General features: G+C 26.6%; 4 protein-coding genes across 4 annotated transcripts; 2 read left to right on the top strand and 2 right to left on the bottom strand.

The window, feature by feature from the left end:
- The first annotated feature begins 23,248 nt into the window (after positions 1–23,248).
- On the top strand, positions 23,249–24,494 carry LOC145831302 (growth hormone-inducible transmembrane protein-like). Its single transcript, XM_082938502.1, has one exon. The coding sequence runs from the start codon at positions 23,271–23,273 to the stop codon at positions 24,249–24,251; it is 981 nt and encodes a 326-aa protein (XP_082794628.1). The 5' UTR covers positions 23,249–23,270; the 3' UTR covers positions 24,252–24,494.
- Positions 24,495–40,444: 15,950 nt separating this feature from the next.
- LOC145831414 (WD repeat domain phosphoinositide-interacting protein 2-like) lies at positions 40,445–49,281 on the top strand. Its single transcript, XM_082938669.1, has 6 exons — positions 40,445–40,465; positions 44,009–44,168; positions 44,942–45,087; positions 45,745–46,073; positions 46,908–47,140; positions 47,693–49,281. The coding sequence occupies exons 2-6, from the start codon at positions 44,031–44,033 to the stop codon at positions 48,005–48,007; spliced, it is 1,161 nt and encodes a 386-aa protein (XP_082794795.1). The 5' UTR covers positions 40,445–40,465; positions 44,009–44,030; the 3' UTR covers positions 48,008–49,281.
- An 8,551-nt stretch (positions 49,282–57,832) lies between these two features.
- On the bottom strand, positions 57,833–61,718 carry LOC145831792 (putative palmitoyltransferase ZDHHC24). The gene is made up of 6 exons (XM_082939129.1): positions 61,523–61,718; positions 61,205–61,349; positions 60,200–60,292; positions 59,876–59,977; positions 59,467–59,619; positions 57,833–58,550 (listed from the first exon to the last, which is right to left on the bottom strand). Exons 1-6 carry the CDS (start codon positions 61,686–61,688, stop codon positions 58,355–58,357), a joined length of 855 nt encoding a protein of 284 aa, XP_082795255.1. The 5' UTR covers positions 61,689–61,718; the 3' UTR covers positions 57,833–58,354.
- A 224-nt stretch (positions 61,719–61,942) lies between these two features.
- On the bottom strand, positions 61,943–65,221 carry LOC145831280 (cleavage and polyadenylation specificity factor subunit 5-like). Its single transcript, XM_082938468.1, has 3 exons — positions 65,026–65,221; positions 64,213–64,357; positions 61,943–62,747 (listed from the first exon to the last, which is right to left on the bottom strand). Exons 1-3 carry the CDS (start codon positions 65,205–65,207, stop codon positions 62,355–62,357), a joined length of 720 nt encoding a protein of 239 aa, XP_082794594.1. The 5' UTR covers positions 65,208–65,221; the 3' UTR covers positions 61,943–62,354.
- Between the last annotated feature and the right edge of the window lie 6,868 nt (positions 65,222–72,089).

The raw sequence follows: 72,089 nt of genomic DNA, 5'->3' as shown, positions 1-72,089 counted from the left end.
ATAGCAATATTAAAATGATACTATTAAGCTACTTAAAAGGTGTTTAAAAAAAGGGTGAAAACATAAAGAAATAGTATGTAAAATCGAAATTTAATTACTCTACATATAAAAATTGTTAAAAATTCCAGGTTTTTTTCAAATATTCTTAAATTTCAGGTATTTCTAGATTTTTTTAACCTAAACTGTCAAATTCGAAGTTATTCATAATTCAAGGTTTTTTTTTGCAACACTGATTGTTCACTTTTATATGTTTACAATCATATAAAGATATTTAAATTATGGCACCTGCAAGACTCAAAATTAAACATGTATTATAATTAAAACCAAAGTTGTGAATTGAACAGAACATACATCATAATTTTACTTTGAAACTGTGTGGCGATGGTAAGTTGTTTATTTGATTAAGTCTGAACTATTTTGATTAACAATAAAAAGAATCAACAAATTTACCATTCCTAATTCTAGTTTGTATTAAATAAGTAGTTACACAAAGGAGCATCTGTCTATATTAGTGTTCACCGCATAGAAACTAACTTAATTTTCAAAAAATATTTATTTTAAAAATGAAAATAAATGCAGAACAAAAACAATTTTGATTTATGTCATATATATTTTTTTAATGGTGAAATGTGTAAAAATAATTATAATAAAAAGTTTTGCTTAAATTACACTTAATCTAATTTGATTATTAAATGAGAAAGTAGTCTTAAAAATGAGCATCTATGTACGTGGATGTGCAAATAATTTGCTTAAAGTGCACAGAAAGCTTCTAAAACACTAAAAACTTCTCAAAAAAAGCCTTATTTCGTATTATTTTAAATGTTTTTGTGTATGTACACTCAAACACAACATATATTGATAAAGTATCTATAAACGAAACTTATATATTAGTTAAATGTTAAAGAAAGTACCTAAACAGTAAAGAAATGACATTTTAGTTAACTACTGAGCATTACTTTTGTACACAATGGAAAATATTTGAATTTAGTCTATTTACTAAATAGGTTTTGTAAAAATAACTGAGTTCAACTACTTTTAACATACTTTTTAAGATCAAAAGTTACTGTTTTAAAAAGAAAGTTGTTATGAAATTGAAAAAAAATCACTGCTCTAATGCTAATCTGTCAAGTCTTCTAATTGTTTCAAAATGTTATACAGGGACTTAAAACGAAATTAATCAAATTAAACCAAATTACCGAAAAAATTAACTCAAAAAAATTTTTGCTCAGCGGGCCACATTTACATGCTCGCGGGCTGCAGTTTTTTCTTTCGCGGGCCGCATTCCGTTTAAATAAAAAAACATGCTCGCGGGCCGCAGATTTTACCAGAGCTATATCTTTAATATTCTAAAGCAATGGTCTTTCAAGCTGATAAATATTTGTGCTCACTAAACTAAGTAATTTATTTCTGTGTACCCCTAAATTACGCCACTATTGGTAATAAAACGTGAATTACTTTATTTCTTTATATAAGGATACTACAGCTATTTCTGCGCTTTGTTTTTAGAACCTAGCTTATTTATTCATAGAAAACTTCGTCAAATTTATTTTACCGTCTTATTTTACAGAAAACTTAAAGGTCAATATGTCTTTTGTTATCAGTTACTGTAGTTTTGACTGACTATTATTTTTGATGAGTATGAAGATAATAATATCTCCCTGATCTTTGTGTAAACCTTCTTTTACAATCATCACATCCAAATGGTCTATCTCCAGTGTGAATTCTTATGAGACGGTTTAAACTAGTTTTCTATGAAAACTTCCCTTTAAAAGCCTCACATTCATGAGGCTTTTCTTTAGTGTGAGTCAACATATGTTTCTTTAAATCAACTTTTCAAGCAAACTTTTTTCTGACAAGCATCACACTGAAATCTTTTCCTCCACTATGTATCAACATTCGAATTTTAAAGTTACGTTTGAAATTAAAACATTTGCCACACTGTTCTCATTTAAAAGGTTTATCATCAGTGTGAATTACTGTCTGGCCTTTTAAATTATCTCTTCTTGCAAAACACTTTGTACAAATATCACACAGGTAAATCATAAAACCAGAATGAGTAAGAATGAGATGTCTTGTAAAACGAATTTAATTTCTAAAAACTTTATCAAAAATATCAAGTTTAAAAGATGAAATTTGAACTTAAAAATTTTTCCACAAGTATCACAGATATGCTGCATTTTATTATTAGACACTTTTGTAACTGTTTGAGCAGTATCCATACCTTTGCCAGCTATAAACAATAAGATAATGTAGATAAAGTTTATACAAGACTTAGTTATTAAAAAGCCACAGGATTAATAATTACCTCAAATGCGTATTGAAATAGTTTAGACAAGTTGATTCTTGTACAACATATAAAAGTTCTTATATTTGGTTTCAAAAATTAGGAGCTAGGTTTTCTGTTTTAGAAAGTATTAAGAAAATATATATACTATTAAAATTTGATTTTGAAATGTTTCAACTTGTGTACAAATAGAAATTTCAAAGTCATAATAAATAATAAAATACCTAAAATAAGAAAATTAAAAGTTTAAGAGGCATTAGTAAAATAAGTTTTTTTTTCAGCATCTTTTCTAAAACCTATTCAATTTGGTAAGTTTTAAAGATATTCAAGTTTAGGTGTTTATAAATTAAAACTATTGACTGGCTGTATACATTTTTAAAAGTTTACTTATTTTCTTAACAATATCAATTACATTTTGATTGAAAATGTACATAACGTACGATAAAATGATATTGTCAAGAAGTATAAAATACTTTAGTATTATACTTATAACAGAATAATCATCTATTTATTGTAGATAGTTTTCTAAGTATATTGTAGATAAAGATGTTGTTATATTCAGAATATATTAAAAGTTGTAAATCAGTTGTAATAAGAGTATAATTAGTGTTGATTAGTGTTGTTTAGTATATATGGCTTTGTCTATCTTACTTTATAGAGTTTTTAATCGTGATCATTGCTTTGCATGAAACACCGTGTAGAAAAAAACTCTCAATCTGAAATTGTCTAATCAATGAATATATTAAGTGAGTTTTTTAAAACTTACAGTAATATAGTATACATGTAATATAAATGATGCTGCTTATATTTTAAAACGCTCAAAGTTTTCATTTTCAGCAAAACTCTTGTGGTAATATCTAGTTTTCACATTGTTTTTACGTTATATTTGAGAATTAAAATGTCAAAGTTTATTTACAAACACTTTGTGTAAACTTCTTTATAAGTTAGAGTCTCTTTAAACAACCTTATATAAAATTATTAAAAAAAAAAGTAAAACTTTGGATTTATCAGTGTAAAGTACAAACTTACTTAGTCTACGTATAAATAAGAGAGATATAACTTTCTTTTTATATAAAAATAGAAAAACTTAAATAAACATATATTTTTAGCTTATCTTAGCTCAATATATATTAACAAAGGTTCGATATAAACTTTTAAGTTTATTAATCTTGAAAAAGCATTCAATTCTGATAACTTGTGTTTGTTTTGTAGATAATTTAGCATAAAATCAAGCGTAATGAATTTGGTATATAGTGAACTTTCGATTTAAAAAATAATTGATGCTATGTTGTATAAAATGGAACAGTTTATTGCTAACTATTAGGAAGAAATTTCAGTACAATTATAAGTATATAAACTTTCTGGTAGTATAATACAATTAACATAAAAGCTTTGATTTATATTAAAATCTTAATCACTGATCCTTTACTGATAATAAATCGCTGAATAAAATACATTTTTATCATGAAGATTTCTCATGAGTAATGTACTATGTTTATTTTTCCTACAAAAGATATCCGTTTTAAATTTTAATCTATCTATTCTATTTTAGTGTTAAATTATTTCTTTTACTTCCGCCAACAAATTTATAATCAGTGTTTTTATGATAGTTACGTGTATTGACGTAATTATTTTAGCAACATTAGATTATAACTCAGCTTTAAGTTATTTGTAGCCTCATTTAATTTTTGAATTGTAGTAATTTTTTTTTTTTCAATATATTTGAAATAAGTTTCGGACAGCATTAAAACGATATTTATTTTTTGGTAATAGAACTTGTTTCTTAAACAGGAATTTAACAAAAAATATTTTTAGCTTCTATATTTATAAACATTTGGATGCTATAAATAATAATTTAAAGCAAGGGCAGACTTCGGCTGGTTTCCTAAGCCATTATATAATAGAAAGTTATGCTGTATATACTGCACAGAATTTACAACTTGAAATAGAAGTATTTGTAAATATTATAAATATAATAAAATATTTTTACACTAAAAACTTTAACCTTCTTTTTTAACGTTTTATACCATTTTATTAATGTTAAAAATACTCTAACTTACCAAGAAATAACCTTATATAGAGCAAAATTATAGATATATCTACAAACCTATAGCTGAAGTGCGAAACTATTTTTTCAATAACTCCCAGACTAAATTATTTTTAGAAAACAAAGCGTAAAAAAACTCTATATTGTGTACGACTCGATAACCAAAAGGTTCCTTTGTACACCAAGTCCTTGGACCAAACTTTTTGAACGTTTTTTTTTTTGTCGTTTAATAAAAAAATAATAATGTAGATTTAAAAAATAATAATAAGATATAAATATAAAAGAAATTTATTGGTCATTTAAATAAGAACTTATTATCTTTCATAACGCCATACTTAATGTTAATTTTAGCTAGTCAAGCTCATATTTGGCTACACATTATAAATAATATTTTCAAAAATTTCAACAAAACCGTAAAAATGAAACTTATAAAATATTTAAAAAAAAATATTATGCATCTTAACTTATTAAAATTAGAAAGAGTAAACATTGGTCTAATTTTCTTAAGCTTGTATTATATATTCTTAAACACTTCATTGCTATCTAGTAAGTAATATCTACGAATACTAACAAAACTACAGCAAATAAAAAATAGTAACAACAAATAAAAAACAATACAACTAAGACAATCTTTTTAAGTTCTTTTAATATTTATGTGCTGTTTTATATTTCACAGTATACGTTTAAAATAAAAACTCACTAATATCTAGAAGAAAATCTAGCAACATTAGTAAATTTCTGACTTAAAAATATTTTCAGTAAAAAACTTTCTTTTTTTCAGAGGTATCCTAAACTTCAGGATACCAGTCTAAAGAGTAGCGTTTGTAATATGAGAAAAAATAGTTTTTTGAGAATACATGTATTTGGTATTTAGTTTAATTCTGAGTTTATCAAATATTACTAGCTACTCATAATCATTTTAATATTTCTTTTGCAATATGGTGTGTGCATTTGTTTTAAATTTACTGCCTATTTTACACGGCTTAGAATTTAATGTAAAGAATTATGTATAGATTAGTTATATATGAGCTTAGGTGTTTATGTAAGTTTGAATTATCATACATAGCAGGGTTTCCCAAATTTAGTCAAGTGGCCCCCTTGGGGCCATTACAGAAATTTGAGGGATCATAAGCAGCAAAGGGTCTAAAGGGTAGTAAATGGGTTATAGTTTAAATTACACTAAACATTTTGGAGTTAATAATGCAGAGCAATAATGAAGGTCTTAAGCATTTTTAATGGAAGTTTTTTAATAAGTTTTGTCGGAAGAGGCTAGGGCCATACCTTTTTTAGTTTCTTAAATAGCACCTATTGAAAAAAAGTTAAGGAAACCTGATCTATTGTAACCAATTATCGATGTACTTAGAAAATAGATCATTATGATTTTTAAAACGATTTATAATTGCTTTTGAAAACACAATTAAAAATAATACCAGCATTATTGCAAAACAGTGCTCGAATACTAGTATTCAGAAATAACAGACTGAAATGTCATAAACAAGTGTCCCTGCTGTTCAAACCAGAGTATCTCCAACGTAGAAAAGATATCGGGTCAAATGTTTCAAAATTTTCTGTTTTAGTGCTATTTTTGACCATTTGCTTGAATATATACCGTTTTTAAACTCAAACATTGAGAATAAATTAAAGTTTCTAGTGGTGTTCTCGAGGTAAGCTTTATATTTTTGAATCAATGCTAATCGAAAAAAACCGAAGCTAAACACACAAGTAGCCGCAAATGGAAAAATAGCTCTATTGACAATATATTAACTTATATTCGTTTCAAACTTTAAACTTCTTGCATTTTTATAACCTTGTATGTTTTACGTCCTGAAATTAAATGCAATATTCTTCCGGACAGTTTTACATTTCATCTAACTTTTGATAACCAATTAAGTATAATCCAAAATGCTTACAGTGATCTACCGAATCCATAAAATTACTATGCCATCGGATTGGAATCCAAATCTCATTTTCAAATTAGGATCCGGCCGGATACGGATTAATAGAAAGCTATCAATTAATAGTTGTAATTCATTTCGATAAATGTATAAAACTTATGACTTACTTTCGATTCGTTAAAACAAACTACTGATTTTTTGATTTTTTTAATAAAAAAGTTAGTTACTTAATAGTTTTTGTCTGTGTAATAATAAACATAGAATTAAACTTTTAAAAACAGATAATTAACCTGTAAACAAAAATTTTAAGTACATTTTTTTTCTAATATGCTTCTGACAAAATAGTTGACCAGTCACCGTTCTTCAGAAAAAAATAATTGACCAGTCACCGTTCTTCAGGAAAAAAAAGTTGACAAATCACCGTGCTTCAGGTAAAAAATTGACCAGTCACCGTTCTTCAGGAAAAATAATTAGCCAATAACCGTGCTTCAGGTAAATACCTGTGGAAATCAAGCATGCTCACAATTTCCTTGAAACACTGGTTTGCATTTAGATGATCCTGATGATGTCGCAGATTCATTACGTACTCAAACTTGACAGTGTGTCCACCACTGGGCGCAGTTTTACGTGTTTCTACCGCCAGCTAGTTGCGGAAGTTGTTAGGCTAAACTCTCTCAGGTTCTCGTCGATCGCCGACATCAAGCACCCGATTAGTGACGAGACTGCCGGTGAAAAGTTGTCAGTAGTCACGTGACATCGATGGAGTTTTTGGATGATTTTCGAGCCTGTTTCAATGTCAGGTTGGAAACGGAATGAGTTTATCAGTATAAAATGTACTGAAGTTATCTGAAAGATGATTTAAAATCTTTTGTTTAAATTATTTGTCTTGTAAATATGTATAGTTTAAAAAGTGAGAATATTTGGTGATGTGTTTTTTGTTCCTATGTTTTAATAAACTGCTTCGTTTCTTCGAATAGTGTTATAATTAATATTTAACAATTTAGTAGTGATTTATTGTTTTCTAAAAACCGCTTAACTTATTTATCTTAAAAACCTTAAAAAAATATATTAACTGTCAAAAATAAGCTAAAAAGTAAATAAAAAAATTTATATGTTCTATTTAAGTTTTACACGCTAAAACAGTTTAAATTTTATTATAGTTAACTTAATTAGAATTTAAAAACGGAGAACTGTTTAAACAAGTTTTCGTAAATGAAAATTTAAAAACAACGTTCAATTTTTCTAAACATAGCTTATATTTTAATGGAAAATTTAGTCGTATAAGTGAAAATATGAAAAGTTTTACTCTATCCGTTTAATAAATTTTTTTTATACCTGGTTAGAAACTTCTTTAATGTTTTAAGTCTCTAATTGTCTGATATATACTTTGCTTAATGGTATCAAATAAAACTGTTATAATACAAACCAAACTTAACGTAACTAGTAATTTTATTACTACAGTGCTTATTCACTTATCCGGACATGTTGGGCAAGATTTTTCTGTAAACGTGTTCGGATAACTAAAAACCCGGATAACTACAAAAACTTTTTTTTTCATTTATTAATATAGCTGCTGCATACAATGCAAGGCATAATAAAATAGTTATGGTAAAAACAAATACATAACAATTGCAAGTATTATATAATAAAATGATAAATATTAAAAGCTAAACTTGAGGTTAATTAATTTATTTTTTCTATGGTAGAAAAACATCAGACTTACTAACCCTCTGCAACTATATACATTTTTATGGGTTAAGCAAGTAAAATTCATCATTTGTAATTCCACCTGCCCTAACTATTAATTTTAAAAAAATATTAATTTTTGTTTAAAAGAAAACATAAACTAAGTTTATTTTTAAAAACAAAAAATAACGTGAACCTTTTTCTTTAAATGAAATGAAAGACTTTTTTTTTAAACATACAGAAAGAAAACGGGAAACTTTGCCTAAGTTTAAAGTAAATTTAAGGAAAACATATCAGTCCTAACAAACAAGTTTTATTGGGAGTTTTACTAAAACTAGAAATAATATACGTTTTTGTTTTATAGTCTTTTCATGTTTTTTAGGAGAAAACTTATGGAATTTAAAAACTTGCGAAACTTTATTAATGAATTTTGTGTTTACTATTGAAAATTTTTGAATGTTTTTTTGACCGAAACTGTCTGGATAAGTGAAGTTCGGATAAGTGAATAAACACTGTACAATTTTAAATATGTTTTCGTTCAATAAACTTATCGCATAAGATTTATACTAATTGTTTTATATCTATGACAAGTTTAGTGAAATAAAGTTTAATAATCGCTCGAATCAAAAAAAAACAAAAAATCAAAAAACCATAGCTATTTAAACAAACTCGCTTGCAAACATAGGATCATATATTGCAAGTATTAGAAAAAAGTTTCATTTATTTCTGACAGATAGGCGTTGAATTGTTTTTTTATAGCCTCAATTTCTGCAGTCGTAATTTTATAATGCCTGTCACTTTTGCCTTGTTACTTTAACTGTATTTCTATTAACTTTTATTTTCACATAACCACTTTATAAATAAAAATTTCATAATTAAATATGAATTTATTAACCAAGTACACTGTAATCTATAATAGACACAAGAAAATAAAAGTATCAAACAGTCCTTCTGATATTCGTTCTTACAATACTTGCTGAAATAAAAGTTTTGAGAAAGTGTACTTGATGCAATGTTGAACAATGAACAAGTCATGTGCCAGTAAACATTGAATCACAATTAAATTAAATTAAATTAAAATTAAAAAAATTAAATTAAATTGAATAAACTTAATGAATAGCCTGATAAAAATTCAGTCACCTAGTGTAGTTTAAGCTTAATTAATGGACGACCAAATACAGTAGAATCATATCATGGTAAATATAGAACTTTAGAATTAGAGAAAATATCATTGATGTCATGGAAACTTGATACTTTTTTGCTAAAATTGTAAATTATCTTTGACTTTGAAAAATTCCAAAAATAACTTGGAGTAAAATCTGAATAGACTAAATGCATTATTGAATGTCTGAAAAATATTTTAATTGAGTTATTTTATAATAATAATTTTTAAAATTAAATACTAACAGGGTGGCTAAAAAACATGAAAAATTCTAGAATTTGAGAAATTTGTAAAAACCTGAAAAAACCTAGTATTTTGAACAAATTTTACATCTTAAGTAGTAAAATTTTGTTTTGACTCAAAAAACCTATCATATACATAAAAACTCTTTGTCATTATCTGTTTTTTTGTTACATGCAAAATAGCTTTTCAGTATTTTTTCAATATTGTTATACTATTTAACTATACCCAGAAAACGTTTATCATTGCAAGGGGTAGAGTTTGAGACTGATGTTTTTTTACCATAAACTTAATATCAACTATAAAAAGACCAAAAAAAAAAGAAATTTAGAAAACCCATACTAAATTATTAACCAGAAGTTGAAAGCTTATCTGAAATACTTAATGCTTAATATATAATTTTATTTTTGCAATTTTTATGCTAGTGTTCAAGTTCCTTATATTAATATTTAAGATCTAACAATTTACATGTAGGTTTTTCAGAGTTCTAATTTATTTTGTAAAAGTTCTTGTAACAATTCAATAGTTATATGTAATAATAAAACAATATTAAAAGAAAGAAAGCAAAATGTGAACACTCACAAATAAGGTCGATGGATTAGTGTGGAGAAAGACCTTTTGGTCATCAAGCTGTACACCATTTACTTGTAACTAATACTCTGAGCTAACTTTAAAACAATAATGAAAAAATAAAAACAATATAAAAAAAACAAATCAAAAAACTGATTTGCAAAAACTAAAATCATTAATCAATGATAAAATCTTATGTCAATTTTTTTTGGTAATTTACTTTAATTTGATTAATTTTGTTTCAAGTCCCTGTATAACATTTTAAAGGACCTTTTTCACATTTCAGTCCTATTTTACACAGTTTTAACTAAGCTACAAGATGCTTTTTACAGATTTAAAAAAATCAAAATAATTTTAGAGATATAGCAGGTCAAAATCAGAGCCAACAATAAGTTCCTCATGGGAGGCGCTAACTAAATAGCAAAAAAAAACTATTTTGCTAAAAATCTATCTCCTCCTACGTTTTTTTAAAATAAATACCTCAAACTTTACGGAAACATTCCTTGCAATTTAAAAAAAATTGTGTCACAAGGAATTTTTTAAAAGTTAAATGATAAAAAATTTATATAAAAAGGAAACAAAATAAAACATTTTTTTTTTGCTTTATTGTCATATTTTTTTTAAAATTATTTTTTAAAACTTATTTGTGACATAGTTTTCATAATATTGCACGAACCGTTTCATGACAGTTTTAGGTATTTATCTCAGAAAACCTAGGAGAAAAAAGATTTTTAGTGATTTCCAGTTATTTGCCGTTTTAGTTTGTGTCTCCCATAAGGAACCTAATGTACTATCCAACTTTGACAGGCTATATCTTGAAAATAGTTTTGAATTTTTAAAATTTGTAAGGAGCAACTTTGAGCTTTGTTAAAACTCAATAAAATAAGACAAATTTATGAAAAAGGTGTACCCCCCTATGCCTTTAAATTAAAAAGGTATTCTATTTGTTTCTAAAATTCATTTAAAATAATAAATTGAATGAAAGTAGAACATTTTTAAATGTGACTAAAACCAAAAGATTAATTAATGTCACTAAAACTCAAAGGTTTTTGACACTTGAAGTTTGGCTCTTGAGCACCAACTACCTGCCGACTCCTGGTCTACACAGTCAAATGCCTTAATTAGTTCTAACAAAACTGCACAAACAGCATTACCTATATCAAAAGAAGATAGTGTACTCTGTTTCTTGTAAAGCTAGAGTAATAGAATGTCCTTCCCTGAATCCAGACTCGGAGCTATTAAGTATATTAAATTGACCAAGAAAGTTATATAAATGACCATGTATATATATATATAATTTATTGGAAAACTAAAATTTTGAAAATACTGGTACATATGTTTCATATAACTAGACGCCTTAATCATCAGCTGGTTGAATTTAAAATAAAAAGCACTTTACTAAACATAGATGCAACAGTTATACAAAAAAACAGTACGATGTAATATTGTGCATTACAAAAATCCAGTACAAAAGTTGATCTACCATCTAACTCTCAAACAACTAAAATTAACAAAAACAACAGCTAAATGACTATAAAAGTGTTTTTTGTTTTTTTTGTATAACTTTTGCATCTATGTTTAGTAAAGTGCTTTTTAATTAAATTTTAACTGGCTGATGATTAAGGTGTCTAGTCTTATGAAACATATGTACCAGTATTTTTAAAATTTTAGTTTTCCAATAAATTATTTATAAGCCCTTCAAGTGGGTTCAGTAGAAGGTGTTCAAGTTTAAATAATAACCTTATTTTAAATATATATATAAATATATAAATAAAACAATGTTGTTTTTGTTAATTTTAGTTGTTTGAAAATTTGACGGTAGATCGATTTTTGTAGTAACTTTTTGTAATGCACAATATTACGTCATACAGTTTTTTGTTTTTTTGTTTAACTTTTGCATTATGTTTAGCAAAGTGCTTTTTATTTTGAATTTAGCTGGCTGATGATTGAGGCGTCTAGTCCTATGAAACACGTGTACCAGTATTTTTAAAATCTTATTTTTCTAATAAATTATGTATATATATAAAATAAAAAGGTTTATTTCAATATATAAAACTCAAAGGACTCTAGTTTTGTGCTTATGCACTCATCAGCTTCAAAACAAGTTTAAAATAAAGCACAAAACAAAACACACAAGTGAAAGTTAAAAAGTTTAACATAAATAGATTATGACGTAATTTTAAAACTATCAAAAATGATGCAAAACAGCTTGTGCAAAAATTGATTTACCAATTGACAATAAACTGGCAAAAATGCATAAAACTTCAGTGAGTAACTATATATTAAGACAGAAATTGAAAAAGATAAAGTTAAGAAAAATATTTAAATTATTTTAAGATGAAATTAAAACTTGTCAAACTTTAAAAGCAATTTTTTTATATGTCTACAAGAGTCTTGTAATAAACATCTTTTATTTAATTACATCCTGAAATAAACCTTTTTATTAATAATGCCCTTAAGGTGGGCTCAGTGTAAAAATTTGATTTATCAAGTTAAATAACTTTATTCTATATATATATATATATATGTATATATACAGCCTTTTCAATGATCTTATTGATATTTGACAAAAGTGAAATCGGTCTGTAATTTCCTGGAACTGTTTTCAAACCTGATTTAAGTATTGGTAATACTTTGGCCAATTTTAAACAAGTAGGGTATATACCTTCTTGAAATGCCAAATTGATTAGTTTACTAATTATTTGAGCTATATGAGAGTTCATCAGTTTTAAAACTTTAACAGAGATATTGTCAGCACCATTTGCTTTATTTGAATATGGACTAAATGATATTAGATATTTCTTTTTTGTGAATCTCAAACCAAACAAAACTCTTATAGTAACTTCCTGGAATATTTATAAAAGAGTTTTGAAAGCTTATTGTTTTATTTACTTGTTTTCAAATATTTGAAAAATATAAATTATTTTTTTACAATCTCTACTGGATTAGATAAGGATTCTTCATTAATTTCAAGTTTGTGGGGAAATTCATAGCTTTTCTTCTGTCTGTTAGTAATTTCATTGATAACGTTCCAAGTATCTGCTGAACTTTTGTTACAGTTTAGTAATCTTTTTTCAAAATAACTTTTCTTTAATTTTATTTAATTTTACTTAATTTGTTACTGTAAGTTTTGTACTCATTTACTTTCTGTGTATTACTAAAATTAGTTTTCCACAGCATTTTATACAGCCTATTTTTATACCTAATAGATTTTATTATACCTATGGTTATCCAGGGTTTAGAATTTATTTTTTGTTTGGATTTTGACAGCTTTCTTGTAGAAATGTTTTTTTTCAATTAATTTCTTAAGTTTTCTAACAAATATTCAAACTTTAAATTTATAGAATCCTTGGAGTTAATAATGTTAAACATTTGAAATTTATAAAGAATATTGGAACTATCAGTTGAGAGTTTGTTACTATTAATTTTAGAACAATCCTAGTGAAATTTATTTGTAAACATTTTTTTGAGTCTTCGAAAAGTTACAAATTTCAAGTCTTACATATAATGGAAAGTGGTCAGAGATATCAAATAGAAGAACTTGGGTATTTAAGACTCTTTGAAGATTAGTATAATAAAAGTGGTCAATTAGTGTTCCTCCTTGATAGGTAACTCTGATTTAGACTTGAAACAAATTTATAAGGCCAAAACTATGAATTTAATTCATTAAGTTTTTAATTGATGATTTTCTATCTTTCTAAAGTGAATTTGTGTTAATGTCACCTATAAAATGCAAACATCCTTAACTTGAAGTATAGTGTTGATTAATAGAAATTCTGAAAACTGTTAGTAAAGTCTATTTATGAATAACCTGGATGGCAATAGATTAACTCAACTAAACTACTTTCATTATTTTTCCCATTGATATCTCCAACCTGACTGACTAATAATTTTCACTAGTGAAAATAAGATCTGTTCTTAGTGTTTGTAATATAAAAGTCATTAATAATTATATATATATATATATATATATACACCAACTCCTTTTGCCTTTGATAAATAATTTGTGTAGTGGATTGTGTATTTGTTTAATAGTATAAAGTCCAGATCAATATTTTTGTTTAATTATTCTCACATACCCCTATTATGGCTGGTGAAATTTTTAAAGATATTATTAATTCTTTTAGTAGAGATATGCTTTTAGATAAGCTTCCTATATAAAATGTAAAAAAAACTTAAGTCACTATTAATTTCTTTGGTATTTAAGCTGTCTGCAGAGGTGTACTGGGCATAAGTATAATGTGGTTCAGCAAAGGTATCTGATATAATATTTTAAAAGCAAGATCATAGTTTAATATTATTAATTCTGTATTATTTTTTTTGCTAAACGGAAACATGGCATTATAACAAACTTTACATAAAAAAGTTTTATTCTCATTATTACATGGTTAGTAAAAAACTAAATTTGTTGGATAAGTATAATTCCAGCTCCTTCTACATTTTTTGAGATAAATACCTCAAATTATCAGGAAATATTTATGAGATATTTGAAAAAAAAGTCATACTAGGAATTGTTAAATTTTTGACTAAAAAACTTGACTTTTTAAATTAACAAATAAAAATTGTTTGTTTTTTTTTAGTCGTAAACTTTTTATTTCCAACAATTTTAAAATTTGTTACTACAGATTTTAAACAGATTTGTTTTAATTACAAATTAAGGCCATATGGAGGGGGGGTAAAACATAATTTGTTTTTATAAGTTGATCTTATTTTATAGATTTTTTTCTAAGCTTCAAGATGTTTTTTATTGTTTTAAAAAATTCAAATTATTTTTTGAGATATGATCAGTCAAAGTCAGGCCGCATAATAGGTTCCCTATGGGAAGGGAAAACTAAAACAGCAAAAAAAGACTATTTCATTTAAAATCTATCTCCTACAATTTTCAAGCAATCTTCTTCAAACTTTCAGTCTAATCTTTATACAATTAAATAAAAAAGTTACTTTAGAATTTAAATAACTTTTAGTAAAATCTTTTTTTTTTGAAAATAAAACACTTTTTTTTTTTTAATATTTGGGACAAAATATTTATTTTTTTAAATTATTAAAATTCTAAAGTAACGCTTTTACCTTTTATTATAAGGAACGTTTCCTGAAAATTTAAAGAAGATTGCTTGAAAAATGAAGGAGGAGATAGATTTTAGTGAACTTTAGAAATTCCCAGAAAATTGATCCTAAAAAGTTTGCGGTCCTTATGTTTATATTGGAAAACTTTTACAAAAAATTAAATATCTCAAAAGTTAAATTATATTTTTGAGTTCTATAAAAACTGGCTTGTAGTTTGTACTTAAAGCTTTCATATAAAAGCCGAAGTTAATTTTTGTAAAAAAAAAATGTTGGACCCCCTCTATGGCCTTAATGTCATTGCAATTTAAAAAACTTTTTAAAATTACTAGTAAAAAAAAATTGTATATTGGTACTTCAACTAATTTTAAATTGTCATTTTGACTAAAATTTACTATTTAAGGGCATAGAGGATCCAACATGTTTTTTTACAATAAATAACATTTTTTCTTTTATTAAAGCTTAGAGCTTACACCAGGGTTTACCAAACTTTTTTTTTCATATGGCCCCTTTGACAAAACTTCTTAAAAAACTAGCCTTAAATACACTAAGACTTTTTTTTTGTCCTACACCATCAACTCCAAAATATCTAGTATAAGTTTCAATAACACCCTCAAATACACCTGAGACCTTTTCTTCTGCTCTTTTACATCAACTTTAGAATGTCTAGTATAAGTACTAAAACTATTCATAAATACACCTAAGACCATTTTTATCTCTTTGACATCAAAGTTTAAAATAAATCCTTTACAACAAATCTAAAATTTTCAAAGCCGATTTTCTTGGAATTTAAAAAAATCACTAAAAATCTATCTTCTCCATTTTCAAAGCAATATACTTCAAACTTTTAAGAAATATTTGAATGTTGCAAACAACTTGTAAGAAGCAGATTTAAAAAAAAAATTGTTTTTTAATAATTATGATCAAAATTATAAAAACAATTTTTTGTTTGCTTTTTATAAAAAATTTAATAAAAAAACTTAATCGCTTATATATCAATAAATTGCTTCAAATTTTGACAAGCAGTAAAAAGTAACTATTAGATATATTAGTTGTATAAAGAATAATACTAAATTAAAAAACTGTTTAGATTTCGAAATTTTTTTTAAAACTCAGGCTGTTTTAAGATAGTTATGTTTTTTAATAAACAATTCAGAGTAGTTCTATTTTTTTTATCTCAGGTCAGATTTTTTTCTAAATTTTAAATGAGATTTAGTTGACTTAGTTTCAATATTTTATTAATTCATAACAATTTTCGTTGAGGACTTGAATTTTATTAATTTTGAAAATTTAAAAAAAGTATTAGTCTTCAAAATGTCTCAGAATGACACATGTCAGTTTTTAGTCACTCAAGATCAGAGTTCAACAATGAAACAGAAGAATCAAAATTAACAGCCTTTTTTACATAAACTAATATTTAGTGCTGTACAAAAAGGTGTGAAGTTTAAACTACTAGTCAGTTTTAAAGAATATAATTATTATAATAAACTTATATAATAATATATTTTTACTAAAATATTTTGAATCAACCTGTAATTTTTTCATTTTCTTTTTTCTTTTAAGCTTGAAAGTTCACTAAGAATCTGTCTACTTTTTGTTTTTTGAGCTGAAGACCTAAAAACTTAAAGAAAAATTTCTTAAATAATTGTTAAAGCAAATGACAACTTGAAATGTTTTACTTTTAAGAAGAAATTTAGAAATTATAAAAAGCATAATTTATCATCCTGTTTTTATATTAAAAACTTGTGAACAAGAAAAGTTTAAATCTCGTGATAAACTTACTGTAATACTTTAAAGATAATTATTTTAAAGATAATTATTTTAAGTGAAGGAGAAAGAAAGTAAGTTGTGAAGCAGTTTTTTTTTGTCTTTTTTCTTCCATAAGAAATCTATCAAATTTACCAAATTTATTTTCTTATATTTGAAATTACTTTGAATCTTTTTAAGTGGAAAAAGTGACTGATAGCTAAGATAATAAAATAAGTAGTTTAAACACAAAAAGACCAAGTAGTAAAAAGAAGTAGATTTTTCTATGCCACTAACTTGTTATAATTTGTTTATGTTTTATAAGTGTCTAATGATTTAAACATGTTTAAAACAATAAGTTACAGCGTTTCTGAGAAATCTGAATTTGAGAAATTTTGAAAAATCCATAATCTCTGTTACTTTTCTAACAAAAATCACTTGAGAACATGGAAAACCTAAAACTTTAAACAATTTTTACATGTAAAATAACAAAATTTTGATGAGATGTTAAAAATCTATCACATATTTTGTATTAATTTTTTTTTACAATTAAAAACACATTTGAACTACCTTTACAGTATATTTTTAACGTATAAATACTATTTAAGACAGTTTTTTTTACCCAAGGTTGATATTATACTAAACTTAATAAGAATTAATTTTAAAAACCTAAATGAACTTTACACAAAAACTTTGGCAAACCTGTAACTTAGAACAACTTGAAAACAATACAATAGCAATGGATGCAAAAAATAAGCCAAATAGAACTACAATATCTTTTGAGTAGTTTTAAGCTATTTGTATCATGTTTTTGTTTCAAGATTGTTTTACAGTAAATTAAGGATAGGTAAACTTGTACTTTAAAATTGATGGAAAAATAAAATTGTAAATTCAGGAATGAATTAAAAAACCCTATTATTTTATTAAAAAACCAAAACTTTACTTGTATTAGAGTAAATTAAGGGCATAGGGGGGTCAACATTGAATTTTACAAGTTGATCTTGTTTTGTTGAGTTTCTGAGCTATCAGACATTTTTAACAGCTAAAAAAAATTCAAAGGTACTTTCGAGGTATAAAAGAGTAAAGTTGGTGATCTAATAGATTCTAAATGACTTTTTCACTAAAATCTATCTACTCCTTTATTTTTCAACCAACCTTTTTCAAATTTTCACAAAAAGTCCATTATTTAATTTAAAATAGATTGGATGTAGATTTTTTTTTTTTTTCAAAAAAAATCAAATAGTAATCGTTCTTTTTTTTTTTTTTAAATTGTTATAAATTATTATTTTCAAAACCAAACTTTAAAAGTCTTATAACTATTAAAGGATTTTTTCCCAAAAAATTGAGGTCTTAAGCTTAGAAAAATAAAGGAGAGACAGATTTTTAGTGAATTGTTAAACTTCCTAAAAAAATGACACTGAAAAGTTTGAGGTCAATACTTTAGTATTGAAATCTTTTTACAATAAGTCTAAATCTCAAAAACATATTTAAATTTTTATATTCTATAAAAACTGACTTGTAGTTTATACTTAAGCTTTCATGTAAGGGCCAATGTTAGTTTTTGTAAAACAAAATGTCCAACCCGTTATGCCTCAAGATTCAAATTTTTAAAGTAACCAGGGTTAACATATGTTATTGTAAATGTTACAATTTTTAAGAGTATAGTTGAGTTAAATAGGTTTATAATGAAAAGCACTAACTAAAAAGACCAAAAAAAAAACAAATCTAATTATTTTTTTGGTTTTTAATTTTTCTTAAAATATTAACAGTTAGTCAAACTCTAATGTTTGAATAAACCACCCAAAATTTATTTTAACAAAAAATAGTTAATTTAGATACCACCTTTTTTTTTTAATTAAAAAAATTCAATTTGTTTTTGTTTTAAACTGATTAACAATTTTTTTTTTTGAATATAAGGTCTTAGCTAAAAAAAACAATTTATATAGACTTTTAGCAAGCTTTTAAATTTTGATAAAATTTACAATAAAAATAATTGACAAAAAAATAATTGCCGTCAATGATTTTGTATTGTAAACTTTTTTCAAAATTGACAATATCTAAGTTTTGATTTTTATATTATCTAAAGCAGTGCTTCTGGACCTTTTTCAAGTGGCGGAACCCTTTTCCAAACTTCTACTTTTTGGCGGAACCCCTAATTTTAATTTTACATAAAATATTTGATTAAATAAATGTTCTTAATTAAATTTCAAAAGGTTCTGCGGAACCCATTTCAAAAGCACTGATCTAAAGATTGATTTATAATATATAATTAAAATTTTAAAATCAATGCTTTTTGTAAAATAATAAGTTGGTACCTAAATGCTATAAATTCAATAAAAATTGTATGGATCAAAATAAGAATTATGCTATTAGGCGTTTAAACTGTTTTGATTCAAGTATTTTAATATCTATTTAAAATATGTTTATTGTTCATATTTTTATAAAAAATTAAAAGGAAGAAATAAAAGTAAAGTTTTTGTTTTGCTCTTAAGGACATAGGGGGGAAGGAATAAAATACTTTTTTCACAATTTGATCTTATTTTATACAGTTTTTACTAAGCTAAAAGATGCTTTTTACAAATATTAAAAACTCAAAATGTTTTTTTAAATATAGCTGGTCAAAGTCAGAGACAACAATAGGTTGCTTATGGGAGGCGCGAACTTAAACAGCAAATAACCAGAAATCACTAAAAATCTATCTGCTACGTTTTTTTGGATAACTACCACAAAATCTCAGGAATTGTTCTTTGATATATTTAGAAAATTCAGTTGGAAAGAATTTAAAAAAATATATGAAAAACAAACAAAAAAAAGTTTTTTTTTTGATTTTTGATTATAAATTTTTTATTTTTTTTTTTGTTTTAAATTTTGTTGTGACTGAATTTTCTAAATATTGCAAAAATAAATTTCTGAAAATTTGAGGTAGTTATCTCAAAAAGCGTAGGAGGAAATAGATTATTAGTGATTTCTACTTATTTGCCGTTTTGTTTTAGTTTGCGCCTTTCATAAGGAACCTATTGTTGCCTCCGACTTAGACTGGCTATATCTTAAAGATTATTTTGAATTTTTAAAATTTGTAAAAAGCATCTTGTACCTTTGTAAAAACTGTATAAAAAAAGATCAAGTTGTGAAAAAGGTGTTAACTTCCCTATGCCCTTAATATTGCAAGCTAATTCTAAAACTTAGCAAAAATAATCATGCACTGTTTTTTTTGTATTTATAAATATATTCTAATAAACTAAGTCAGCCCAAACTTTGTTTTCTTTTAAATTTTGTGTAAATTTACAATAAATATGTTTTGTTAATTTGAAGTTCAGAATTACGTAATTTGCTCAATAGTTTAGGTCTATAACAACCACAAAAAGTACTTAAAACACTTAGTACTTACTATTTACAAGTAAATTATATATACAGAATCCCCCTTTTTTTGATTTTTTTGTTTTCTTAAGTTTTTTGCATTTATTTATTATACCAAAAAACACTTGATAAAATATTAAAAAACACAATATTTTTTTAAATTTTTCTACTTTTGTCAAGTGATAAATCTATTTATAACTGAAAAATAACTCCATATTTAATTTATAATTTTGTTAAGTTATAAATCATGAAAAGTTTGTTAAGAAAATATATTATGAAATAAAAAAAAAGATATTAGCTACAAAACTTGATTATTACATATTCAATTGCTTATGGTAAAATTTAGCTATTATTAAGTAAGTATATTTTTAAAAATTTTGTAATTTTGTTGGAAACAATGAGAGATCTAAACTTCAATAAATTTAAAATTATAGTGATTAAGGTTTTTTTTTTAATTTGTTATAGTACCAAGTTTCTCTGTAAAGCTTCATCAATTATGGCCATAGGGGGGGGGTCCAACAATTTTTTTACAAAAATTAACTTTGGCTTTTATATGAAAGCTTGAAGTTCAAACTACAAGCCAGTTTTTATAGAATTCAAAAATACCATTAAACTTTTGAGATATTTTATTTTTTGTAAAAATTTTCCAATACAAATGTATGAACCGCAAATTTTTTGGGGTTAATTTTCTTGGAAATTTTAAAATTCACTAAAAATCAATCTCCTCCTTCATTTCTAAAGCAATCTTCTTCAAATTTTCAGGAAACATTCCTTATAATAAAAGGAAAAAACGTTACTTCAGAATTTTATTAATTTGAAAAAATAAAAATTTTATCAGAAAAATTTAAAAAAAAGTGTTTTTTTTTTTTCAAAAAAAATATTTTTACAAATATTTTTTAAAATTCCAAAGTAAAGTTTTTTTGTTATTGTATAAAGATTAGACTGTGAAAGTTTGAAGAAGATTGCTTGAAAAATGTAGGAGATAGATTTTAAATGGAATAGTGTTTTTTGCTGTTTTAGTTTTCCCTTCCCATAGGGAACCTATTATGCGGCCCAACTTTGACTGGTCATATCTCAAAAAATAATTTGAATTTTTTAAAACGATAAAAAGCATCTTAAAGCTTAGAAAAAACTCTATAAAATAAGATTAACTTGTAAAAAACATGGTTTACCCCCTTCCCCCCTATGGCCTTATAAAAATTCAATTTTTTTCGTAGTTCATAAAATGGAAAATCAGTCTTTTATAACTTGATAAAATTTGTAGTTAATTAAAGTTAGAGCAAATATACTTTCATAGTTGTAAAAATTACCAGTGAGCTTATTTTTATTACTGCAAAGAAAACTGATCAATAATCTTTAGGTTTTTTCAGATATTACAAGGAACGTTTCCTAAAAATTTGAGGTGTTTAATTCATGAAATGTAGGACAGGGTTGCCACAAACTCATAATACTTTTGATACTGAAAAGATTTTGAAAATCTCAGTATTACTCAGGATAACTCAGGATATTATGATTTTATCTTTAGCTGACTCATAGTTTTTATAAAAACTTGAAATATTTTTAAGATTTCTGAAAATCTCAACAGTATTTTGTCAAGACTTTGAATAAATTTTTGTTTTGATATTTAGTTATTTTATAACAAATTTTGTTGAAGAATATGATTCTTATTGATGATGAAGAATTTTCAAATATTTTTTTTGGAATTTAAAAAAAAAACTGGATAACTCTGGACAGATTAAGGTCAATCAGGATAGGTTTTGGTCACTAAGGACAGTTTTATACTTTTGAGTTGAGCAACCTTGGTAGGAAGAGATATGTTTTCAGTTAGTTTTTTTTTAATTTTTAGTTTAAGCCTCCCTTAAAACTGTGCTCAGAACTGTGAAAAAACTCAGATGTTTCAGTGCATAAGATTACTCAGGACAGTTTTTTTAACTCAAAAAGTGGCAACCTTGAAGATTATTGTCCTACAAGTTAATTTAGTGGCAATATTTAGATACTTCAAAACCAATTTTATTGAATAGTAACTATAGTATAGTATATTATGATATTGTTCATTTATTTAAAAAAAAATAAAACAAGTTAGTTTGTTTTAGGGCATTTTTAGTTTAAGCCTCCCTTAAAACTGTGTTCAGAACTGTGAAAAAACTCAGATGTTTCAGTGCATAAGATTACTCAGGACAGTTTTTTTAACTATTCACTCGACATCTTTTGAATTCAAAAAGTTGCTACTCTGTTAAGATAAAAAACAAAATTATAAACACAAAACTTGTACTAATTTACTTTTTACAGTAAAAATTTTTTGAACATCTTGTTAAACTTATCTTTTTACCTTCTTACAAGCAAATTCATCATAAAAATTTTAACAGCAAACACTGTTGCACCATCTTATATTTTATTTTCAGTTTTTCACCAAAAAAAAAGTTTTCTCTGTAAAAGTTCAATAAAACGTTCTGAGCAGCTCAGCTCAATCATTTTATTGAAGTTGATGTATGAATCAGCAATACAGTTTGAGTCACACATTTAAATACTTAAAAAGGGATTTGAGGGGTTTTTTATTTAAGTCATTTTATACATACCTAAAAATTCAAATCAAAAACAACAATTTTAACTCAATTTTCTTCTTGAACAACATAAACTTGATATATACGCCCAGATTTTTAGCATTTTTTATTAGTTTGCAAAACTTCAGAATTTTTAAGTTCAAATGCAAGAAAACTTATAAAATTAAGTTTAGGAATCAGTTTGTTTTATTTCTAATATATTGTGGAATTGTGAAATTCTTTGTTGGTAATATTTGTTTTAGCTGAAAGTAGAATGTTAAATATGACTATAGCGGTAAGATGACAATTCAACCTCAGACAACTCAAATTTTTGTGATATTTTTCAGTGACCATAACTATTACCATTGATAAAATAAGTCGTAATGGAATATATTTTATGATTTTTTGGTAATCCATACAGGCAAAGGGGTTATAGGTTCAGCTGGTCTAACTAAATTAAAAATTCATTTCTAATTTATCTATTTAATAATTAATAACTAATGTAAAAACTTATTTGTTTCACTTTTTTTTAAATTGTCAAAAAAAAATTTTCTGTTTTACAGGTTTGATTATAACTAATTTTGAAATTTTGTAACTTTAAAACGAAATTTTTTAAAGCTGAATTAATACACATAGTAACAAAAATATACTTTCAGATTTTTTTATAAATACACAAAGAAACATGCTATTACAAAAAGTCCTCACCAGCAGACTGCTGCTCCACTCCATCAGAAGCAACTGTTCAAAACTGAACACCTCAAAAACCACAATCTCCACCTCAGCAAGACTCGCGCTCCGCCAGGGAGGCAGGAACAAAGTAAACACTCAATCAAAATTTGGTGAAAAAGCAATCACCACCGGTCAGTATTTTGCCGCTGGAACCTCCCTGGTTGGCATGGGCGCTCTGTGCTACTATGGCATGGGCATGAGCAAGGAAACGTCGGCAATTGACAAGGCAGTGATGTGGCCCCAGTATGTTAGACAGCGCATCAAGGACACTTACATGTACTTTGGCGCCTCCTTGGGACTGACTGGTATTTCAGCCTACGCCATCGCCCAGAACCCTACCCTGATGAGGTTGTCAATGAGCAACAGCATTATGGGTTTGTTTGCCAGTCTCGCCCTGCTGTGGGGTTCAAGTATGTTATGCAGGAGCATTGATTACAAACCGGGATTCAACGCAAAACAGATGACTTGGCTCCTCCACACGGTCGTTGTTGGAGGACTCATTGCTCCCCTGACTTTGCTTGGCGGCCCGTTGATGGTCAGGGCGGCCATGTACACCATGGGTGTTGCCGGAGGAATCAGCACGGTTGCGTACTGCGCCCCCAGCGAGAAGTTTCTCAACTGGGGAGGTCCACTGGCAGCTGGGTTCGGGGTAGTGTTCCTGGCATCGATAGGTGGCGCCTTTCTGCCTCCCACCTCGGCGGCCGGCATGACCTTGTACAGCATCAGCATGTACGGGGGGTTGGCTCTTTTCAGCGCGTTGCTGCTGTACAACACGCAGAAGGCTGTGAAAATGGCAGAAAGCTACCCCCTGAGTTACAGCGGCAAGCAGTATGACCCCATCAACGCCAGCATGGGAATGTACATGAACGTCATTAATATTTTCGTCAGAATAGCCGTCATGCTGGCTCAGAATAAAGGTAACAGGAGAAGGTAAAAATATTCACATGCATTTTAACAATTCAGATCTAGTTCCTGTTTTTTTTTATTGGCAGATTACAAATGATATATAATTTTAAGCACAGACTGTTTTAAAATCTTTAAAATTTTAACAAGTAAATCTAAAAGTTTTCAACATTCACTCAAATAAGTTTAGGTTTTTTTATGTAAAGAGTTTTGTTTATTTTAGTAAGACTATTTTCGTAATTTTTATTCAGTGTAATTAAATTTTATCACTGTCTTATATGTACTTTTATACTATCTTCTTGACAGGGCTAATAAAAATAAAGTCTTTAACAAGTTTAAATGTTTATTACTATTTAAAAAAGATAATACTAATAACTTGCTGTGCATGGTTTGATCGATACTAATTGTATTTATTGAAATGTAATAAATCATTCCGTCGTTTTATGCTATATATAACACAGGAATTTATCAAGAAGTATATTTTAAAAATTGTTTATAAAAAATTAACTGTGTTATGGTTTTTAAAATACATGGTGCAGTTGTACATGACTGTGATATTAATTTATTCTTTAAAGAATTTACTTAATATTATCTATAGTTTAACTTTAGTTTTAATATTTTATTAATCTTTGACAAGGTCGGAATTTTTTACCACCGAAACCTGGTAGGAAAGTTAATTCGCACTTGTATTATTAATTACTTTTTCCAACAAATGAAAACTTATAAAACTAGGTCATTTTTGCAAAAAACGATTAAAATTTACTTAAAAAAATTATAGTACCAAAACAACTTTAAAACAAAAACTTAACAAACAGATCTTAAACTTTTAAGGATAAAACCAAGTTAAATCGCTAAAATATTACTTTTTTTTTCCTGGTTTTCCAGAGTCGTACAGGAAACCAGTCAAAACTTGCCCCTGCAATTTTTATAAAAGTATAGTAGTTGACTATAACTGCTACTTATGTTGTGAAATTTGCGTCTTTTGAATTGACCCAGTTCTTAAAACAATAATCTGTTATTAAACGTTTTAATTGGAACGATTTGAACCAGTTAGATTATTTTTCAACTAAACTAAGGCATCCAAAAGTTAAATTTGTATGAGATATTCTTGATCTGCTTTAGACTTTTTAGAACTAAAAAAAAAGTAGACCATCAATAAACTCTTACTATAATAGTATCTGACTAATTTTCAAGCTACAAAGATCGTTAATATAGTTTTTTATACCTAATATTATTGTTAATTGAACGAAAAAAAAGTCGTTCAATAAAAATAAAAGTTTAGTCCAAGGACTTGGTGCACGAAAAAACCTTTCGGTTATCGAGTCATACACCAGAACAGTTTATTGTCATGTCCAGGACATAATATTAACTATATTTCAGAAGATTAATTACTAACTAATTTTTTGAAATAAGTTTTTCTGCATTACTACTTAACTTTTTTTTATATAGTAACAATTAATCTTTTAAAATAATACAAATTAATTCAATAAGGTTATTTAATGCGGCTACTAATTGATTTGTTAAAAGTATTCTTGCTACACCTTTTTTAATACATATTTCTTGTCTTTTTTATGTATGTATAAGTTAAGGTATCATTTTACATGTTGTGAAAACATAATTATAAGTTAATGTAATAAACAATTAATGTTGAATGATTTATAAAACTTACGATAAAAAGAACTTATAAGGTAATTTTATTTTGATGACAATGCAAAATACAACTTTTCTTCATTTAAACTTAGTATTAATTAGATATCAAACCAAAATAGTTATATAGAAACTGCTAAAAGTTGTGTTTTTGTTAAAGCTCCTAATGTATGCACTTTTGCCGAAAAGTTTTTTCAAGGTGTAACAACTTTTACTAAATCTAGTTTATAAAACAATATTTTAAATTCACACAGGATAAAAAATACATATTTTAGCTTAACAAGCAAGTTGGAGCTAAGTTAACAATAGTTGGAGCTAAGTTTTAAATCTTAGAATCCATAAGAGGAATTTCTATACTGGTGATTATGTAAATAAAAACTGAACGAAGTTCTAATGTGTTTGAAAAGTTTAATGTTTTTTTTTCAACACTTTTCAGTTTTACTTAAATTATTCACACACAAGTTTTATTTTAGAATGTTTAAATTTACATGCTTGGTTTTTAAAGTACAATTCTGGATAAAAAATCTCGTTAGTAGTTTGTTGTAATTTATAAACATATTTATGTTATAGTATTTACATCATAAAATCATTTACTTCCGATTTTTTTTAGTATTTAGTATTGAACTTTTATAAGTCTAATAGTAGTGAATTTGTTGATCTTTATTTAAAAAAAATTCAAGGTAACTGAAATCGAGAAAATTTTTCACTTATTTTTTATGAAAGTGCTAGGTATGTAAAAACTGAACTACTTCATAAATAGGCTACTCCATAGTGTTTATATAATTAAAAACACTAATTAGTTTTCTAACTAAAATTACTTTTATCATTTTCTTGTAAGAATATTTACATATTCAAACACTAAAAACAACAGATTCAATCAGAAATCCCAAAAACAACAGATTCAATCAGAGAAGGGTTTATAATATCAAGCATGCAATCTGAACAAAACTTTTTAATTTATGATATTAATATAAGACACTACGCTAAAGTCGACCAATCTCAGCACAAGCCTCAAATCTGGTTCCGGTACCGGTCCATATCCAATCGAAACCCCTGAAGAACCACTGATCGTTGTCAAGTCTAACAAAAACGAAACTCCCAAATTTAAAATACAGTCTGATCGTCATTTCAGCGGATCTTCCCGCCTTATGAGCTTCATCGGCTTGCCCACTAAACCTCCTCAGTAGTCCAAACAATCCCATCTTGCCCAAGTTCTTGCTGATTTTCGTCACCACGCGCTAGAGATTGAAGAACGTGCAGAAAAAAAGTGGTTTATTGAACAAAAACGAAAAGTTGCTCGAAATTTTTCTGTTCAAGAACCTGGATACGCCAAAAGACCTCTCGGTCATCGGGTTGCACACCCAAAGTAGTAGCCGTTGGCGAATCTGATGAAGCCACCTTCTTGGGCAGCTTTTGTATGACGTATGTCATGTCTTTGCAGCTGAATGGGAAAAAGTGTAGCGTTGTTGACTACAATTTATAACTGGAAATTAAAATCTCAAACTTACTTTTGATTGTTCCTACACATCAACTGTTGATTTATACTAACATTTAAAACTTTTTTTTTTCTTGATTGTGCAGTTTAACTTTTTAAAGCGATTTATTATGTTAATTGTAACTAAAATTGTTGACAACCACTACTTAGTTTATCAAAAATATTTACAAATTGTACTATAAACAATCCACAAGAAATATTTACTTCTATTTTAAACTCAAACTTACCCGTGAAACACAACCCATGTGATTATTGTTCCTGAACAAATTTTTCAATCTATCCATCACACGTACGGGGTTGCAACCGTCTTCTTTTAATTGATTAAAATATGTTTCACATCTTTGTAAATAGTGAATTGAATGAGGATCGTAACTGATACGTTCCTTTTCATTATCCCTGTCGTGTTTCATGTTGAAAGTGAACGTGTGGTGTTGAGGTTTGTTGCCACGGTCGTCTCAAAAAGATAAGCTAAATTTTTATATTTATTAAAAAGTCATTGTTTTCAAACCTAACACATTGCAAAAAACATTTTACAAAAGTTTTATGAAAAAAGAAGACTATATTTATATAATTGTTATAAAAAAAATATTCAACGCATAACCATTGAAAAAAGTGAACAACAAAAAACCAAGGAAAATAATATTCGTGTCGTCCACATTCAACTTCAAGAACCAGCGTGCGACGTCGGTCTCACTCTCATCTTCTATATATGATGTACTTCAACATACTTCAGCCGGTGGTCCTGGTTTTCAGCCCAAACTTCAACGAAGGGTCCATCGTCAGTTGTCGCGTTGTCAGACATTGCTTTGTTTAAAATTTGCTTTAAGAGTTAAGTTTCTACGTTATACTATCAAAATACACCCGATTTTTATACTTTCTTTATTTATTTATTAATCTTATATATTTTTTGCTTTTTATTTTATTTATTTTTTATGTATTTTCCATATCACTGTTACCCCTAACCTTTACCCTCGATCGGTAAGCGTTTCTCAAATTTGACTGGGTGGATTTTGAACGTGTCCCAGTTTCTACAATGTTTTAAGGATTAGTATATTTAAAATTTCAATATTTTTATGCGACCGTGATTATTTGACAAAGATAGTAAACAAACTATTGATATGTTGATAACATTTCAAACTGTTTGAGCAGAATTTCGTAAAAAACATAATTTTGTTTTTTATTATACAAAGAAATCTTTTAAATGGCTATTAATACTTTGTTTAAAATCTTTTAAAATGTATTACATAAAATATGTATTATATTATAGTATTTCGTAAAACGATAAAGTTACAAAAAGAAAGTTAATTTTAATTTTAATTGTGAGTTAAATAGAACTGTGTACATTGTAAATATCAAACAAACGAGATGCTTACTGTGTTGGCAAAAGCGATGTTGCATTTAATGCATATGAAAGCTGTTTTGTTGTTTGTGACCTTGGAAATATTGAGTCGTCTTTGAAGCCTGTCACTTTTTAAATTGCCTGTTATGAGTCTAATTGAATAAAGACGTTTAGTTTTGATTAAAGTTAAGAAATTTGATTTAAGTTTAAAAACTTATATAGGGTAAAATGTACATTTGTTGAGTTTGTAGTGTTTTTGTTTGTGTAAAATAATAAATTTTATATTTTTAAGTATAAAATGTTTTTTGTGCACTTTTTAGTTTTAATTTGTAGGAAAGTGTTAGTTCTCTACAGACCTACTTAGAAATTATTATCAAGCCAACTTAAATTAAGTTATTTAATTTATCTTGTTACTTAAACAAGTATTGAGTTTATAATTAATCGTTAGTATAAGTTTAACTGTTAGAGTCAAGTTTTTTTATTCAAAAGTTTTAACTCCAAGTAAATAACTAATAAGAAGTTGTAAATAAGTATAATAAATGCTTCTTAAATTTAGTATTTATAATTGTATGTTTCTTTATCAAAATTTGCTCTGCAAGAACTAAACACCTTTTGTAACTTTGTTAACCAGAACATTGTTTAAAATAAAGTATTTATGAACACATGTAACGCCCCTTTCAGCCAAAATTTTCCTAACAAATCGGTCTGATTGTCAAATAGCGTTGGACCCTTTCTTTAGCACATTTTTCCAAAACCAAAAAATTGAACAAAATTCTCGCTGAAAATAACTTTTTTTTTCAAGACCTCTAAAATCCAGAATTTTTCATTAAAATTGAATTTGTGAAAATTTGAAATGTGAAACAAACCCATTTTCCCTCTACGGGCGCTGAACTACTCGAAAATGGCCTTGTTCGACTTTAAACTTTTAATTTTTTGGAAAGAAAAACTAATATCGAGGTATTTGAGCGGTTTTAAATTTTAACCTTCATTTTTTTTTGGTTTTTGTCTGAAAAGGTATTTTTCGGGACCAAAATCGACCTGAAAACTCGATTTTTAAAAAGTTGAAAGTTAAATTTCCGCTGTTTTCGTCGTTAACTTTCTCCGGAAAAAAAGTAAAGATTTTTTTAGAAATAAAAGCGTTTTTTCGTATTTCGCCGTTTACCAATTCGACGGAAACAGTTGAACTTAAAAACGTGATGAATGGAAAAAAGTTTGTTTTGGCGGGAAACGACGAGATCAGCTGCGAGGTGTTCAACCTTTGGTCGAATTTGTAACTAATTTTTTCAAATGTAGCTTTTAAACTTTATACTCGTCAAGTTGTGCTGATAACTCTCGTAAATACATACAATTTTTAAGTATTTAAAAAAAATGCTGTTATTGATAACTAATTAATATTAAGGAATAATGTTATTACTAATATTAGAACGGAGAATTTCAAGTTGTATTTGATGTTATCATTTTTCATAACAAGATATTCAGTTATGATAAAACTTTAAAAGCACATATTTGGAAGGTCAATTAAGAGTTAGAACTATTTAAAGCAAACTATGTTGCTCCGTACCCCGTATGTTTATAGACTTCTTTACTTATTATTGTTAAAACTCTCTTTTGTGAAATATTGTATTTAAATTTTATTAGACACCTAAGTTTGTTAATCAATTTATAAAACTTAAGTTGATAATAAACGTTTCACTAAATAGTACTAAACTTTTTTTTTATGGTGTCTCAAATTCTTTATAAATGTTTACTTTTTAGTTATTTTTCTTACTTACTATGTTTTATTTTAGTCTTTTTTTAGAAAACAGCTGAAAATACATACTTTTTTATTGCTTGTTAATATCAACCTTAAACTTTACTTTTGAAGGATCTTTGAACAAAATATAATATATATACATAATTAAGTTTTAACTATAAACGATAAGCAAAACATAAAATACCTGTAACCCTGCATATATTTTTTCAATACCTTCTACTTCTCGTTGGCATCATAATTTTTAGTTTTTTAGTGTGCACAAAAGCTAAATCGTATAAAAAACAGTGACTTTAAATAACATCGTTTTCTAATAAAAATAAAATTTTGACATACAAAATCTTTAATATTTATGAAATTGAAGATTAATTAAAGGTTAGAACTATTATAAAAACGCTTCAGAACTGCACAAAATGCAGTTTTAATTATTTTCTTTAACTACTCAATATAGTTTTTAGTTTTATAAAACATAGTTAAATATAACTTCGTTAAAAAAAACTTGTGTACTTCTAAATACATAAACCAAAAAAAAAACTTCAATTTTTTTGTTTTTAAATAAAAACATTTCAAATTTGTGTAAAGGTTAAGTTTGAAATACGCATTTTTTAAGTAAACATAAAAGTTTAGTATGTGAAATTTATACCATACTAAGTCAAAGACGTAACAATGTTGACTTTTTATAAAAAGAAACATTTAAGATATCTTTGAAACTTATAAAGCGCACGTTGTGAGTTTATATAAACTTCTAACCACACAACTTCAAAAATTAATTATTTTAAGACAAAACTGTATCAGTTCCATACCTGTATGAAGACTTAATCTGCTAAATATTTACGTGTTTCTGAGTTTTAATATCATTTAATTGTAGATCAACAAGATTCAATTGTTAAGATTTGTTTCTTTATATGTTTACCGTGAAGTTTTTTTTATAACAAACCCAAAAACGCAGTTGTGGTTTGAAAAATAAATTTTTGCACACATAAAGATGTATTTTGTTTCACTTCTATTGAAATGATTTTAAAAGAAAGTGAACGTTACAATGAGCACTTTATCAGTTTCTTAGTAAGTATTTTAAACTTTAAAACTGTTTCTATATTAAAACAATTTATACAAAAAGAAATAGAAAATAGTAGTTTTTAAAACATGACAAAATACGACTCAGTAATATTATCTCATAATAAAAAAAAGCATATACAATAATTATATTTAAAGTTTTTATACTTCAGACTATTTTTGTGGTTTAGAATAAACACCATTTTACAGTTTTAACTTTCTTTTTTTACTTTTTTTTTTATCTAAACGTTCATTAGAATAGTTGGAAGTAAAATATAGCCATATGTTATTTTATTTTACTATTCAAAAATATTAATTCAAATGTTTGTTAACAAAGTATTTTCATAGCTCTGTTGAAGTGTGTTAACCCGTTAATAGTAAATTAAAGTTTTGCGCAATGTGACGTTAAAGCGACGTTTTGTGCAAAAGCGATCCTTCGTGCAAAAGTTGCCGTTTTTTTTTAAGAGCGTTTTGTAATTTTTACTCGTCAGAAAAATAGTTTTTATGCTTCAGCCTTAACAGAATTTTTGTAGTCACAACATGAATTCCAGCTGCTTGTATTTTTAGCTTTTATACTGCAAAAATTTAAAAACTTGCTACATATACGAACAAATAAACAAACTACCGAGTTTATCCTGAACCATCGCCTTGACCGACCCGAAGCGAGCCTTCGACTCGAAAACAAAAACTTATCTCCCTGAAACTGCTGCAAAAATATTTTCGTCTCTCTGCGAAATTTGGACGACTAGAGGTGAGTTTCAGAATCGTTTGTGACGACACAACCATCAAGCGTCGTTTCGGGTTCGACTTTTTTGTCGTCAAACGTCACAACAAATTCGTCAAAATTACGAGTAGTTTTTTGTCTACCCAATCAAAATGTTGTCATCTGAAGTTGTAAAAAGATGAAATTTTAATTTTAATTAATGCTAGCTTTTTGTATAACGATATGTATTTTTTATAACTGCCATAGACATTATGATACTTTTTTTTTCAAATCAGAAGTAAATTTTAACTTTAAGCTTTGTTGTTATTTTAAGATGAAAACTTGTTTTGTTACTTTTATCTAAACCTGATGCTTATTTGTTTTCTAAAAACTGTTTATTCAAACAAAATTATCTAAAACAACAAAAGTAAGTTGTACAACTTAAGCTAGTTTTATGGGGTAGGTGTCAAATTTGCACGAGCGGACAAATTTTCACGAGGGGACAAAATTGCACAAAGACTTTTTTGAAAGAAGGGTGTTTTTTGCACGAAGACACTTTTGCACAAGCAGAAAATTTTGCAAGGAAACAGTTTTGCACGGAATAAATTTTTTATTTAATATTCTTTTCTTTTTATATTATTTTTAGTTTTTAATATTTTTTTTTACTATCACTGTTACCCCTAGCCCTTACACTCGGTCGGTACTTTCTTTTTTTTTAATTGGTATGTATTAAATTATTTTTCCATTTTTTTTAAGAACAATTTTTACTATTACTGTTACCCCTAATTCTTACCCTCGGTAAGTAATTTTTCTTTTTTTATTAATTTATCTGTTAGTGATTTTTTTCTTTTTTTCTTACTCTTGTGCAAAAATGACCCCCCATGCAATTTTGGTAACTCGTGAAATTTTTTCCCCTCGTGCAGAATTGCTTTGTGCAAAAGTATTTTCGTGCAAAATTGACCCTTCGTGCAAGTTAGTCCCCTCGTGCAATTTTGTCTTCGTACAAATTTGACCCTTTCCTGGTTTAGTGATATCTTTTCTCATTAAAACACAACTTAAAAGATAGTCAGAGATTGTTTGCCATTACATACAAAAAATAATTAAACAGAGTGTATCAAAACCCTAATACTCAAAATCTCGAAACAATAAAAACAATATACAGACTTTGTTCAAAAAATTATTTTTTTTTAAGCTCATCTCAAATCTCCACATCTAACTTCGATCTAGAGTAGGGTTTCACAAACTAGGCCAAGTGACCCCCTTGGAGGCTAACACAGAAATTTAGGGGGCCATGTGGTCATAGTTTGAAACTAACACTAAATTACAAAAAATTATTGGGCGTTTTTAATGGGAAACTTGTACTATATTTTTTCGAAAAACTTCGGGAAATTTAGGGAGCCACAAGCCGTAAAAGGGGGAGCTACACGGACATAATTTGAAACTTACACTAGATATTCTGGATTTGAAGATAAAGAGCAAAATAAAAAAGGTTTACAGCAGTTTTAATAGTAGTTTTCAAAAAACTACTGTTGGAGGGGGCTATAGTTTTTTAAATTTATTTAAAGGGGGTCTTTTGAAAAAGTTAGGGTGACCCTGCTCTACATTAACAAGATAGATTATACTTTTACATAGCAATAGATAAGTTGAACTTAAGCCTTAAAAAATTTTATTTTTTTCATGTTTTTGTATAAATGTAATAAACTAACTTTAAGTTAAAACATTACTATTAGGATTCTATTTAACAGTATTTTTTTTATTTCTTACTATAATTGTAACGAGGTTTTTTTTATCAGTTTTGTGTTATCTAAGCTTTGTAGTATAAAAGTAAGTTGGATAAAAGATCCTAGTTGTATTTTATAAAAGTTGCATTAGTTGAAAATAAATCTTATTAAGTCATTGAAATATTTTCAACTAAGACTAATAAAAATTGACTTATACAAAGGTTTCTAATGTTTAAAGCAAATCTTTAAATGGTAGTAAGTGACAAAAAACAAAGTTATTTAATTCGAAAGTGCATTTCCATTAACAGTAGATTTAGAGAAAAATTTATCATTAAATTTAAGACTTAATTATCAAAAAACAGCTCTTACATTTATTATGTGCCCTAATTAAAAGTCCCAATAAGTCACAAAGAGTTTTCAAAAGATATAAGTCCAAAAGTCACAAGAGTATAAACTAAATTTAAGTCCAAGTAATCTAACAATTATCCGTGACATTACGGAGTCTACAACTATTACATCACAGTTTTCTGCAACATTACGGAGTCTACAACTATAATATCACAGTTGTTTTAAAATTTAAGAAATCAACCTTTGAAGCAACTCTAAAAAACACTAAATAATTTCTTGAGTTGTTTTGCGTTTACATAAATTACTTCTAAAGTTGTTAGATCTTAGGCAATTTTAAGGTACCTTAGGAAAGCTCAAACTTTAACTAACATTTTGCAATAGTTTTCATTTTCGTGCGAAAAAAAATAACAAAAGTATGTTTTCTAGAACTCTTCTTTTTATAAAGTTTTAATTTACGCGTAACAGATTTTCTGACAGGATCCAACATAAAGCAAATTATAACAATTCATGTATTGCTGTGTAAAAACCTAATTAGTATTTAACAAATTTTGAACTTTTAATTTAACATAAAAACTCAAGTTTATTAAATTTTTTTATTTCAAACCTATTTAGAAAACAAAACTTTTATTCATTTAGTCGAGAACATACGATAACTAAATGTATCATCAAAACCTAAAGCTTACAATTTTTCAAAACTATGCATAGGCCTACTACTTAGCATACTGCTTGTTGTACTATTAGGCCAGTATGTTTTTAAAATGATTAAGGAATTTCTTTAAACTTCTGTAGATTGAAGTAGAAAAGTTTTTATACAAGACTGCATTTCTAACTGTTTTTTTAATTATGTATAAAAACAACTCAGCTTTAATAAAATAAAAATCTGAAATTTATAAGAATAAACAACAAGAAAAAATGGAAGTTTTTTTTTTAAACTAAAGATATTTTAAACGTCGGAAATAATGTAGACAATAAAAAGGTCAAATATTTGTTTTTGTAATTAACCGAAAGAATAAAAGAGATACTTGATCTCACTTGTCCGCAACATTATGAAGTCTAAAACTATCTTTTAAAAGTTGTCTGCAACTTAACGGTATCTACATTTAACACGTAACAGTTGTCTTCTACATTAAGAATCTACAACTATCACATCACAGTAGATCGCAACAATACAACTGTCACATCACAGTAGATCGCAACGATACAACTATCACATCACAGTAGATGTTAATGATACAACTATCGCATCACAGTAGATGTTAATGATACAACTATCACATCACAGTAGATATTAATGATGAAACTATCACATCACAATAGATTTTAATGATACAACTATCACATCACAGTAGATCGTAACAATACAACTATCACATCACAGTAGATTGCAACAATACAACTATCACATCACATTAGATTTTAATGATACAACTATCACATCACAGTAGATCGCAACAATACAACTATCACATCACAGTAGATCGCAACAATACAACTATCACATCACAGTAGATCGCAATTATACAACTATCATCACATCACAGTAGATAGATCGCAACAATACAAATACGTAGTTAAAATTTTTTTAAAATGCTACTAAGAAGGATGGCTTTTAAACGGTTACTTCAAATTGACGAAGGTATTTAGGAAAAACAACTGTTCAAACATAAGTCAACTCTAAAAAGTACTGAGTCTTTTAAAGAGTTGCACCAAAGTTTGATTGCTTAAATAATTAAACAACAGCGATGTGATAATTGTAAACTTCATAGTATTGAGGACAACAGTTATAAATATTTGTAGATTAATAGTTGGTCTATGCGTAAATTTGAAACATTTTCAAGTTTTTGGTTATTTTTTTTTAGAAAAACTCAATTTTTTGAATAATTTTGAAATTTAAATTAATTAACTTTAACTAAATTAAAGTTTTTTATTTTATTAAAAAGCCATGGTTTGTCAATCACTAATTTAAGTGTTCGATTTTGCTTTTGCACAAAATTCAATTTACTTTTAACTTTATTTTGGAGAATGTAAGAGTATTTGTTAAGTTTTAAAACAATGCTATGTCTATTATAGAATTTATTTAAAATTTAATTTTATTTATAAAACAGCTGTAATGTGCTAGTTGTAGTGTTGCAATCTACTGTGATGTGATAGTTGTATTGTTTCGGTCTACTGTGATGTGATAGTTGTATTGTTTGCTATCTACTGTGATGTGATAGTTGTGTCATTGCGATCTACTGTAATGTTTTAGTTGTAGTGCTGCGGTCTATTGTGATGTGATATTTGTATGATTGGGATTTACTGTGATGTAGTAGTTGTATTGCTGAGATCATAATTTGAAACTTTTGCAACTTACACTAGACTAGATATTCTGAAATTCATGGTTGAAAGCAAATTAAAAAACGGTTGTAGGCTTATTTAATGGCAGTTTCGAAGAACTTATACATATATTATAGAAAAAATAAGAAATATAGGGGCTTATAATTTGCAAATAGAGGTGCCACAAGGCCATAATTTGAAACTTACACTAGGCGTTCTGGAGTTGATGATAAAGAGTAAAAAAAGTTCCTAGACGTATTTAATGGTATTTTTCTGTGAAATTTTGTCGGAGAAGGCCATAGCAATCCCTGATCTAGAAGAAAGCATTGACATACAGATTTGACGATATCGACAATTTTGTAGTTTTTGTTAGTATGTAGAAAAAGAAGAAATGAAAAAAAAGACATTTACCTCAAAACCCCTTAAAATGAAAAAAATAGTATTCAAATAATAAATATATAGCTTATTTGACACTGTAAAGAGATCAAAGCTTAATAAATTGGCTAAATGACTTGTTTTATGAATGTGTTAAGAAATACTTTTCGCTCACTGACCACAACCCTCTTTTTAAGTTCAATTGTTAAGAGCTGCAAAATAAAGTACAAGTCTTTTAGTACTTAATGCTTGTACTTTTTAGATAGTGAATATACAAAAAAAAAATTAATAATAAAACTAACTACAGTATGAATTTATACTCAAAATACTTAACATCAAAAATGAATGGTAGAATTTTTTTGTTTAAAATCGTTAGTTCATGTCTACTTAATTTTTTTTAAGTTATGATTTTACTTTAAGTTTTTAAAAAATAAGATCTAGATCTAGAATCTAGATGCTTTCAAAAATACTATTAAGTTTTTACCATTGGTAATTTATTTTGATACCAATAGATGAGCTGTTAAAAGACAAACTACGTAAAAACACAAACAAAAAACATGAAACTGTATACTATTATAAAACAATTATAAGATGTTAATAAAAATAAAATTTAGATAAAATATTCTAAATTTACATTGTCACGATCATTTGTGTTAATTTTTCAGCTAAAAGATTTTTTTAAGCATTAATGTCAAAAATTTCGTAAATATTACCTGCAAAAAAGAAATATAAGTTCATTAATTGAAAGTATACTAACTGTCATAGTGTAATAAAAACTTAGTTGTAATTAATAAAACCTTAATATGATCAAACTCATTGAAACCTGATATACGTTTAAAATTTCCTTACTATAAAAATTATAATAAAATGGGCATTTTTTTTATTTGCACTCTTTAGTAAAGTAAAGGAAAAATTTCCCAAACTACTTTCATAATCGCCCACTTAGAAGGAATTTTTAATTTAATTACCGATTTATTAGATAACTCCCTTTGACTAGTTAATAAATCGTTAACGTTATTGCATCTTTACTACTTATTGAACCATGAAAGCCAATATCACCCAAAATGGGTGATATAACCAACTTAAGAAACCCTTTTACAAACCCTATATCAAGGTTACTGAAAAAATTTTTATGATTTTTTCCTCGGCACCACATAAACTTTAAGATAATTACTCCCTTCACAAAATCTCACTTCTTTACTGTTCGACCTATTTATTCTTTCTATCCTTTACTAATTGTTGCCTTTTGTCGCTATAACCCTTCTAAGAACGATATTGCCTACTTTGGTAACACTATGGTCTATATGTATAAATTTTTACTTCTAAGACAAAAAAAAGTTAACTAAAGTTTTTTTAATTTATTTAAATGCAATTGTAGTTTTCTTTTAAAATTAAAAAAAATAGGTCACGCAACACCTAAATTTCAAACTCATCTATTTCATTTTTTATCTTCAAAATATAGGAAAAACTCTTTCTTATTTTAACTAACTTTTTCAATTTATAAGTAAAAAGTTAAATTAATTCTTAGTGTTTTACTTAAGTACCTAAAAGGTTATTACCCTTCATTAGAACATGCTACTACATACACTAAGCTTATCATTTACACTATTGTTAATCAATTGCTCAATCTGCAACTGTTTAGAGTTAAACATACTTCACATGCTGATAAAATTTTAAGATAAGGTATTTATAAATTACATCTGTTAAAATTAGAATTTACTCACTTTGTGAATATTAGTATTTAATATTGTTAGAAAACATAACAGATTGATTGAGTTAAGTTTAAATGTCTTGAACAATAGACTTCTAATTTGAAGACAGTTGAAGTGCAGTTCTGAATAGTAATCTTATTTTGAACAGTATTGATAGAATTATGTGCTTAAGTTTTATTTCAGAAATATGATTATTATTTCAAGTTTGATATTATCTTTAAATTTTTTTAAAGCTATGTACAGGTAAACATATTTAATAAAAATCTTAAAGGCAGTAATTATTACAAATATGCAATTATTAATAAACTTTAAAAAAAATATATAATCTTAGTTTAAAATGGAAATTACCTAGCATGATGTCTCACAATATCGAGCTGAAAGTATATAGTTAGCTTTATACTCATATGCAAAAAAAAATGTATAACACACTTTATGTTTTGTAACATTTATTTAGTTTACAATTTAATTGATAAGTATATATTCATAATTATACAAAAAATTCAAGATTTTAGTTCAAGATTATAGTTATTTAGTCAATGTTCAAGTAAGAACAAGCTTAATACGTAAGACTTGAGTTGATATAATTGCTTTTTATTGTAAAACAAAAGCAATTAAATATTAAAGTTTTGTTAGTTTATGGTAATAAAATTTAATTCTATATAGTTAAATAGCATTTTTAAAACAAAGTATCATTTTAGATTAAACATATTAGGCTAAAATTATGGTTTAAAAAGACATTGAATATAATGTGATTATAAGGCTAACTATATACAGGGTTGCCACTTTACCTGGAAAGACCTTGAATCTAGGCAAAAAAAAAACCTGGAAAAACCTGGAATTTTGAACAATTTTTTATCTAAAAAACTAATTAAAGAAGCTTAAAGATATCTTTTCAATGTCATTATACTAATCAACACATTTTTTGACCTTAAACTTAATTTTTAACTAAAAATAGACCCAAAAATGTGTATTTTTATAAAAACTGGAAGAAATTTTTAAAACCTGGAGAAAGTTTTCCAAAAACATTTGGATGTAAAAGTTTTGACCACATTTAAAGTATTTTCTAAAGTATGGTGTTTTTTATATACTTGTTAGTGTTTGCATATTGTTCTTTGGTATAAAATATTTTTATTTATGTCATGCCTAGTTTTATGTTGAATAACCCTATGTTTTATCTAATATTAGCATTTATTATAAGTAAAGTATAAATTTAATTATGATTATTTTTGTAGGTGTGTTATATATTGTTACCATTCAAGTAACATTATAAATTTATTATTTGAGCAACCTTCATCCAAAGGTTATATGGCAACCCTGAGTTTATTGTAAAGTTCCAATTTATTTATTTTTAACTCATTTTTGATTTGAAATCCATGTAGATAATTCTCATTTTAGTTATTTCTTAAAATATCATTTTCTTAAATGTTTTCTTAACTACAGAATAAGTTGTCAACTGCAGTCATTTAATATTTTTGCAGTCATCTAAAAGTATGGTTCAATAATTATGTTAAACAAGTAAAAATAGCTTTTTTATTTCTAAAGTATTTTTTTATTTTTTGAGTTAATTTTTTTACTTGATAAATCATGTACATATTTATATTTCAATCATCAAGTTAAAAAATGTGGGTACATATATGATGAGTTCACATTTATTTTGCTGTTTTCGTTAAAGTTCTTTGTATTTTACAGAAGATAAGTAGTTTTTTTAATGATGTTAATAGCAATAAAAAAAAACTATTGTAAACTACCAGTGTGAAGTGAGGCAAGTAGAAATACAAAACAAGTTGTAAGTTATATAAATTTTGACTCTTCATACTTTAAAAGTTTGTTTTAGTTTTTGCACTTGGTTCTTGTTATCATTTTTGTTTAACTTTATATTAATTATTGCTAGTTGTAAAATGTTATTTAATGAGATAACTTGATAATTAATAAATACTAATAAATTAAAACTAACAGCAAGTTTTAACTAGATTGTATGGCTACTTATGTTATATATGAACATAAAAAAGGCTTTGGAACAATTGTATAATAAAAAATTTATATAAATTGATTTTAAATGTTAGTACAGGCTGCAATAGAATAAAACAAACATAAAATAGTAATTCAGTATCATTTAATTAGTTTAAATATATCAAAATTAAAGTGTTTTAACTTGAAATAAACTTACTACTAATAATAGTCGAAAAACAATGCACCTTCAAAAAGCTGGAAAAGATCTGAAAAACCTGGAAGAAAATTAGAAAACCTAAAAGAAGTTTAGAAAACCTGGAAAAATTAGAAAAACAATTGTGGCCACTCTGTTGTATGACAGTTTAAAGTATGAACTGCAAGTATTTTTATTTAAATACAAATTTATAGCTAGCTTGTATAAAGTTTCCAATAAAAATGCCTAAAGTTTTTTTTTTCTTTGCCAACCTTATTAAAACTTTAAAAGTAAAAGTTTGATATTAACTTTTGTTTCCCCAACATCTCAAAAGCTACTTTGAATTTAATTGTAAAAATGTATCTGATTGCTCAGGTATAAATAAACAAAACAAGGCTAACTAGTAAATTAGACAGGCTTCTATGGTCTCATTCTTAGCTTATTACTTATTTAAATTATATTTAGAGTTGCAACACACTCAGGCTAACTCAGAAGTAACTGCTTAAAAGTTGTTTAGTAACTCAGACCAGTTTTATTTTAAACTTGAATTAGGATGAGTTGTTTTAGTTATCAATGCTTTCTTGATTTCTACTTAACTTGTGTTTGACCATTTAATTTTTGTTTAGTTTCGGTTTCGATCTCAATTTCCAGTAAAAACTTTCCACCATACAGCTTTACTTTAACGTAACAAAGTTTTATTAAATACTGAAGTAAAGATTTTCAATGACATCATTACAGCTTAAATTTTATAAGTATAAACTTAGATTTAATGTCAATATACTAGGACTTTGGTAACATACATAACGCAAGGTTTCTCAAACTTGTTTTCATAACTGCCCACTTGACAAAACTAAAAAAGTAATCGCTTTTTTTATTACGTATTACCTATTTCAAAGACTTTTATTTAGCATATTTATGCAGTCGTGCTCTTAGTTGTTTTTAAATAAAGTGTAACTAAATAAAGCCTGTGTTTAATATGAAGTGTGCTGTAGGTATTTTTTTTTTAATATAAATTCAAGCTAGTTTTTGCCTCCTTGAATGGCAACCCTGTAAATTACATTTAAATAAAAATTATTTTTATGTTAAATTTATTAAAACTAATATGTTAAGTAAAATTGTTTAGTCTTTTTAATATTTAATAAAATTATTAACTCTACCATGCTTACAAACTGAATAAGCATGAGTAAAAGTATCTTTTTATCAACAATTTTTTTTCAACAAAATAAACTAATTATAATGTTTCTTAAAGTTGTAAACTTAGTCTGAAGATACATTTTTTGATAAGAAAATGTTTTGTTGTATGATAACACATATAGTACTTTTAATATTTGTTTATTTATCATCATTAATGTTTACCAGTCAATATATCTCTTGACTACTGACCATTTCAACAAAAATGTTGTTGAAGAAAATAACTGAAGGATTGAAATGTGAATTGCTGTAACAAGAATGTAACAGGATATCAAAATGAATTTGATAAATGTTTTGATTTAATGGAAAGTTTTGAGAAAAGTCTTGTTTTTCTAAATGCTTAAGAGAAAGCTTGCGTGTTATACTAACGCAATTTTGCATTTGAATACTGCAGCCATATATAAATACTCATCAGTTGGAGAGGGGATTAATTCTAGACCGCCTTGCTGCTGCTAAAATGTTGTTTAAATATAAATTTGTATGTTTTATTGTTTAATGTTAAGTTCTTTTTCAAACAACGTTATTTCTTATAAGCTGTTTTTTGATTTTAATTCCAAGTAGTTAAATGTAATATTGTTTTGTACATGGTTTTTTTTATTTATTTAGTGTTTGCAATGGTTCTTTAATATAAAATATTAAAACTCATTTAAGTATTTATTATCATTACTATTTGAACAATTAGGTTAATGATATTATTTATTGTGGTTAATAATGTTGGTGCAAAACTACACTATAACCTTACAAGAACATTTTTTTTTCTTTTATAACAATCTTTGGAAGTTAGTAGTGTTTGGTATTAATAATAAAAAAAACTAAGCTCAGTATTTAATATTGTACCTTGGCTTATACTAGGTCTTTATGTCTTACAAATATTTCCTATCTACAACATATTTTGTAGTCATAAAAACAAACAAAGTAAAAGTTTTGAATAATAAAACATACAAGTATACTTTTAGAATATTTAAGTGTTAGCATTAGTGATTGATAACAATTTATTCAATGGAAATAAGTATCAACAATCATTAGTTTATTTTACAGACAACTGCCTGAAAAAGTGTTTCTCTAAACTGTATTGACTAAGCCATGTTTTTTACAAGCTGGTCTTATTTTAAAGAGTATTTTCTAAGCTTCAAGATGCTTTTTATTGTTTTAAAAAATTTGAATTATTTTTTGAGATATGACCAGTCAAAGTCAGGCCGCATAATAGGCTCCCTATAGGAAGGGAAAACTAAAACAGCAAAAAAAAACTATTTTATTCAAAATCTATCTCCTCCTACATTTTTCAAGCAATCTTCTTCAAAATTTCACAGTCTAATCTTTATACAATAAAAAAAAAAGTTTTTTTTTTAATATTAAAAAAAAAACTTTTTTTTTAATTTTTGTGATCAAATTTTTATTTTTTTAATAATTAAAGTAATGTTTTTTCTTTTAATATAAGGAACATTTCCTGAAAATTTGAAGAAGATTGCTTGAAAAATTAGGGAGGAGATAGATTTTTAGTTAATTCTAAAAATTCTGAGAAAATTGACGATAAAAAGTTTGCCGACCAGACGTTTGTATCAGAAACTTTTTACAAAAATAAAATATCTCAAAAGTTAAATGATATTTTTGAGTTCTATAAAAACTGGCTTGTAGTTTGTACTTAAAGCTTTCATATAAAAGCCAATGTTAATTTTTGTAAAAAATGTGTTAACCCCCCTATGGCCAAATTATTTATATTAGTCCAAATTTAGTTTCATATAAACATTCTTGTTCAAAGAAACTGTTATTACACCTATTTATAACTTAATCATAAAGCAAATTTATTCATTATATATTGCTCAAAAGTTAAATGTAACAAACTTTTAAAAAATCTCAAAATTTTTGATCATTTATAAGTTATTTTTTCACCTAGAAACTACAATAAATTGAATCTTTAAATTTAATAGAGTTTGTTGAAATACAAAGTTTTCAATAATCATAAAATTTATTTTATAGCTGTTTTTTTTTTGACAGAACTAAATAAACTTTAAAAATTATGAACTTTATGAAATGTGATGGCTATGAGTCCAACGTCTTCTATGCAAGTTTTTCCCACAACTGTTTAGCATTGTCGGTTGGAAAGAAAACTTGTTACAGCCTGTATGATATTGAATCAGTGCAGAAAATAAAACAGGTCAGTTATTTAAAAAAAAAAGTATCTCGTTAAAGTAATTAAAAGATTTTTAAATCCTTAGTATTATTAAGTTTGGTTCAGGATATTTTGTTCAAATAGAGACATTTAGTTTCTATATGGCTCTTACTAGACACTTAAAAGTAGTTGTTTTATAAACAAATGTTCTGTTTAACAAGTTTTTGTTCAACAGGTATTGAATAGTTGTATATTATTTTGGTAGTTGTAGTAATGGTATTTATATATTCAAATAAATATAATTTAACCGTTCTACTTTTTAGTTCCGGTGTAAATACAAAATAACTAAATCTAAACTAAAGTTCTGTACAGTTCAAAATAAATTTTAATCAAAATCTGTCTTACAACATAGTTATACATAAGTTTCAACCTAGTATTTGCAAGTGTTTTTTTATTTTATGCAATGAATGCATTAAATCTTAACTTTAGCTGGTGTATATTACAAAATATCAAAAATAATCTAATTGAAATAATAAGTACTTAGATCTTTATAAAAATATATTTAAATTAGTATTGATAAATTTTTACAACTAGTTTTCATTAGAACTTTTATTTTTGGTTAAAACTTTTAATTTTAATGTGATGAGAGTTATAAATTTTGTATATTAGTAAACATTCAAAATGTTTGATACTATCAAATGAAACTTAAATTATAAACAACCAATCGCACTGAAATATATATAACATGTGCAATAAATTTTAATTTTTAACTTTTTTAGCATGTGATTACTTCAATCTAAAATAAAATAATTTTGTAGATATGTAGATCAAATTTCGAGAAGGCGTGCATATGTGAGAGATATTACACGAGCAGTCTGGTGTTTTTATCAAGCATGGCTGCGTCGAGGACACTGCACATTGTTAACTTCATGAAAAGTGGAAATAAAGAATTGAAACAGCAACAGTTGGTTTTTGAAACAGTTGTGAAATAATATGGTTTTAATTGATTTTTATTATCATTAGGACAGTACTTGATTTTAACCTTTGTTATATCTGACAAAGCTAATGGACTGCTTTTTATCTTTTTATTAACTGTTGGTTTTATAAATTTTAATAGGTTATATGATGTCTTAAATATACTAATTTGAATTTGTATTGAAAAGTGTTTAAAAAAGATGTAATTGCTTAAAAGTTTTTAAATACAAAAAGAGTTTTGTTGACTTTATTTTATAAACACCTAAAACTTTTTAACGATTTTTTAGACTCATTGTTAAGTCTATGATCTAGTTGTGAAAGTATAAGTGTTGTTAAATGGTTATCAATAGATTTTTATCAATACTAGTACAGGACTTATTCTTTAGCCATTGTTCTATTCAAAGTAGACTAAGATTGTTTTTTATATTTTTAGTAAGCATTAAATTTATAGGTGTTTATAAATTATTTATTGTGATAAATCTATTTATTCAATTTTGTAGATAGTGTTTAAAAAACTGTAAGTGCTTAAAAGCAAAACTTAAAACTAAGTTTTGTTGATTTGTTTCTGCTTTTTTATAAAAACCTAATACCTTCAAAACAAGTTTAGTGCAAACTACTAAAGTATTAAACAAAACTTTCCACCCAGGTATTCCGACACGGTCCTCGCAGTCAAAATAAACCGCTCAGTCTTCGTCGTCGTCATGGAGACCAACATATACGTCCACAACTCGGAGGACATGTCCGTCAAGCACCACATCGACAACGTCCCGCCCAACCCCCACGGGGTGGCGGCCCTCAGCCCGGTTGAGAGCAAGCCGTGGCTGGCGTACCCGGTGAGCGGGGACAGGGGGGAGGTGCAGTTGTTCGATTTCGATTTGCTGAGAAACGGGTCGGTCGTACAGGCGCACCAGAACACCATCGCGGCCGTCAACTTCAACTCCGATTGCTCCATGATCGCCTCCGCTTCCAAGTTTGGTGAGTTTTCTGGGTCTTTTTATTTTTTTTAGTTAGTTTGGTGCAGAGAATAGAAAATTTTCTGGTTCAGCTATTTTTTTATGCCAAACTATGCAACTCTAGTGCAAGTTACAGTCTATGAGTGTTTAATTAGTATTTGTATGTGTAAATTTTTAAAACTTGTATAAGAGCGTTTTGTTAATTTATTAGTGCTATGTTTTAAATTAACACTTTATAAGTTTAACTACGGGTACCCCTTATTTTAAAAGTTTTGTAATAAGCGGTTTTGAAAAAATGTTGAATACAGAAACAAGAAAAATTAAATCTAACAAAAAAAAGTTTTGTTTGTATGATGTTTTATATTTCATAAAATTTTGTCTAATACTCTTTGCTAATATATTTCACAAATTCTGAACTTTTAAAATTAATTTAGATTGAAATATAAAGTGTTAAATAAAACTTTCTATAATTGCTTGATCACTTCTCATGTTTTTTTTGACAACTACCTTTATGCATCGTGTTTGTTTTAACACTTATTTATGTTTGGATATTTCATGTTTTCAAAGAGAGTAACATTCATTTATGTTAACGTAAAGTGTACATAAAAGTTTTGCTCAATTTCTTATATAAAAAAAGAGTTTAGATTATACATCTTAAATATTTTTTAACATTCATACCTAAATTGCAATAGCAATTAAAAAATTGTGTGAAAAAAATCAATAACAATATTTTGTATATATATGCCAGTAATTTACTACAAGCTAAGTACTTATAAAAAAAATAAAAAAGGATTATCCAAATGTAGATAAGCAAAATAAAATGAACTATAAAAAAAAATATTTTAATCAATTTCAGGTACCATAATAAGGGTGTTCAAGGTGGACAACGACCAGAACCCCATTTTGTACGAGTTCAGGCGGGGAAGGCAGTTCGCCAACATTTACTCCATGGCCTTCAGTCCCTCCAGCGACCACATCGTCGTCAGTAGCAACAGGAAAACGGTCCACGTGTTCAAGTTGGACGAGAGCAGTAAGTTCAACTACCAGGACAGGACCAGAACCACCGAAGCCGCCTCTGAAAGTTCTCAGGTTCACTTTAATTTTACTATTTTTAAATTTTAATTTTATTGTTACTGAATTGACACCTAGATGAGTCTGTTGCCAACAGTTTTCTTTAATATTTAGCTTTTTGTTAATTCGTTATGTTTTTCTACTGCCAACCAAGTTGCAAAAGCTGTGTGGATATTGATGTCTTTCATTTACAAATATTTGATAGTAAAACTATTACATATTATCATTACGAAGAGTTTCGGCTATTTAACATTATACTTTCTTTTGTTTACTTGCTTCACTTGTGCTTAAAAATTAAACAATGATTTAAGTTTTAACCAGCATATACTTTGTAAATAAAATATATTGCTTAGTATATTTTAAGCGACCTGTTTTTAAATTTCAAGGATAAAGAAGCCAGATTAACATTGCGCGACGACAGTTTTAATTTTGGCTCGCAGCGGTCATCAGTCTTGAAGAAAACCTCGTTGCAGTTTTCACAGGACCAAACTAAACTTTTCAATTTTCACAGGACCAAACTAAACTTTTCAATTTTCACAGGACCAAACTAACTTTTTTCAATTTTCACAGGACCAGTCGTGGATGGGCAGCCTGGTGGGCTCGCTCGTCAACTCCACCATGTCGTACCTGCCCACCGTGGTGCAGGACATGTGCCTGCAGTCGCGCTCCTTCGCCACCTGCCGGCTGCCCCGCGACAACACCAAGTCGGTGTGCGGGTTCGCCACCGTCAGGGGGCAGCAGTGCGTGGTGGTGGCGTGCTCGGACGGGTACCTGTACGTGTACGAGTTCGACGGGGCGAAGGGGGGAGTGCTGCCGTTATTGAAGCAGCACGACTTGGACCAGCAGCAGATGATAAGCAAGGATGAGGACGGTTCCGTTTCGTGAACTTTTTGTTGGTTTTTTTTTGAATATTTGTGTAAATGGAACTACCGGATAATTAATTGTTCTTTTTTTTTTAGTTCTGCAAAAAATTTTTCGATTTCATCTTTCGATAAACTTTTTAATATTTTTCATTAAAAATAATTATTTTGTGCAGACAGTATTTGTACTTGTAAGTTTTATTTAGCTTGTCTCAACAAAAAAACTTTATTGCTAATGCAAATGAAAGCTTGGTAGTTTTTTTATTTCATATTTCGCTGGTGTATTGTTATTCTCGCAGTCCTTTTTGCACTTTACATGAATAATTTTGACTTCCAATTATGTTTTCAGTCAAATGTTAATCTTTTTTTTTTAACTGCTACAAATTAATCCAAATGAGGTCTTTTTTTAGTTAGTGCTTTGGTTTTTTTTTTGTTTTTTTGATTAGTTTTTCGGAAATCTTTCTATGTAAAAATGCTGTATGTACGCAAATTTAAAAATCTAAAAAAACTAGAAAAAATAAATTATTCTGCAACTGCTGTTGTGACATTTTACAGGTTCGTTCAAAGAAGTCTTTCTATTTTAAGATTGTTTTCACAATCGGTTCATTCATAATAACCTTTTAATTGCCATGTAACATGCGAAATGATAAACTGTTGCGTGTTTGAAGAAACACTAATTTAAATTAATTTATCACGTTTACATCACATGCCACTTGACCGCATGTTTTTCAGAACAAAAGTGTTTGTGCTTTAAAACTTATATTTGGAGATTTATGTGTTATTACACAAATCTCCCGTATGTATCACTCGTATTTCGATTGCTTTTTGAAAAACCTTACCTTGTTTATTTTTAAGTTTACAGTGTTTTTTTTTTAAGGTAAGGTCATTACCAGGGCGAAATTAATTTCAGTGTTTTTATCTTCAACACACCTTTTTAGAAAACAAAAACGAAATACTTGCGGTGACGTCACGTGACGTCGTGTTTATTGTCGAATTGTTTCCTACCAACGTCTCACTCGGGTGCTGAACTTCTATTTACCTCTCGACACTGCGAATTTCGCTCTTTACTCGCTATCAGTGTGCTTTTTCTGTGTTTTTGTTTTATGTTCCTTGAAACGTTTGTTTTTCAGTTCGTTTTTTTTTTTTGTTGTTTGTACGTTTTGTTGTGTGCATTTTGTGTTTTCAGCGTCGTTTTCACGTTTTTCAAGTCAATCTAGTATCCATTTTTGCGATTGACTTTAATTTTATTTTTCTTACCTCTGCTTTTTTTCGATGTCTTTTTGTTCGTTTTATTAAATAAAACTTTGTTAAAACGGTGTTTTTATCTAGTACTTTTAAATTTTTCTATTACTAAAATATAAAGCTTTTTTATTACAAAGAACTCTGTACAAATTAATACTTGATTCGTTGCTAAAAAACATTTTAAACTACGTTTGCACTAGATATACTAAGAATTACAACTAGTACAGAAATTACTAGGTAGAAACAGCAACATTGAAACCAAGCCAAAGTATTACAACAAAATTCCCTCAGTCAATATATTTTTTCAAACTGAAATTTTTTGACGTTCATCAAAAAAAAAGTCCCTCAAAAATTTTTATACAGAAATGCACCATGTGAAATTTCAAAAAAAAATTAATTGGTAAAAATTAATACGGACTATTGTTTGAATAAAGTATTAAACATTTTTTATCACAATTTTTATAAAACTGAAATTTTTTGATGAAAAAAGTCCCATGAAAATTTTCGTTCAGAAATGCACCACACAAAATTTCAAAACAAGTTTAATTGGTAAAAATTAATACGGACTATTGTTAGAATAAAGTATTAAATATTTTTTATCACAATTTTTATTAAACTGAAATTTTTTGAAAAAAAAAGTCCCATGAAAATTTTCGTTCAGAAATGCACCGTGCGAAATTTCAAAACAAGTTTAATTGGTAAAAATTAATACGGATTATTATTTGAATAAAGTATTAAATATTTTTTATCACTATTTTTATAAAACTGAAATTTTTTGATGAAAAAAGTCCCATGAAAATTTTCGTTCAGAAATGCACCACACAAAATTTCAAAACAAATTTAATTGGTAAAAATTGATACGGATTATTATTTGTGTTAAGTATTTAATATTTTTTATCACATTTTTTTTCAAACTGAAATTTTTCGACGTTCATCAAAAAAAAAGTCCCGCAAAAATTTTCGTTCAGAAATGCACCATGCGTCAAAACAAATGTTTGCACGTGATTGCGCGACATTCTCACAACCCGGAGTGAACTTGGTTGAATTCCGAGTTGAAGCGCGCACGCCAACGATATTTGAACAAACATTTCGTCACATGCTTCACGCGCTTTACAACCTTTATATAGTAAATAATTTATGCTGAAACGTTTTCTTAAAACAGATATAAAAAGCTTGGAAACACAAGTTTTATTTAATATTAAAAAAAAAACTTTACTTCTGTAGTTCTCGATGAAAAACAAACAAGTTGTCATGATTTTAGTTCGTAGTAAAGTCACGTGGTGCTCATAGTAATTTTAGTCACACTTTTTTTTTGTTCGAAAATTTTGACTAGCTTCTATACAAGTGACGTTTTAAAATCATTTGATTTTTACGGTTTTGTAATAAAGAAACAGAGAATTTCTCGGTCTGGAGAAACTTTGCAGAAGTTGGCACACTGTCAAGAACATAAGATTTTTCTATTTACGGTTAATAGTTTGAACCTTAATCGATGGCTTTTTGCACTCCATATGTCGTTGTATTAATTTTCAACAACAAAATATAAGCTTCTATGAAAAAATTACATATGCTGTTAAACAGTTATTTTTGGAACAAATCACAGTTTGATAAATCGTAAAGGTTTTGTCTACTATTTTTAAGCATAAAAAGTTTGTGTTAAGATTTAAACAATAGAGGCATTGTCTTTGTGTTTCGTTATAAAAAGCACTTATGTAATATCATGTGTGGTATTTAAATTCACGGTATTCTTGTATTGTTAGTATTCTCAAAACTGATTGTAATTTGAAGCTTATTGTGTATACTAAATAAACGTTTATGAAACGACTTGTTTTGAGCTAGCTAAAAAAACAGCCATGTATTTTTTGTCAATTTATTTTGGTATACTAAAGTTATAAAACAGCTTATTAGATCTGTTGACTGATAGTTTTAATATAAATTTTATAGCATTTTGCATAATTCTTTTTTTTTAATTTTGTTATGTATTAGTGTTATTCTTAATAACAAGCTGTCAAGTAAAAGTACTCAATTTTTATATTCGTAATAAACTTTATAGATCATAAACTTCATAAAAAGTAGATTATAAATTTTAACATCAACTGTAAAATTTTATGTTGTAAAACGCGCTACCTTTCTTAATCAAGCAGCATAATAAAAATGTCGATAATGAAATGTGCTTACCTTATCTATTTATAAAATTTCAGTTTAATAAGATATATCATTTCTGGCAGTTTTGGATGTAAGAAGAAGATTTTAAACTATACCGCAAGCACAATTTCATTAAGTTTTTTTTTTGCGTAGTAAATGTTAAAAATAAGTGCAAAAGAGAAACCGCTTTGAACGCGCTTTCAATCTTGAAACTTTCAAAATAGATGTTTTCACAACAACTCAAGCTCAAGGCGATATTTTCCACAGGGAAAACTCAGCGGTTGCATAACCTCGTAACGAGATAACAATCCAGCTTTTTCGCTGGAAAGGCACTTTTCCAAAATATGCCAAAAAAGCCGCTGTAGCGAAACAGCAACACACGCAGCTTGCCATTGAGTCGAGTGTTTGGTTTTTTTCTACATGCGAGCTACTTGTTTTGAAAGTGCTTATTGCAGCCTTGTTAATCATTCATGAGAAACTCTCTGTTGTTTTCATAATGCGCTGCACATGAATGTGCCTGGCCGTGTACTGACAGATTGCTTTGAACAAAAATTAAAAGTAACATCGCATCCTGTTGTTCTTGTTGTTAATCGATCTATGTTTTCGTTTTTTTTTACGTCAAGATAACACCTGTTACGTAAAAATCATTAATTTTGTTTATTTTTAAAATTTTGTTTGATTAAAATCAGGTATTTTTATTTTTTCAGCTTAAATTGAATTAACATGTTAACTTCCTTTTTTAGAGAGCTTACTTTCCAAAAGTATAAAAAGTATACAGGATATGTAATTTGTTTTATGTTAAAATTTTCAACAAAAAAAAAAGTCCGTACATACATTAAATAGATTACAAAGTTTATTCTTAGATGTTTCTACAAATGTTAAAGTCGAAAGCCACAAAGTAATACAAACAAAAACAAAAATTATTACGCAACAAAAGCCTATAACATTTGTTTACTTGAGTTTAGAAAGCCATCTTATCTCACTACGTTCAATGAATGTGGAGAGAAATCGAAGTGACGAAACTTGAAATTTGCAAGCTTGCTGCATTCCTTTTGACTTTGCTGCAATAGCAAGCATCTTGTTTATAAAACTTCCAGTGATTCATTCTGCTCTCTACTAAAAATATGCTGCTGTTATATGAGAGAAGTATTGGCTCGGTCAATTTACATGCAAGCTTGCTTGCTGCGTTACGAGAAACAAATGTTTTCGAATTAATTTGATTAAATTGTTTGTTCGTTTGAAATGAACAACTTGAATAACCTGAAAATGTGGTCACAATGACAAATATATGCTTCCTGTTTCTTTCTGAGCGTTTTGATAGTTTAAACTACTTAGTTAGTATACAAGTTATTTTTAATGTACTGGACAAGTAATGAAATTGAAGTATTTTTCTAAACAAAATGTTTAAAAATATGTATATATAGTTCTAAAATTTGTTATACTAATGTAGTTAAGAAGACATTTTAATAATACACAACTAATCATTAAACTAAAAAACTAATTTTATTCATTTATTTTTTATAAAATTGGTGTTTTTTCAACTTTTCCTTTTTGAAACTTTTTTGAAATTTTTATTTTTTACGAAAGGCTTAAAAAATTACTAAAACAAATAAAAACTTTAGTTTAAAACTTGTGTTGAGTCATATAAACAACGAATCAACTTTTTGTTTCTCCTTATATGTAAATATATATTTTACTAAGTTTGAATGGTTTTTTTATCTATTTGAATATACATAATTTTTGAAGATTCTTGTTTACTATACCATATCTTAGTTATCTGATAAATAATGTTAATAAAATTAATTATAACATGTGTGAATACAAAGTAAAATTTTGTACATCTATGCCAAAAAACTTTGTTATAAATTAAAAATAACATAACAGTATGAAAAAAAAATTGACAAGTAGTTTAAAAAGTATCTAGGGAGAAGTATATTTTAATATATCTGATAAATAATTTATACTTCACTAAACAACTACACCCTGTATTTTTCGAATCTTTGCAATTCGCAGTTTTTTTTCTAAACCTTTCTAAAAAAAATTAGATCTAAACCTTTCATAATTTTCTTAATATTTTTCAAGTAATTTAAAGATTAATATGTATTTAGCAAAGGTTTATAACATCCAACTGAATGTTTTTCTTGTTTAGTTCCCCTTTCATGATCAAGTTGATTAAATTTAATTTGGAAGACTCTAAATAGTCTTAAAAAGTTTAAGTGTAAAATTTAAATTCATTGGTTTTTTAATTTTTGTTTACAGCATTATTAAAGATTTGAGAGTTTTTTTAACTGCAAAACGCGAGTTTTTAAGCTTGACCAAATTAATTTTTATTGAACGCCAAAAAAAGACGCTCAAAATATTTGGTCCTAAGACCTGGTGCACGAAAAAAACTTTCGGTTATCAAGTCGCACACCATTTGGTTATCTTTTAACGTCTTGTCCAGGACAAGTCGAACTAAAAGATGAAGTGGATTTATATTACATTTTTGTTTTCTTATGTAAGTTTTACTTTTAATGTCTGTATGTTGTAATATAACAAAACTACTAAGTAGTTAAATTATAAATTTGTGTTTGAGTTTTTGTTCAAACAAATGCTGTGCTGATGTTTTTTCAATAACAATTACTGTTTTTTTTTAAATTTTGTTTTAATCGATGTTTTGCTTATTGCGTTTAAACGAGAAAGCATTAAAGTACTTGTGGTACTAGTATATTTTAAGTATTTTATCTTTATAAAAACAACTATGAAATGTTGTGAAGCAATAACTATTTTATAAACCTTGTTTATAATAACTAAAGCTTTAGAACAAAAAACACACTGCTGTCTTTTTTTTGTCTTACTAATAAATTTTTTAGTTTTTAAACATTTTATGAAAGCTTTAAATGTAAAAATGTGTAAGGTAAAAACAATTGATGTGCTTTATTGAAGTTATATATTTATTTATATGATTTGTCTCACTTGCTATTTAAATCACGCTACTGATTTGTTAAGCTTAGATAAAAAAAAAAAACTTACTAGTTTTTTTTTAATTATAATAAGTATGTGTTTTTATTCTCAAAGATTCAACCAAATGTTTAGTTACAGTAAAGTTGTAAATATTATGACTCTACAAAAATACAACGACAATTCGGTATCGAATATAAATAAACAGTGTTTACTCTTTATAGAGATTGTTTAGTCGTATATTTATTCATCATAAAATCTTTAATTAGTAATAACAATAAAAATGAACAGCAAATAAAAGTTAGTTTAAAGAACTGATTGTTGGTGTATATACATATACTTTTTTGCAATCAAAAAGTGGTTTTTAAAAGCGTTAAAGTTATTTTTAACATTTTTTAATTTAATGAAATATTTTAAACTTCTTTATTTGTTCTGATATATTATTCTTTATTAGATTAATAGGCAATTGTTGGTTTGATTGTAATCCTTGACTTAAAATTCTTATTATACACATTTAAAAATATTATATTTTTAGAAAATAATTCAACGAAATATCTAAAGAATAATAAAAAAAAAATTATCAAGACTACACACTGTACCTACTTTTATACAACTTACTGATATATTTTTCTTTTTTTAAACTTTTCAGCTTTTCAAAAATTTACAGCTATTTTTCAGTGTTTGCCAAATTTTATGTAAATAATGAAGGCAAGGTATATTTTTTTTGAAACTATTACACTTACACAGATGACTATTTACACAGATCTTATTTTTGGATAACGAATTTTAATAAAAATAAAATGACTACAGTATAAAGATGAGTAGTTGATATTAAGTTTATAGATAAGCGTTGAAGTTGAAGGTATATAAAACATGAAGTTGTGTCTAGTACAAATCTTTTTTTTTAAGTTAGAAAAAAAAGCTTTAATCATAATACCCAAATAAAAAGTATAAACACAACACTAAATAATTTATTTTTTATTTTTTTTTTAACTGCAAATTCACATTACTCAGTACTTAATTATGAGTTTTTATCAGTTAAGATAGAGAGATAATATTTAATTTGAATATACTTTTATTCGCAACAGATTTTTCTTGATGAAGAATGTGATGAATGCATCTTTATTCATTTTAAATAAAAACCTGGACAATTATATATGTTTCAGCAAAAAACAGTCTCAGCTAATAATTTTCTACTGACAAAATGAGTAGTTGAACCAGTTAAAACTGTGTACCCTTATTCAAATTTAACAACCAAAGTTAAAGAATTTGTCGGTACCCATATATTGTATTTTACATAGCCTCTATGAAGTACAGTTTTGTTTATACTTTAAAATTACGTCGAAACTTTATTTAAACTAATTAAAGTTTTTCGTGCAGACTTTAATTTTAAGTAAAAAAAAATATGGACATATTTTTGTCCAGTAGTGTTTCTCAGCATAATTATAAATACTTTAGTATAGACTCTTCAAAAAATACTAACTGAACTTTAATGAAATTGGCTTTTTCACTAAAAGGTAAATTTAGTTTTTGTTTATACTTTGTTTATTCTTGCAAAACAATTTATTTAATTTAAAGTCATATAAGATGTAATATTTTGTTTTATAAAATAATCATTGAGCTAGTTACTCTTGTTTTTTTATTTTGTGCTTTTCTAGTATTCCATCTTTTCATTTTCAAAACATTTCCCTTTGAAAAGGATTCTCTATATTTTAATCAGAAGGTTTTAAATGGTTTTTAGGACTACATTAACAACTACAATATAAAGCTTGCAAGAAGTTAAATGCTTATAAAAAGATACAAGTTACCTAGAAAGGAAAACCTTTGTTTTAAAAATTAAAGCTTGCTTTATAATTGATGTTAGTTGCATAAAAAGTAGATCTTTTTGTTTAGCTACAGCTGAATTCGAGATTATAGACTAAATATACCTTAAATAAACCAAAACTTGAAAAAATAAATAAGTATAGCTTAAAAACTGGGTGTTGATCAATGGTGGAATTAAAAGATTCAAAAACCATTGGCAAACAATCACTGTGTTTATTAAAAAAAAAACTTATTTAAAGCTTTTCAGATTTCTTACAGCTCTTTGGAAGAAGTTTAATAAAATGTATAAGTATTTGGAAGTAGGCGATTTATGATTATTTTTTGCACATTTTTTATTATATTATATTTTCTACATTGTCAGACCAAAAAATACCCAGTATATCAACTGTGATAAACAGGGTTAACTTAAAAAGGTTTAGTATTGTTCTTCTGACAATTTAAATTTTCATCTTAAAAAATTACACATTGTTTATTTTTATAAGTGAAAATACTTTTGTTAAAGTAAGTAAATTTATACAGAAATTAACGACGAAAGTATGTCTATGGAACAAACAAACCAATAAATAGTCAATCGGCAAAATTTTGTTAAATAACTTAGAATGCTTAAAAATCTATAACGATAATGTTTTCCATTGTTTATAAAGGACACAATATGTATCATTTAAGTGTTTTAGAATCTTTATTTATAAAAACTTTTAAGCCAAGTTTATGCAAACAAAAATTTGTTGTTTAAGTTATTGTAACTTTGTTACAAAGTTTCGTTTTTGGTGTTTAATTTTAAAGAAAGTTTAAATAAGTTTGTTTCCTTTTATTTAAATTGCTATTAATGCTTTCAAGTTCTAGTACTTTAGCTTTAAATTTTGTTAAATAAGTTTTTTTATGACCTTTTGAAAGCTGGTATCAACGTAAAATTATAATAGATTTTTTTTAGAAAGTGTCTTAACTTTATAATTTGTTTAGTATCTGATAATTTAGTCTTGTGTTTTAAAGTTTTGCATTAATAGTTTTAAAATTACTTTATAACAACCATTGCATTGTACCGATAATTTATTTACCTAGTATGACGCATAATCTTACAATTTCATTAAGTTTTACGGTTTTACAAATATTTTTAGTTATCTATATGACTTTTGACATGCGTAGATCGAAAAATTTTAAACTAACAAAAAAAAAAATTCAAAATGAATTTCTGTCTCTAATTTTTATTTAAAGTTAGTACCGAAAAGAAGTCATTTAGAAAATATGTCAATAAAATTTTTTGAGATAAACTTCAATAGTAAAATATTTACAAAATAGTTTAGCGAGTTTATATATATAAAAATTAAGATTTTATAAATAACACGAACAGATTCAACCTAATTGTTATCAAACAAAATATGTTTACTTATGTAGTAACTATGCTTTTAAACTAACCTTTTTTTCTGCAAATACAATTAACATAAACTGAACTATATATAGTATTTTTTACTTGTTAGAACTTAATGATTTGTTTCAACTAGAAATTTCTACAAAAGTTGTTTAATTAGTAATATAAGGTATTATGAATTTATTAGATTCAAAACAACAATTGAAAATAATGCATCATAAACTAATAAAAAATACATCTTTGTTATAGAAACCTTTTATTTGATATTTAATGCACTTTTTAAAATTTTCGAAATAGAAGTCATAAAATGAACTTCCTCTAAAACCATTACTGCAACTATAAATATTTTAATAATACAATAATTAAAACTGGCAGCTTTGAAAACTAAAATCTTTAATCAAACATTTCCATTGTCTTGATTGCATATTGTGAAAGAATAATAATTAATTGGTAACAAAATTCAATAACGGAGAGGTATACTACAAACAGAGCATTGATACTTCATAAAAACAAAATAGTAAAATTTATAACTTGTTTAATCCGAAAATATGAGTTTAGTGCTGCTTTTAATAAAAATCATTGTTTGATATAATTTAATTAAACTATTAGTAATTTTAATAATTGTTTTGCTACAAAGAAAAAACAAATTCACAGTAAAATTTATACGAAATTGAAGATGTGTTAAACGGAAGCTTAAAAAAAAAACAAAGTGTTGTTTCAACTGCATGTTTTCAAAATATACACACAAAAAACATTTTAAAACGTTTCAAAAACCATAAAAAAACAAACACTTTAAATTTTTCTTACTGCAATGTCAAAAAATATATACGAGACGCTTAGATATTTTCAAAAACAGCATCACAGGTTCTTAAACTCGACTTTCTTCAACTGCCTGGTTTCGAAGTGGCAACCGTCGCCGGGCAACCTGCTCGGTATCAGGGGGCACAGCCACGCGTACCACCAGTTGACGCCCATGGAACTCTTCAAATTTTCCTTCCACGAGATGTCGTACTCGTGACCCTTGTCGTGCTTGAACTCGTGCGTCGTTCGACCGCTAAAATACATTTTTTGTTAAGATCACTATTGTGTATTTTATATGTGTTTAAAAAAATAAATAACATGGTTGATTTCTGCCGCTGCAGGATTTTATTGAGACTTCATTATTGTTTATTTATTTACTTGTAATTTCTTTTTATAACTTCGGACTTTTTTTTAAATTGGAAAAAGGTTACTTTATTTTTTCGATTAGTTTAATTCAATCGTAAAGCTGCCTGTTCGATTTCATAAAATAGTTTAAATGAGGTTAAATTATTAAAGTTATAAAACAATTTTATTAAATGTTCTGGCTGATTTTTTAAGTCATTAGTGAAAAAAAAAGTTATCTTATTGAAAATAAAAACTTAAGCCTTTAATTTAGATTTATTTGGTTTAAATTAAAAATAAAAAAATAATTATAAGGTTGTAAACCTTTAAAAAATTATTTTTCCTGCAATTTTTTTATTATAGCTTTGATTGTTGAAAAACCAATTAGAGGACTCTTCTTAATAAAAGAACAAATTATTTTATAACTTTACATTGTCGTTACGTTTCAATCTAAAAAAAATCTTTGGCAAATTATCTTTCATTTTAAGCACTTAACTCTTTGAGCAAAAATTAGTTTACCAATAAAGATTTGAAATAAATAAAAATAAAATATCTTATTAATTTGAAAGTACCAATCGCATATTTAATACAAAAAGTTAAACTAACGACAATGTAAAACTTAAACTTTGCATAGCATGTGAAGTTCAATATTTTACATAAATCTGTTTGACCTTTAGTAAGTATTGTTTGGTAAATAACTAGTTCATTTTAGTTTTTGCACTTCTTACAACTGAAAGTCGAACACAAAAACTCAATATAAAAATAAGAATTCATAAATGTCAATAAAATTTTTAAAACTTAAACACAAATATTCGAAAAAAACTAACTGGATAGTTTGAACAAAGTGATAATGAAACAAATAGGTGGAATAACAGAAAAACAAGAAGGTCATCGTGATGATGAAAAGTATTGAGAAAATGTTGACGGCAAATATTCCGAATAGCCAGGCCACAGCGGGCATCATGCATATCACGATTGTGCTGCAGGAAACAAATACTTTATTTTATCAAATAAAATATTTACCTCTAAACAAGTAGAAAATCAAATAAAATACAGTTATTACAATATTTTCAAATAACTTCTGTAAAATTATTTCCTAATAAAGTTATCATTAATGAGCTGTTATAATGACTATTGCCTAATAAAAAACTTTCATAATGACACAGCTATCAACTTCCTAAAACTGTCAAGGTAATTTTTTTATGTGAAAAATACTTGATAACAAAAATATTATACCTCCAACTGGAAGTCTCATAAAGCTGCGCAGCAATCGGGTAGTTGAGGATATTTGCGTACAACAAGGCCACCCAAAAGTAGAAAGTCATCAGTACAAAATACCTATAAGTTATTATTGATATTTTTGATAAACTGATAGACGTATAGAATTTAACAGAGTTTTTGTTAACTACTAGCTAAAAGTTTAAAAATATTTGCATTGATAAATGCAAAAAATTGTAAATTTTAATACACAACGTTAAATACATATTGAACAGTACTTAAGTATTAAACTTCTTGAAATATTCTAAAAATACAAAACATGATGTAATATACAAAAATGACCTTCTTGTTTTGTAGCCCAAACAATTGGAACTGATGATGCAGTGGTGGTCACGAGCGAGCACGCAGACTCCGCACGACTCACAGTGAAACGACCTGTGTCGTCATAATAAAGTTTAAAAAGTAACTGTCTGTGTTTTTCGTGTTTTTCTGTGTCGTAACGTTAAGAGTTTACAAACCTTGATAATTTTCTGTGTTTTTTAATACAGTTTAGATGAGTTAATGGTGCAAATTACATTGTGTAACGACCTCTTTATGCGTCATCTGCTTGAGCATTTAATTTTTAATCAAACTGTTAAAACTTTAAACAATAAAAATGATAGAAAGGTATTGCATACATAACTTTTATTTGTTTATTTTTGCGATTTGAAATACTTATGTTCAAGTTATATAGAAATAAACAAACTTAATACTATATTTAATTGTTGTAAAGACTTTAAAACTTTAAACAAATAGTAAAGGTTAGCAGTATTTTTTTACTACTTAACTATTTGTAGAGCATTTATAACATAAACAAACAAGATACAACTTAATTACTCATTACAGCTTGAAGTATTAGTAACTATTGTTATCTTTATGTTGCAAAACATATTAATAAACTTTCCTCTCATTTTTATAAAATACACAATAAGAGTACTAAAATTACATAAAATACAATATTTGTGTGAAAAAAATCTTTTCAAGCAGCATACTTTATTTCTAGGCAAAGCAATTGAAAACATTTTTTTAAATATAACTGTTTTAATAACTTATCATAGTTACTTAAAGCTCCGAAGATTCTTTTAGATGAAACAGTGTCAGCTGAGTAGCAACTGTTATACAAACATTTGTAACAAATAATATTTATATATATATACAAGGTTTCTCGATGTATTTAAGGTAAACCACTATAACCGTAAACGTAAGTTATTTCTTCATACTAAACAAAAACTACGACTAATCCTAACATTTAGTACTAATAAACAACTAATTAAATTTATAGACAAACTCAACAACCACCAAACAAACCTTGGAGGGGCAGCAGACTGGCAAGCCCAGCAGTAGAACCACCCGCCGTGCAATGACGAGGAAGGCATTATCGAGCTGCCGCTTGTCGTGTCGGTGGTGAGGAACTTCCAGTATGAAGCCAGCCAGTTGAACAAGATCACCGTGCCTGTGTGATTGATATTCAGAAATAACAGAGCGTTGACTTTTGAAACATCAGCTAATTAGATAAAAGTTAACGACACTGTTAAAGGAGTCGTGCCACGCAAAGTGTTAACACGTGTTGTTTGAGTTTAACAACGAAATATTTAGGGTTTTTTATCAAGAATCTAAACTACTAACCGAAAACAAAATGAAACAGCTTGGTGTTGGAGCTTTCAGGATAAGTGGTGGGAAGCACGTACAAAAGTTCGAAGAAGTAAATGGTAAAAACGGCAGTGTGAACAAAACCGCACATGAATCTTTCGTGTCTCCTCGTCAAATACTTCTTACGCTTTCTTTCGTACATTGTTTTTAGTAATGTTTCTCGAATATAATTTATAAAATCTTAACGAGTAGTACTTAATTATTCAATTTCATAAACATATTTTCTCTTTTTCAAACCAAACGAAAAACTATTAGAAATTGGAAACAATGAAGTAAACAAATTGTAAATGTTTCAAAGTTTGCTTTTCCTAACGTCAAAAACTTTAACTATCAAAACAATTAAAAAAAAGTTTTTTACTTCGAAAATTTACTACTTAAAGATTTAAGATAAAAATTTACTACTTGTTAATCTATAAAACAGATACAGTTCAAAAGCGTTAAAAATTATATTTTACTACAGGCTTTAACATAATCTCCTAATACAAGTGATTTGTACAAACAAACAAAAAAACAAGTAAAAGTCAAAGTTTATTTATAGCAACGAAATAAAAATGCATACACTATTTCAATTGTCTATTAATAGTTTAAAACGTAAGAACCTTATAAAACATCGTTAGTTTTTACTGCATTGAAAAAAATTTAATTCAAAAAGACTATTTATATCTTGGCAAAAGTCCTAAACGTTATTCCTAAGGCATCAAAAAAAAACTCATTTTATTCACACACGCAGTTCTAAATCAAATCCACTCAAAGCTAAATACAAAGAAAAACCAGCATGTACACATAGTTCTCTTCAAAGTCCGCAACCTCAACAGTAGTTCAGGTCGAACCTGCTCAGCATCAGCGGCAACGAAGCGATCACCGGCCCGTACGAGTTCGAGTTGTCGTACAGCTCGAACAGCGGAGCGGCGACCAGCTTCAGGTTGCGCGGCACGGCGAACAGCGCCCGGTGGTTCAGCTGAACGAAGAACACTTTCGTGTGCTCCTTGGGCTTGGTCACGTGCGCCGGCACGTACGGGTACTGGCTCTGCTCGAAGTTGGGCCGCCACCAGTTGCCGACGCAGTGCGCCACCTTCCACTCCTGCCTGGCGGCCTTGTCCTGGTGGCCGAGTATTTCCGTCATCAGCCGCTTGAGGCCGCTCACTTCGTCCTCGCCGGGGTTGAGCTCCCCGCCCGGCAGCTTGTAGTAGTTGGCGTTGACCTGCGTGGGGGTCTGGATTTAGTGCAACGAGTTTTTGTTAACATTGGTTTTGGTATAAAACTTTCAAAAGTTTTAGATTTAATAATACATATTTGAATAACTACAAACATGTTAAAATTGTCTAAATAAGTTTTCAATTAAAACTTAATTTAAGACCGTATGAAGTCCGAAAAGGTTTTTACAATACTGTCATACTTCAGAGTCAGAACAGATAAATACTTTAAAATGTTTTTGTGCCATTACTACTATTTATGCTCAAGTTTTTTTTAGTATATGCCTGTGAATACTTGCTTTTATTATTTAAATATACATAGAATTTATTGACAAAATTCAACTTTCAATGTTTAAAACCTATTAGAGAATCATAATAAATCTAAATTTTAACTATAATAAACAACAAATATTAAAGTAAAGCCAGCTGAAAGTCTGAAACCTTTAACTAATTACTCGTGCTAACAATAATTTAATTAAAATTTATTAAAAAAATATGGTAGGACATCAGCTAACTAAGAAATGTAATGAAACCTGAATTAACTCAATCTCATACTTGTTTTAACCAAAAACCAGCATGATTTTGTCAAAAACTTTAAAACTTGTATAGAAAATTTAAAAATATAAAACTACTTTGCAGATTTTTATATTAAGCAATCAGTTACTTTTAACTAATTTGAATGTTTTAAATAATTTTTCAGACATAATTTGTTTAAGTTTCAAGTGTTTTAAATTGTTGAATTTTTCACTTAACTAATAATATAGTAAAAATAACGCTTTATCATTAACGCAGATTGCTAACATTTTAAAAAATAACTTTTAAATGCATATACTTAAGTTACTATTAAATATTCTTATTCAACAACTGTATTTTCCTATATCATTTAACCTTGAATTTTCGTGTTTAATATACTTATCAAATTTTATTTATTTCATTTCTTATCCAAGTTAAAAAAGTATTTTTAATTTTTAATAATTTTTAAATATATATATTTTTAATATACAATAAATTTATAAGTAAGATAAACTTAGTCAATAATTTTGGTCTACAACAAGTAATAACTAGCTAGTTCAGCAAAAGTAGATATAAATTTTCTAATTATTAATTGTTGTAGACCAATTTTTTTATTAAGTTTATCTTACTTTGAAATTTAACAAAAACATTTTATGTTTAAAAATATCATACTGCATTATCATAAAACAACAACTTACAAATAGCTTCACAGTTAGACTAAAAATTAGAAATATAAGTTAAAATAGAAACTAATGTTAGAAGCATTCTGCTATTTATATAAACAACTTAGTAGTGTAAATTCTTACACACTTGCGGCAAGAGAATGCAAGGCAAACAAAAAAAAGCGTCTTTATAATTAAACTAAAAGCAAAAAGTTTAAGTTAAATTAAAAACTGTTATTGTAGCATTCATTATTTAAAACACAATTTAACAGTGTAAAATATTCAACTAAATACAAACTTGCAGCAGCAGTATGTGAGGCAAGCCGTGCTCGTGAACGATCATCACTCCTTCAACGGACTTCCTCATACCCGACACCTCAAACTCCTCCTTCAGCCTCTGAAACTTCCTTTCGTTGTTCGTGTCCTTGTTGGGCACCGCATCCCTGAAATTAGTGAGGTATTATTAACTGTAAGAAATATTGAGCTATAGTATGATAGACGGTGCTTACATAAGTATAATATATACAGTGTCAATGTTTGACGGTACTTAGACACTACAAAGGTACTTTGATGATATGTGTAACTTATAAATATTCTGATCTATGGCTTTTAGTTCATATTTTGATCATAAATGTTAAGATACATAAAATAGACACTGAGATTGGGTCAAACTACAATCAACAGACTTCATTCATGGTTTAGTTATTGTTACAACTCAACAGTTATTTGTATTTTTGATTCATTTTTAAGGTAGTTTTACTTAAAATCATTTGTAATATTTAAAAAAAAAGTTAAAAATATGCCCTTAAATACTAATAAGAAACATAAAACTACATCTAACCTTTAAAAATCTTAGCATAATGCTATATATATAAAAATCTAGAAAGTTATCAAAATAAAATAAATTTAAATGTATCTTTTAAATATTTGGGTAAATGAGAAAATAAAAGAGTTACAAAACTGTTGACTAGACACCACAATTTTGAAAAAATTTACAGTAAACGTTCAAAATGCTTAATTCAATACTGATTACATAATCTCAGACTGGTTTTAGCTGCATGACGGCAACTTAAGCATTAAAGTAGACGGCAACTAATTATCTTATAATTACCTGGTTCCAAAAGTGTAGTTGGACAGAGGGTAGAGTTTGAGCGGTTCCTCACAAACAGCTGCCTTTTTACCATCACAACCATTCTGGTTAGTATTGATATTGGTGTATTGGATGGCATTTTTAGGGATGCCGTAAGACCCCGGGTGGTTTGTGTTGTTTTGCAAATGCTTTCTATTGTTCATTTTTAAATAGATCAAAATCTGTTTAATAAATAAGTTTATTTATTATCATTTGTCATAGTAAATTTGGTGATAATAATAATTAACACAAAATTAAATTATAACATAGTAAAACTAAAATAAGTAAATAGTGTCCTTTGCTTAATAATACCTTTATGTAATTAGACAAACATGGTAGATTTTATAAGTACACTGTCATTTATATAGCCAAAAACATGTTTATTAGTAAGATATTCCAGCCAGAGTAATGTTTAGGGTAACACTTTATTTAGTAATACATTAATGGTAAGCTTTTATTTATAGACTTGATATTACTTATTTGGATAAACTTTATACATAGAATATAAAACTTAAATCTATCCGGGACACAGTCAACGCTCTTATGTGGTTGTTTTCACTGACACCAAATAGATAAATAATCAAATAATTCCCAATTTGAATAAAGCCTACGAATTCTTACAAACCTTTTCATGGGTTTATTCTCATCGTCAATAAACTTTATCAAACTGAGAGTGAAACTCTTGAAAACGATTTTAACTTTGAATGTGCAATTATTTTTTCAACTTTTAATAATTAGATTATTTATCTATTTGTATATGGATATTTGTATTTTGATAAAACAACTTACTTTAGCTAGTCATCAAGTGATTTGTTTTTAACAACAGTTCTATTTTCAACTTAACTTTCACTGTACTTTAATTGTTCTTAGCAAAGTTTTAGTTAGTACATAGTAGATGAAAAAATGTGACTTTTTTAATCAAATTGCAATGAAAACATTATTTGGTTTACATGAAAAAAAAAAAGCTTTTTAGTTAAATCAAGTGGATTGTATTTATTTTGACTATTAAGTTTTTACAACAATGGCTAAAGCAAATTGCCATAATTTTTTTAAAACCAATAAGTTTTACAAAAATAGCTAATAAGTAGTTAAGAAAAATCTGTATTTTGAAAAAAATCAATTTTGTATATCATACTAATTTCTTAGTTAATTGAACAAATTTATCATCCATTTTTATGTTAAAGTATCAAGGCAAATTTGAAACATTAATATTTTTATAACGTTAATACCATTAAATAATTTCAATATGTATATACTCTTATTTAACTTTCTATAACAACTGTTCAAAAGAAAAAAAATAGGTCAAATGAAATTTTCTACTGTCCAATATGGACAAACTTTAAGTATTATAAAAAATATTATCAACCAGGCATATTTAAGTACTATAGCTTGAAAAACAGTAATCCATCTTAAGTTTAATATTTTTTTTTAATAATTTGCTTAAATCCAAAAAGCTAGGTGGATAGGTTTTTTTTTCAAAACCCCAATGAAAAACAATACTAGCATACACCACCAAAAAAAAAAGAGTTCTTTTATAATAAAGGAAGTGCTCAGAGATATTTGACATATATGTCATAAAATAAGTATACCTGATCATCTCCTATATTGGGGAGACATCTCATCAAACACTTTAAAGACTTGCTGATCATAAGAGACAATACAGATGTTAAGATACTTTTGATCACTTGCATGAATGTTTACAGTTTCAAAACTTAATTTTTTTAAATAACTTGCAAGCTCTTAAGAGGTATGCTTGAGGTGAATTTTTTAGCTTAGAATTGATGCTATTCGAACAAAAATATATCAAGTAAAACACACAAGTAGCTGCAAATGGAAAAACAGTTTTATTAAAAATATATTACATTACTTTTGTTATTAACTTTAGTTTATAAACTAAAACAGCAAAAATAGACTATTTTACTTAAAATCTATCTTCTCCTACGTTTTTTGAGATAACTACCTCAAACTTTCAGGAAATGTTCCTTGATATATTTAGAAAATTCTGTCGGAAGGAATTGTAAAAAAAATAAAATGTAAATATTTTATATAAAAAATAAACAAAAAAAACAGTTTTTTTTTTGTTTTTTTGTTATAAAATTTTTATTTTTTAATTTTTTTAAATTCTGTTCCAACAGAATTTTTTAAATACTGCAAGGAACATTTCCTGAAAATTTGAGGTAGTTATCTCAAAAAACGTAGGAGGAGATAGATTTTTAGTGATTTCTAGTTATTTGCTGTTTTAGTTTGCGCCTCCCATAAGGATCCTATTGTTGGCTCCGACTTCGACTGGCTATATCTCAAAAAATATTTTGAATTTTTATTTTAATCTGTAAAATGCATCTTGTAGCGTAGTAAAAACTATATAAAATAAGATCAAAAACCAAAAAAGGGTGTTTACCCCCCCTATGCCCTTAATAAACTTGTTAAAATAAAAAATGTGGTAATTTAAGTTACAAATGGTTTTTGAATAACTTAATGTGTTTTGTAATAAATAAAACTTAGAATATTTTATGTTTATATTATAAATTAATTTTATGGCATAAAATAGTTTTTTTTTTGCTAATCTAAATTGCATTGCTATACATCTAAAGATTGTTAAAAACTCTCGTTTGGTTTTTATAATTTTTGTTCTGAATTTCCTGTTTTTTGTTTGTTTTTTGCTGAAAGTTACAAATTACAGACTTTTTTAGTCTAAACTTTTAAATTTAAGTCTTTTTTGAGGAAAATTGCTGATGACCAAAGGGTCTTTCTCCACACCAGCACATTGACTATAGTTGTCATTATGCCTTTTTCACAGTCAAAACTTTAATTAAATTTTTAGATTAAAAAAACAGATTTACAGTATTCTATTAAACTATTCAATTAAATAGTATAGGTTCAAGTTTAAAGTAAAGTTTTTACAGTTTTTAACTTCTGACAATAGTTAAAAGAAATCTAATACTTTTGAGGACTAGAAAACTAAAATTAATATATGTAAAAACTTATATAGTAAGAAATTCTTAGACCTTGTTCGTCTATATTTTCTCAAAACCAAAAAAAAATTCATAAGGTTTTCAACAAGAATACAATTAAAATCTCGTATAGCTGTTTGCCCAATATATAAAATATTATAAACTTACACAACAAAAAGATTTTAGAAGCTGAAAATAGAACAAATAGAACTTGAAACTGTAGAAATAAGATAAACTGCCCTTTTAACAGTGAATGCCTCTTAAAAGGAGTATATAAACCAAAAGTTAGAGATAAAGAATACATTGGTTCTACAAGAAACTAATTCAAAACAAGGTGGCAGCAACACAAGGACAGCATTATAAAGAAATTACAATCAATGGCTCTGGCTAAATTTATTACATCAAACAATATTGAATTTTCCAAAATCAAATGGCAAATATTATTTAAAATTAACTGCTCAGTTCTCAGAGAAAAACAGACAATTGTACTATATGCAACCTAAAAAGAATGGCCATTGCTGAAGCGGACAGAGATAATGCAGTCAACGTAAGAAAATAACTAACTTTGATAAGCTTTAAATTTTTTTTTAATTATTTTAATGTATTAATATACCTGAAAAAACAAAAATAAAATTTTTGTGTTATCTTTAAATAATAATCTATTGCCTAATTTTTTTTTTTGATCAAAATATTATCTTTAAATTTGTTTTTTAAAGCACATAAAAAACATTCCTTTTTTGACCTGCCAACTTCTGTTCTAGATGAAAAGGCATAGGCTTGCATTGAAAATTGATCAATAAAAATTGCAAAAGACTAGATACTTAATTAAACAAATAATTTTTGAAGATTTTTTATTAGTTAATAAAAATACTTGAAATTTTTTAATACATTTTTTAGAAAAGCAATACATTGATATTCTCAGAATACTTTTACTATTAATTTCCAGTAACATGTGTAATGAATTAATAGGAGGAATTAAGCAACTTAAGGCCATAAGGGGTCTAACATTTTAAAAAACTTACATTTGTCCTTTTTTGTAAGTTTAAATACTAAAGGATACTTTGTATAGAACAACAAATTACAACTAACTTTTGGATATATAACCAGTTTAGTTTCAAAAATCTGATACAACAGTATTGAATGTATATTTCCTAAGAAAAATTTCCCTGAATTTCATAAAATTCACTAATATTCTGCATCCTGATTATTTTTTAATTAATTAAGTTCAAATTTTTGGATATGATCAATTTAATATCACAAATAATTTGTAGGAGGTTGAAAAACAACAGCAGATTTAAAAAAAAAACTTTATGATCAAAAAATTTGTAAAAAGTCAATTATTATATTTATTTGGTATAAAAAATTTAAAGAAATATGTTTTCTACAAGTTGTTAAAAATCTAATAAAAAAATAGGCAGAGAAAGTTTTAAATAAACAGGGTTACCACTCTTTTAGTCAAAAAAACTGTCCTGAATCATCCTGTGTTTAATAATCTCTTTATAAAAAAGTTATTTTTTAACTTTCAAAATCAAACATGTTCTTCAACAAAATTGTGTGTCCCATAACAAACCCTCTGTTTAAAAAAACTGGTGTGATGAAATTAATGAAGTGTATAAATTGCAAATTTGTAAGTTGATGCGTTATACTAAAACAGGCTTTGATGAAAAATGTAATAGATTCAAACTTGCTAGTTTGGTTCATTCAAATAATACATGGTTTTCAAAAAACTTAAATTTATTAAGTGAAAGACCTAGAACAAGACTTGGCCTAAACTGCTATAAGTATTTAGGTCTAAAGTTTTGGTCTAGTGTCTTAGAAACTTATAAAAACTCAAAAAAGGTAGTTTTATATAAAAATATAACTTATTTTTCTAAAATCACTACAAGTAGTAGGGCTAGAGTGCTTTAAAAAGTATGTTTTTTATGTAATAAAATTTGATGCATGTTGTATGTACACCATTTTATGCTTGGTCTTTTTATTTTTATGGTTGTCTGGTTAATGAAAGGGTGACTGTTTGAAAGTTTTTAAAATTGATTTAACTTATAAATAATGTTTTACTTTAGTTATTTATTTTTATTACAGTGGTGTTAGACTTTAATATAGTTGATTTTATCTATTGTTTATTTGTTTACATAAGATGAAAATAAACTTTTATTTTTTGATAAACAGTAGATTAATATTAAATTTTCATCTGAGTAGGTATTTATTTTTTGAGTAGGGGTTTATCAACTGGGTTTTAATAGCATTGGTCCAGTCTAGTTAGTAGAAAGTTGTAATATATATTTTTTTTTGTAGTTTGTTAGTGTATTAGTAAACAATTACATATCATAGTCTACATATTATATGTGTAAATAAAATTATTAGTCTCTAAATATATTTTTGCCAGAAAACAAAGAAAGTTAAAAGTTTTAAACATGAGCTGAAATCACTGATAAAATCTAAAACTAGTAATAGGTTGACTTATTTTATGATTGTTAGTGTTTTTAATTTTATTTATTATTATAACTTTTTTCAAAAAGAAAAAAACTTATTTACTATTTTCAATATTTTTTGTGGTGGTTTACATTATTATTTTGGGATAGTTAAACTCCTATATTTAGACATTTACTCAAGCTTGTAAAAAACTATAGTTTAAATTAAAAGGATATATTTACTTTATACTTTTTATTAAGTTTAAGCAAAATTTTTTATGGATACAGTTTTATTTTACTTTTTTTTTTGAATATTGCAGCTTTATTTTATTTATTTTGCTTTTTTCAATGTTATAGCTTTAATTTACTGTTACTTATTTTTTAATAAATTAAAATAAGTTGGTAGTAGAATCTAAACTCCTAAACATACTTTAAAAAAAAAAATTCAAATATTTTTATTTATTTTTTTTACTTTTTCAAATCATAAAAAAGGTTAAATTATTTGCTAAAATTATTGATGAATTTTAAAATTAAAAATTTCAGCTAAAAACGTTACCTTTTAACCTAGAGTTAGGTATATAATTTATGTGTATATAATGTTAGATATCTGTGTGTATAAAAAATCTTTAATTTTTTGGATTTTTATTTTTATTTTTTTATTTTTAAACATTTAATGTTGTAAAGTTTAATAGTCTCATTTTTCATAGAGCTTAAATGTTCCTTCTTTTCATTTTTAGCTCATTATGATTTTGACTAAGTTGGGTATGCAACTTGATTACTTTGCAACTCAAGGTCTATTTGCCTTGGCCATTTCCTTGATAAAAAATTGATAAAATGAAAAAAAATTAATAAAAATGTGAATTACAACAAATTTAATTAAATTAATTTAGTTTAATTAAATTTGTTGTAATTCACATTCTTATTAATTTTTTATATATAGTGTAATATACATCATTTTGCTTTGGGGCCATATTGTAAAAGATATTAACATTATTTCTAAAATAAACATCTAAGAGTTTAAATAACATGCAAACTAAGGTAAAAAAAATAAAAATAAAAAAATTTTAATTTTGGTTTTAATACCCTAATAATAAAAAAAAACCTTAATTTTTGGAGGGACCCCATGAAATAATTCAAACCCTAAACCAAATTCTTTTTTTTTTAATTTAAGACAAAGGTGCGTTCTCTAAAATAAATAAAAAACTTAGATAGTTTTCAAGATAAGGAAAATAATTGACATTAAAGTTTTATGTTTAAAAAAAAAATTATAAATTTGCCTAGAAAATTAACTTAATGCTTGTTGTATCATTATGTATTTCTGTTTAAATTTTTGGTCATGGATGTGCTGAAGCCCATAGAAAAGAGACATTTTGGCTTTTTTAACTTACTTAACCTAACTTGAAAAACATTGTCTTTTTATTTATGCATAACAACATTTAAACTGAATCAGATCAAGATATTGAGTCTTAAAACGTACAAAATACATTTTAGTTTGGCCTATGCTATAATTTTTTACTAAATATAGTCAAAAATAAATAAGAAAGCTTTTAGCTATTTATAAACTCATTCCAATCAAAATTCTATCGAACCATAATTTTAATTATTATTTTTAATAAAAATGTTGGATACATACCCTTCCAAATTTACTCTAAGTTTGAAACTTAGTTTTGTTTGTAAAGTTACT

Source organism: Thalia democratica, chromosome 3 (assembly GCF_965202585.1).
Source record: "Thalia democratica chromosome 3, ktThaDemo2.hap1.1, whole genome shotgun sequence".
Lineage (NCBI taxonomy): Eukaryota > Metazoa > Chordata > Thaliacea > Salpida > Salpidae > Thalia > Thalia democratica.
This window is presented reverse-complemented; position numbering and strand designations above follow the sequence as displayed.

Bases quoted from the DNA above. Each gene is read 5' to 3' on its own strand.
- LOC145831414 (XM_082938669.1), top strand. From the start codon at position 44,031: ATGAACTTTATGAAATGTGATGGCTATGAGTCCAACGTCTTCTATGCA. The intron at 46,074-46,907 runs GTGAGTTTTCTG...AATCAATTTCAG, and splicing joins CGCCTCCGCTTCCAAGTTTG to GTACCATAATAAGGGTGTTC. The intron at 47,141-47,692 runs GTTCACTTTAAT...CAATTTTCACAG, and splicing joins CCGCCTCTGAAAGTTCTCAG to GACCAGTCGTGGATGGGCAG.
- LOC145831302 (XM_082938502.1), top strand. From the start codon at position 23,271: ATGCTATTACAAAAAGTCCTCACCAGCAGACTGCTGCTCCACTCCATC.
- LOC145831792 (XM_082939129.1), bottom strand. From the start codon at position 61,688: ATGTACGAAAGAAAGCGTAAGAAGTATTTGACGAGGAGACACGAAAGA. The intron at 61,350-61,522 runs GTTAGTAGTTTA...TCAATCACACAG, and splicing joins GCTGTTTCATTTTGTTTTCG to GCACGGTGATCTTGTTCAAC. The intron at 59,620-59,875 runs GTATAATATTTT...TGTTTCCTGCAG, and splicing joins TATGAGACTTCCAGTTGGAG to CACAATCGTGATATGCATGA.
- LOC145831280 (XM_082938468.1), bottom strand. From the start codon at position 65,207: ATGAACAATAGAAAGCATTTGCAAAACAACACAAACCACCCGGGGTCT. The intron at 64,358-65,025 runs GTAATTATAAGA...CACTAATTTCAG, and splicing joins AACTACACTTTTGGAACCAG to GGATGCGGTGCCCAACAAGG. The intron at 62,748-64,212 runs GTTTGTATTTAG...ACCCCCACGCAG, and splicing joins CTCACATACTGCTGCTGCAA to GTCAACGCCAACTACTACAA.